This window comes from Lycium barbarum, chromosome 4, assembly GCF_019175385.1.
Source record: "Lycium barbarum isolate Lr01 chromosome 4, ASM1917538v2, whole genome shotgun sequence".
NCBI lineage: Eukaryota > Viridiplantae > Streptophyta > Magnoliopsida > Solanales > Solanaceae > Lycium > Lycium barbarum.
This window is the reverse complement of record NC_083340.1, coordinates 117,734,109-117,806,197: the sequence shown is the minus strand read 5'-3', so window position 1 is coordinate 117,806,197 and position 72,089 is coordinate 117,734,109. Positions and strand designations below refer to the sequence as shown.

At 38.5% G+C, this 72,089-nt stretch overlaps 1 protein-coding gene and 1 pseudogene across 1 annotated transcript; both read right to left on the bottom strand.

The window, feature by feature from the left end:
- Positions 1–32,446: 32,446 nt before the first annotated feature.
- Positions 32,447–33,588, bottom strand: LOC132637700 (uncharacterized). Its single transcript, XM_060354754.1, has 3 exons — positions 33,541–33,588; positions 33,167–33,253; positions 32,447–32,803 (listed from the first exon to the last, which is right to left on the bottom strand). The coding sequence occupies exons 1-3, from the start codon at positions 33,586–33,588 to the stop codon at positions 32,447–32,449; spliced, it is 492 nt and encodes a 163-aa protein (XP_060210737.1).
- A 2,537-nt stretch (positions 33,589–36,125) lies between these two features.
- Positions 36,126–36,219, bottom strand: LOC132638967 (small nucleolar RNA R71; annotated as a pseudogene).
- Positions 36,220–72,089: the final 35,870 nt, after the last annotated feature.

Sequence of the window (72,089 nt, the reverse complement as noted above, 5' to 3'; positions counted from 1 at the left end):
TTCGAGAAGAACCAGTGCTTGAATTGAAAGGTAACACAGCATCTCTGGGAGGTAGGTTTATTTCCTATCTCAAGGCAAGGAAGATGATTGTTGAGGGATATATTTATCATTTAGTTAGAGTTCATTATATCGAATCTGAATCGCCAACTCTTCAATCCGTCCCGGTAGTAAATGAGTTCCCAGATGTGTTTCCAGATGAGCTTCTAGGTCTTCCACCAGAACGAGAGATTGATTTCACTATTGATGTGTTACCGGACACCAAGCCCATATCAATTCCTCCTTACAGAATGGCTCCTACAAAATTGAAGGAGCTAAAGGCACAATTGAAGGATTTGCTCGAGAAGGGATTCATTAGGCCCAGTTCATCGCCATGGGGAGCACCTGTCTTGTTCGTGAGAAAGAAAGATGGTTCTTTGCGAATGTGCATTGATTATAGGTAATTGAACAAGGTGACGATAAAGAATAAGTATCCGCTTCCGAGAATCGATGATCTATTTGATCAACTACAGGGTGATAAGTGGTTTTCCAAGATAGATCTGAGATTAGGGTATCACCAGGTGAGGGTTAAAGAAGAAGATATTCCGAAGACGGATTTCAAAACCAGATATGGTCATTATGAATTTCGGGTTATGTCGTTTGGCTTGACTAACGCTCCAACAATGTTCATGAATTTGATGAATAATGTGTTCAGACCAATCCTAGATCTATTTGTAATCATGTTCATCGATGACCTTTTAATATATTTTCGATCAGAAGCAGAGCATGCAGATCATCTACGTATAGTCCTTGGAATTATTCGGACTCGTGAATTATATGCCAAGTTTTCAAAATGTGCGTTCTGGCTGAATTCTGTAACCTTTCTGGGCCATATTATCTTAGCTAAAGGTATTCGGGTAGATATTCAGAAGATTGAGATGTGAAGACTTGGCCAAGGCCTAGAACGCCTACGGAAGTTCGTAGCTTTCTAGGTTTAGCAGGTTATTATAAGAGGTTTGTGGAAGGATTTTCTTCTATTTCTGCACCATTGACGAAGCTAACTCAGAAATCAGAACAATTTCAGTAGACTGATGCTTGTGAGAGCAGCTTCCAGGAATTGAAAGATAGATTGACCTCAGCCCCAGTCTTTACACTTCCATAGGGACCAGAAGGCTATGTTGTTTATTGTGATGCCTCTGGTGTTGGGTTAGACTGTGTGTTGATGTAGCACGGTAAGGTTATTGCCTATGCTTCCAGGCAATTGCGGAAACATGAGCAGAATTATCCGACTCATGATATTGAATTAGTTGCGGCTATTCATGCACTAAAGATGTGGAGATATTATTTCTATGGTGTCCATGTGGATATTTACACAGATCACAAAAGTTTCCAGTACATTTTCAAGCAAAAGGACTTAAATCTACCACAAAGGCGATGGTTAGAGCTGTTGAAGGACTACGATGTAAGTATTTTATATCATCCCAAAAAAGCGAATGTAGTGGCCGACGCTCTTAGCCGTAAATCCATGGGCAGCTTATGTGACACTCAACCAGAAAAGAAGAAATTAGTCCTTGAGCTCCACCAGCTACCTAGCCTAGGAGTTCGTTTAATGGATTCAGGCAATGAAGGGGTAGCTGTTCATAATCCAGCTGTTTCATCCCTAGTCATGGAGGTGAAAAAGCGCCAATATGAAGACCCTAAGTTGAGTCATTATAGAGATACACTTCCTCAGAAGGAGAAGTCACCATTTGAGATTTCTGCAGATGGGATTCTTAGGTATCGAAATAGGTTATGTGTTTCGGATGTTGCAGGGTTACGCCATCAGATTCTAGAAGAAGCCAAATATTCCCATTATTCTGTTCATCCAGGAGCAACAAAGATGTACCATGATCTCAAATTACTGTATTGATGGGATGTCATGAAGAAAGATATAGCGGATTTTGTAGCTGAATGTCCAAATTGTCAATAAGTGAAAATCGAACATCAAAAGTTAGGAGGATTGTTGCAAGCTATGGAGATTCCCACCTAGAAATGGGAAGTGATCAACATGGATTTTATTGTAGGCTTACCTCTTTCTCGGCGTAAATATGACTCTATATGGGTAATTGTTGACAGACTTACGAAATCAGTGCATTTTCTTCCAGTCAGAACTACATATTCATCAGAAGATTATGCAAGGTTGTACCTTAAAGAGATAGTGCGATTTCATGGTGTTCCAGTATCCATTATCACAGATAGAGGAACACAATTTACTGCTAAATTCTAGAAGTCCTTTCAAGAAGGTTTGGGAACTCAAGTGAGACTTAGCACAACATTTCATGCACAGACAGATGGGCAACCTGAACGTACTATTCAGACTTTGGAAGATATGTTGCGGGCATGTATATTAGATTTCGGAGGCAATTGGGATGATTATTTGCCACTTATCAAATTTTCTTATACCAATAGTTATCATTCCAGTCTCCAGATGGCCCCGTATGAGGCTCTATACGGGAGGAAGTGTAGATCACCAATTGGATGGTTCAAAGTCGGAGAGATACAACTGATAGGTCCAGAACTGATTCAGCAAGTGGTGGAAAAGATCAAGCTTATTCGGGACCGATTGTTGACAGCCCAGAATCGTCAAAAATCTTACGCAGACAATCGTTGATGAAACTTGGAATTCTGAGTTAATGATTGGGTGTTCCTAAAAGTGTCACCGATGAAAGGCGTAATGAGATTCAGCAAGAAGGGCAAGCTTAGTCCCCGGTATATTGGACCTTATAAGATTATACGCAAGGTGGGTCAAGTGGCTTATGAGCTAGATTTTCCCTCAAAACCTAAGTCAGTTCATCCAGTTTTCCATGTGTCGATGCTCCGTAAGTGTGTTGGAGATCCTTCGAGAATCGTACCGGTAGATGATGTTCAAGTTACCGAGAAGTTGGCTTATGAAGAGGTACCCATTGCCATACTAGATAGGCAAGTGCGGAAACTCAGAAACAAAGATGTGGCCTCGGTCAAGGTCTTATGGAGTAACAACAACGAGAGGAAATGACTTAGGAAGCAGAAGAACATATGAAGTCCAGATATCCGCATTTATTTCCGCCCCCAGAAGAGGTTCAAAATGAGATGCCATTGTTCCAAGGTATGTAATGCTTTCTTTTGATGTTTTGGTCATGTGTGGCCATGATTTCTTGCCATTGTTGTTGTAGCCCTGTGAGGCGATGTTATTTTGGGTTGCTGTGACAGGATGGTAGTGCCATATTACAGGGGGAAACTCTGGCAAATTCTTTGTAGAATCCCCGAGAACTTAACATTCGAAGACGAATATTCCTAGGGGGGGGGGGGGGGAGAATGTTACACCTTGGACATTCCGTGTTGTTATGTTGTGAACCATCTAAAGCAAGCTTAAGGAGACCATGGGTCCATATAACCTTAAGGAGATTACTTGGTAGCTTTAGAGTGCATACGACGAGATTTTGAAACTATACGAATCGGTGAATCTAAGTTCGTTGAAGGACGTGAAATATAAGTTGTGTTTGGGAAGATTTCGTAACAACCGAGCTAATGTTGATTTAGTAACATCTTGATGAAAACCTATATGGCTCCTTAGATGGTTAATGACTTATTATAAAAGTGCCAAAAAGGTTCCACAAAGATTGGAAGTCAAACGAATCGACGGAAGCAACTTCGAAAAATGTGAGTTATACGACCACTTATACGGTCCGTATAACTTGGCCAGAGAAGGTTCACTCCCGGGTGGTATTATAAGGTCACTTATACGAACCGTATAAGTTATACGGACCGTATAAGTGTCCGTATAAACCATGTCGGGCAGCTTTTATTTTTTTATAAAAAGAGGACCCAAGTTCTTATTTTTCATTTCCCACATTCTCCACACCTCAAGAGAGCTCTAAAACATTCTCCATACTATATCAACATGAATTCAAGAGAAAGCAAGGATTAATTAGCAAGAATCAAGAGGATCAAGTGTAAAGAGGCTCACTAGGGTTTGTGGAAGTCAAGATTTCCTTTGGAATTGAAGTTGGGGTTTTCTCAAGTGAAGTATTTTCATCCAAAGATCATTCCTACATAATCAAAGGTAAGTTTTACATCTATTTCATCTTATTAAAAGTATTGAGTGGTTGAAAGACTTGGATTAGAGAAGAAAGTAGAATATGAGCTCAAATATGGAAATAATAATATTTTGAGTAGAAAGTTGACTTGAGTCATGATTCTTAGTATAGATGAGCATAATATTGTTATGAATGATGCTAATGACATTGAGGAAGTATTGTGTGAAAAGTGAATATGGTGTTGTATTGTAGTCATGATTGTGGATGACTTTGAAAGGGGCTTTTGAGAATTAAACAATGTTTAACTTGAAGAAATATGTAGATTATGATATTATGGGTGTTGCTATTTCCATTTGGGAGTTGTTTTATTATATGGAGAAAGTTGTCAAAACAAAGGAAATGCTGCCCAATTTTCGTTAGCCTTTTAGTCTCGTTAGCTTTGGCTTAAGCATATTTAGAATGATCTAATTTTGTACGAATTCTCTTGAATGTAGAGTTGTGAGCTTGGAAGGAGAACATTTAGTCATTAAGAAGACATAAAGGTATGTAAGGCTAGTCCATTTATTTCATAAAGGCATGACTCTTATATTACTATCTTCTATATATTCCATGACATTCTTATGTCTCAAAAGTTGAAAGTTCATGATTCGTAAAAGTTTCTTATGAGCTAGAGATGAGATATGCCCGATGATAATGATGATGATGATAGTGCTATTTCTAGCAATTCTGAAACTTATGAGATGATGTTATTATGAGCTTGATAATCCTATTTCTTGATTTCATTGATGTTATTTCTTGTTGTTGTCTCGCCTCATGATATTAGTTACTTCAAGGTGAGACATAGCGATGATGATTATTCAGTAATGTAATCGTAGTTCACCGACCTTACGTCACTTCGATAGAGTTATAGCTTTTACTTGAGCTCTCATACATGCTTGATGTTGTGTATATGATGATGATACACCGTGCCTAATTGGCCGGGCAGACACCACTACGATGAGCGTAGTGGACGGCTATGATGATGATTACACCGTGCCTAATTGCCCGGGCAAACACCACTACATCGGGTGTAGTGGGCGGCAATGATGATTACATTGGGCCCAGTTGGCCGGGAAGTCACCACTAGTGGGCGGCGTGAGATGATTACCCCAGACGTAAGAGGCCCAGACACGGGCTAATGATGATATATGACTCAGACAGTTTACTTATGCATATGTATGTATGACATGATGTTGTTTATATAGACAAGTTTGCATGCATGATTCCGCCTTAAGAGGCAATCAGTTACAGGTTATCCCTTTTACTTTATGTTCTCTCATTTCTTTATTATGTTGATATACATGCCTTACATACTCAGTACATTATTCGTACTGACGTCCTTTCTTTTATGGACGATGTGTTCATGCCCACAGGTAGACAGGGAGACAGCCCGGATTCCTAGGAGCTTATTTAGCAGATATACAGGAGCACTCCACTACTCCAGCGTTGCCTCTTATACATATATTCTTTTGTGTACATACTTGGGGCATGGCGGGGTCATTTCCCGTCCTTATGATTTCAGTACTCTAGTTAGAGGCTCGTGGATACTTATCTGTGGGTATCTGATGTTATGTGTTCTCTTCAGTGTATTTTCCGTACATCATTTTGTAGCCTTGTGGGCTTATGTATATGTGTGAATGCGTATGTATATGTTTTTGACAAGTAAATGAAGGTCATTTCGAAGTAAGCTCTGTATTGAGAATGGTGTATGTGTAGGTTGAGTTAATGATAAGTTGACGAGTGGTGCTCGGTAGGCTAGCTCCAGGTATCTGTCATGGCCCTCTAGTTGGGTCGTGACAAATATCTAGCTCATTAAGTGACATACATTGCTCTTTTACCTTTCCTAACTAATCATGTCCCTTTTTAAACATTCAAACAATAACTATCCTTGGTGAAATCTTGCGTTCCGTATCATATCCTTTTTAGACTTTAGGGCATCATCATCCTTATAATTGATACTCTTTCCGTTTTCGTAATTCCTATTTCACCTATTCCTGCTCGTAAATTATTGGCGTATTTACAACTCCCATCTAATCATATCGATGTCTCATTAATAGAATAAGAGTTACCTTTTGTCATGGCATACACGTATAAGTTGACTTTATTAAGGGAAATTGAGGGATGTTCGACAATTAGATACCTTTAGCAGGGAACAAGTGAGGGTATTTGGACTTCATTTCCTCTTCGGCTTCCCAGGTCATCTCTTCCCTGCCTTTGGTTTTCCACAGCACCTTTATGAAAGCCACACCTTTAGTTCTAAATCTCGGATTTGCCTATCAAGGATAGAAATTAGCTATTCTTTGTAAGTTAGGCCATCCGTGACTTGCATATCATTTAATGGTACAATCCTTGGAGGATCTCCAATGTGATTTTCTTAACATAGACACATGAAAGATGAGATGAACTGCTTTTACTTCAGACGGAAGTCCCAATTCATAGGCTACTTGACCGAATTTTGAAGGATCATATAAGGGCCAATGAATCTCGGACTGAGTTCTTCCTTCTTACCGAATCTCATAACTGTTACACCCCGTACTTTCAGAGAAGCACTTATTAAATTTGAACGTAAGTATGTCGAGATATGGCTAAGTAAAACAACTTTGAATTATGAGGAACGAAGCATTATTAAGTATATTGTATGAGTAAAAGATGAATTACGATCTCGTAAGTCGTAACTGGGAAGGACAACCTTGGAACCAAAGGACACGACTATTATCAAGTATGAATAATGATAAATATCATGTATGGAGAAATTCGGAAGGTTCCGGGACCAAGCAAATCGAAGAAAATAAGTTTGTCGAAAATTTGGAAATTGGTAGAATTTTGGACAAAAGTTTAGGTCAAATTTGGAGGGGTATATCTCCTAGCATATTAGGATTTTTAAGGTGTTTCAAAAGCCTAAAATGAAGTTCGTCGAGTCTATTTTCTCATGCAACACCTCTCATCGATACGACATCGGAATAGAGAAATATGGACGTTACAAGTTAGGCTGACAAAGCAGAAACACGCTGCTACAGTAACCTGATGCTACAGTACCCGGGTTGCTACAGTACCCCGACCCAACACACCTATAAATATCCCTCTAACCCATCGTTTTTCACCATCTTCTCATGCCCCACGCTTCTAAAGAGTTCTTGAGAGCTCTTGAGGGTTCCATAACTTTCCATAATCTTCCATAATATTTCATAATCTTCCATAATCCTCCATAACCTTCCATAATCTTCCATAACCCTTCCATATTATTAAGAGAGAATACCAACATCAAAACCTCAAATAAAATTCATGGAAGGTAATTGTTCTTGTTTCTCTTCAAGGTGGTGATGAACTTGATCTTGGAAAGGGGTGAATAAAGTGAAGTTCTTCTACTATAAAGTATATTCTTCCTGTTATTTACATGATTGAGATAATGTAAAGGTTTAGCAATTCTTAGAGAGGAAAGAATCATAGGAGAAAAATCATAAAGAGTTGAATTGAAGTTGATGGCCATGAGGTGAGTTTGAAAGAGAATTTTGGATTAACTTGAGATTAAATTAAATATAATTCTTTGATTATGGTATTATAGATGCTGTTATGGTTGGTTGAAAAATTGGACAAATGTCGTGTGGGACATTTTATGGAATATATTGGTGTTGATAATATTGTGGTTGATGTTGGTATTGTTGTTGTTGTTGTTGGTTACTAGATTGTGATTTCGGGCTAGGCATATAAACAGGGGAGATGCTGCCCGAATTTCGGCAGATCCTAAAGGGATTTTATTTAAATGCTTGAAACAAGTGGGTGACAACGCGCCTAATGATAGTATGAATGGTTTATGTGTAGATTTGCGGGCTTCGAAGAATAAACGTTATGTGACCAAGGAAACCAAAAGGTATGTTAAGGCTAAACCCTTTCTTTCTAAAGGCATAATTCTTTTGTTATAAACCTTTGTGCCATGTCCATAATATCCTTGCTTCCACAAATGCTAGAAGTCTATGAATCTCATGATCCTTATGATATTATTGAGCTTATTCATGATCTTGAGACTATTCTTTGTGATTGATCTCACCTCATAATACTTATTCTTTCGAGGTGAGATGTAGCGATGGCGATTATATTTCTAATGCTATCTAAGTTCATGGTTCTCGATACTCCCATGACATTATCGATTTCATCTTACGATGGTTCATCCTTCAAGGAATGATATAGAGATAATTACAATGCTAGTGATGATGTTGATTTCATTTATGTACTTTTATATATATGTATGTATGTATGCATTACACTCCCACTGATCAGTTGGGTATAACACCGAGTCCCGAAAGGGCCGGGTATGGATGACACCGAGTCCCAAAAGGGCCGGGTACGGATGACACTGAGTCTTGAAAGGGCCGGGTATGAATGACACCAAGTCCCGAAAGGGCCGGGTACGGATGACTCCGAGTCCCAAAAGGACTGGGTACGAATATGACAGATGTATGTATAGTAAATGTATGTGAATGCAAATGTGTGTATACTGTGTATGGATGTGCATGAAATGTTTTTTCTCCTATAGACAAGTTAATTTACGTGACAGAGGTCTGAGAAAGTAGACGAGGTATAATTACTCACCTTATCTTTTGTTATCTTCATTTTTATATCATGTAACTATTTATGCCTTACTTACTCAGTACATTGTTCGTACTGACGTCCCTTCTTGTGGACGCTTCGTTCATGCCAGCAGGTTCAAATAGACGAGATGAGGATCTTCCACTGTAGGCTGCCTTCAGGTACCAGTTATATTTGGTGGCTCCACTTCTTCCTGGAGCATTGTCGAGTCTAAGTCTATATATATATATATGAATTGCGTTAAGGGTATGTCGGGAGCCCTGTCCCGACTTGTATATTTCAGTCATGTTCATAGAGGCTTTGCAGACAGTTCCTGTGTATAGCTTAGTTATATTGTGTCGGTAGTTATGTTGGCATCGTAGCCCATTGGACATATATTTATGCATGATATTATGTTCATATTTATCCCTTAGCCATATTTTTACCATTCGAGACAAGAAGGATGCAAGTTATAAGTTGGTTCGCTCGGTTCCCGTAGGGTGCCGGGTGCGAGTCACACCTTACCAAAGGTGGGGTGTGACAATAACACCCTTCATAGACGATATTTTCAAGAATAACCCATTGCCAAATAGAAATTCTAGGTCTCTCTGTCGTACGTCTAAATAGAATTTCTAACGACTTTGAGTTGTCTTCAATTTCTCCTGGATTTTCTTTATTTATAATCTTCAAAGGATGATCCTTTCCTCAACTTACTCCAACTGACTTGAAACTGATTAATCGCATGAATGGTGTGAAATGTAATATCTGATACGAGGTATATATCCTTCCCCCCTTAAGGACATTCCTCCTCGAATATAAAGGGGTGTATGAAGGTATCATTATTAAAAACTAACGTGTCATAATATAATTCAACAATACACCCGTACAACTGGTTATGTATTGGTTGTCCATAGACATAAGTCCTTGTATTCATGGTTATCTACCTTATCCTCTTCGTTTAGCCCTTAATAGCTTAACGTGCTTTTGTCCATACATCGGCTATTGTTCCACTTTATCGGACTAGCAAGGATGGACCTTCGAACCCTCATATTCCGAATGTCATCTTTATCTTTTGCCATCGGCTAGACTTTAATCATAGCTAGTTATTCACACCAGGCTCTGCGAGTATTATGTTCTCGAAAATTTCCTTTTTCTTCTCATTCTATTCTTGGTGTTGTGGAAAACAAAATATTATTCACAGGAATCAGGGTCGTAGTATGAAATTAGCGGTAATACCTTTACAAAGTGTCACCACCCAACCGGAGGGCCATGACGGGCACCCGAAGCTAACCCACCCGGGCACCTCTCATCATACTTTTGCAATCATCACTAGGTGAGCCACACAGCTAACTCGTAATTCCTGTGCATCAATAATACAAATATTATCGGGAAAGAGCACTTTTATATCAACATCAACAATCATGCCCATCTACATATACACAAGCCGACAAGGCTAACAAAATGATATATAAAATACAAGCCGAGAAGGCTAAAAAAGACATCTAGCTATACACAACTGTCAACGAGCCTCTAAGAAGAGCATGTAACATTATATAGACGGGACAGGGCCCCGCCATGCCCATATGTATATACACAAAAGAATAGTACCAACAGCTGCAGCTCAAAAGCAAATGGAGCTCATCTAAGCAATCTCTGGATAAGCAGCCTAAGGATCAAGTCTATCTCCCTGTCCACCTGCGGGCATGACGCAGCGTCCACAAACAAAAGGACGACAGTACGAACAATGTACTGAATATGTAAGGCATAAGAAATAACATAATAAAAATATGAACGATAACATGGGATAGAAGAGTCATGAGATAGTAGAGCCATTTATACCTCTAGCAACGTTGATCATATTTACCTACCCTTTTCGTAATGGGAACCTTCTATTACATACACATACATATATAGTAGTACCATACCCGACCATAGAGGTTCAGTGTCACACATACCCAACCATAGCAAGGCTCGGTGTTGTCCGTACCCAACTGCAATGGTGTGCGCACAATGAATATCATACCCGGCCATATAATCTCGGTGTTACATAAATATATACATATACATAGGGGTACATAAGTATCATCAACATCATCATCATCATCATTTTCATTATATCTTTCCTTAGAGGATCAACTATCATAGGATGGAACCGATGGTATCATGAGAATATCAAGAACTACAAGCTTTAGTGATTCTAGGTGTTAGACCCCGTATTTTATACGTCGAGTTATTCGCGAAGGAATTGACGTGAGATAGAAATCTCGGATTTTTAATTTCTAAACTAGAACTAATCGGTTATAAATTTTTACTTAGTATAAGAATGTTGATGGAAATTAGGAACTACTTAATTGTGGTGTTAAGTATAAATTAGTGGTAACAATGAGTCAATATGAACATTAACATGCCATGTCCAAAAGATGACTCAAAGTCATCTAAAATAAGGCTATTATGGAAGACATACAAATATGCATTTAATGTTGATTCATCCACTACACTTTCATTATATTGTGGACAATTAAATTGGAAGAAATATACATGTATATTCGGCCAAGGAGCTGAAATTTGGAGGAGGAAAAGGTTAGTCATGCAATTGAATATTGAAGCATGCATTACTTTATTAAAGTATACATTATTTTAGGAAGACATAACATGGTGGAGGGATCATTTCACATCAAATATGGATCATTCATCTTGGAATGATTACAATGGACAAAGGGTGGTGGGTGAATCATTCACCACACATGAGATTGTCTTGTAAACAATTGAAAAGAAAGAAGAAAGGAAACAAAGATGAAAAATCAGCCAACACACTTAGCCGAAAGTTGAAGAGAAAAATTAGAAAATTTTAAGTGTAAAGTTAATGGAATGAATCATGCCATAAGTGGAGCATGTGACCAACTTGTAGGCATCAAATTTGAACCAAATAATGACCAAGAAATCAGCCATCACAATTCGTTTCAACTACACAACACAAAGAAAGAAAACCTAAGCCTAGAGAGAGAGAGCATTCGGCCAAGGGGCTGATTTTTGAGCTCTTTGAGTCTTGATCCAAAACTTATTTTCCAAGGTGTTTCAACCCTTTATAAGGTCCCTAAAACGTGAAGATATTCTTTGGAGCAACAAGAACCATTTTCATCTCAAGTCACCAACTCTAGCCAAGTAGAGAAGTCAAGTTGTCAAGGTATGATCTAACTTTCTTTTCCATGCATTAAGGGTGATGTAGATGAGTAGATATAAGTTGTATGTATGAAATAAGGTGTGATGATGTTGGAACATGATAGTAACCATGAGGTTATATGTGTTGATGTTGAAGTATGGTTGTAACTTGAAGAACATGAATCGCATGCATAAAATCATGAATGTTGGTGTTGGAATGTTGTTGTGACCGAGGGGACTGTTTTGGTGGAATTAATGAACTAATTTTCTTTAATAAATATGGATGTTACTATCATATATCTCATGGTAAAAATAATGAAAAGAATTGGAAGGTTAAAGGTGAAGTTGTGTTAGTATGAAAATAAAGTGAATCTATGATTTTATGTGAAGTGATGTTGAAGCATGTTGAAACCGTGTGTGGACTGTTTTGTGAGGAAGTTAGTGAACTGTTTTTACTTGATATTTTGATTGTTATTATCATGAAATTTATGATGGAAATGAAGGTGTTTAATGATTGGAGTTGAAACTAAAGTCGTTTGAGAATTGTTGTAAGGATTATAGAAATGACGATATAGCGTAGTTGCGTATGAATTGATGTTGTACTTGTCGTGTGGATAGCTGGTCATAACTTACTGAAATTATATGAAAATAAGACATGAAATGATGTGTAAAAATCGTATGTGGTTGGCTTAGTATGTTCTTAAACGTTTGCAAGAATTCCGAACATTGTTATGTTGTCGGTTAGGGACTGTTTTGGATGTGTTGTTGGTTAGGGACTGTTTTGGATGTGTTGTTGGTTAGGGACTGTTTTGGACTTGTGTTTTCATTAAGTTGGAAAGACTAATTATAAGTTAAGAGTATACATCATATTGTATGTTGGATGGGCTGTTATAAGTTGTTACATGCAAACGTTAAGGCTACAAACTATTAGAAGTAACTTGAGAATGTTGTAGCCGTATGTGAATCGTTATTGCATGTTATGAATGTGGGCTGTTTAGAATATTGTGTGGGCTGTACGGATTGGTATTGAACACATAATTATTGATGTTGGATTGGTTGTGTGTGGTTGGTTTGGATACAAGAGAAACGTCGTCTAAACATCTAGAAAGGAGTTACTAACGTTAGAATACGTTTTGAATCTTCCCGTAACTTAAACGTAGTTGTTGGCATCTTAATATAGGTCGAAGTATTATTGGGCAGCATATACATACTGTGACTAATAAGCGCTAAAGGTATGTGAAGCTAACCCTTCTTTCTTTTTTTGGCATGATCGTTGTGAAATGAATATACAATATATATACGATTCCAAAGGAAATTCCTATTCCTAGAGCCACTAGGATGGATATTGATCTTGATTCCCATAATTTATGTTTTGGTTCACATATATTGATATATACACATGATTTCAAAGTTCCATTTTGATATAATCCACAGGGACGTCCGAAAGGTATATGAGATGACTATTATTTGAAATTGCGAACGATGGTTCGTGTTGACTATTCTATTGAGTCCTTAAAAAAATGTTTTAAATTGCATATAGTTTCTCACTACTCTGCTCGTGCATATCTCATTATATCTTTCACCGAGTCCCGGGCCGGGTATGTTATCGTGCACACTTCCACTGCATTGTTCGCCGAGTCCCTCATTAAAGGGCCGGGTACAATATATATGTATATATTCTGGAGTTATGCTGTGTTATGGTGTTATGCTGTGTTATGATGTTATGCTGTGTTACGGAGTTATATTATATTCTGGAGTATGCTGTGCTATGGCGCCAGAGACGGGGTGGCTACCATGTTCACCGAATCCAATAATGGGGCCGGATATGATATATGATAATGACATGCATGATTATGTTTCGAAAGCAAGCATTTGGTATTCTGATTATTGTACGAATTTTCTGTACCCCTTATTTCAGTTATAATCCTGTTTACTATATTTCATGCTTTACATGCTCAGTACATATTCCGTACTGACCCCCTTTCTTCGAGGGGCTGCGTTTCATGCCCGCAGGTGCAGATACTCGCTTTGGTGATCCGACAGCTTAAGATTTCCCTTCTGCTATCTTGGAGAGTTCCGTTGTTCCGGAGCCCAGATTTGGTATAGACCCTTTTGATCTAAATATATGCATATGTTAACTAAGGGTACGACGGGGCCCTGTCCCGTCATATTTTATTGTTGAAACTCTTAGAGGTCTGTGGACATGTGTGTGGGTCGTATTCAAATATGATCAGTTGTGTGTGTGTTATCAGTATGCTTATTCTATCATGGTGGCAGCCTCGCCGGCTTGCAAATATTATCATGTTGTGGTAGCAGCCTTGTCGGCTTGCATTTATATGAATATTTATGTGACAGTTCTGAGAGCATGGTTTGGTCGTTATATGATCCATATTGAATTTGTTGTGAAATTAACATATAGCTAAAGAGTATGTATACGGGTGTCCAGGTCGGGCACTAGTCACAGCCTACGGGGTTGGGTCGTGACACTTGTTTACCCCGGATTCGGGTGATCAATTAAATTTATAGGTGGGTATAGGATATGTGTTTTGCTCTTGATGTGTACTAGGCAAAGTAAACAAAATATTTGAAGGTTAGCGATATATATAGGTTTGTGAGCAATGTATGGTACTTGATAGATGAAATGCGTTAATCACAATAGCAGGCGGCCTTAGCCGAATTAAATGATGAAAGAAGTAGTATACAAGAGTTCCTCTATTACAAATGTTCTTGGAAAGTAAGAAGAGCCCAACCCCCTTAAGGGAGGTAGATATGCCCTATTTATAGCAGTGAGCCCATGGGCCTCATACAATAGGAATTAATAAAATACCAATAAAAAGGACAGCCCCTGCACGGATTTGGTGGGATTGGACTGACGGCGCCGTCTGACACACGCGTAGTTGGTGGCCGACCATGACGTGACACCACTAGTGCGCTTCAGCAACGGTCATAACAGACCAACGGATACACGGGCAAACGGTGTCCGGATCAACGGTGACGAACCCTCGGGTAGAGTCCCCGAACCATCGGTGGCACGGAGACCGGACCAAAGGGCGCTCCTGCTCAGCTTCGATCAAAGCGCTTATCCGGGAAGGTGTGACGCCCCTCGTGCGAACTCCCGGCCCTCTTCTTCCTCCGATCCATAGTTTCTCCAGATATGACTCATATCCGGTTTCTACCGTATACAACACTAGGAATGAAGTCATCATGGACGACGTTATGTATTTCGCGTGAAGGTATACCACAATGAGGTCATGCCTTAAGAAAGAAGGGTTATCCTTACATACCTTTATGTCTTCTTAACAACTTAATGTTCTCCTCCGAAGCTTGAGAAATCTACATTTAAGAGGATTCATACCAAGGTTAGGTCTTAAAGACATTCTTAAGTTCAAACCAATATAATTCATGAGCTAGCGAAAATTTGGCAGCATTTCTCCTATTTCATCTACTTCTACCAATTTCCAAAACTACTCCCAAATGACAATAACAACATCCACAATATCATAATCAAAAGGCTTCGTTCACGTTGGGCTTCATCCAACCCTCAAAACCCCTTTCCAAATTTATTCATAACAATAGCTACAACACAACGCCATATGTAGTTACATACAATACTTTCTCAACGTCAATATTACTACCCACAACAAGATTATACTCATGGCATACTAAGAATCATAACTCAAGTTGAATTACTACTCAAAATATCATTAAATCTATATTTGAACTTCATCTTCCACTTCCTTCCTTCACTCAAGTTGTTCAACCTCCAAGCATACTTAATAACATGAAATAGACATGAAAACTAACCTCTTATAACATAGGAATGAGCTTTGGATCAATTTACCAACTTGAATGAAACCCTAACTTCAACACCAAAGGAATTCTTGAATCCTACAAACCCTAGTGAGTCATCCAACACTTCAATCTCTTAATTCTTGCTATTTCAAGTTTAATTTTTGTTGGGTTTGTGTGGAATATACTTAGAGAAGGGTTCTAGAGCTTTTAAGAGTTAATGGGAAATGTGAAATGAAAAAAAAAAAAAGAACAAGGGTCATTCATATATAATGAAAAAGAAAACTGGACTGACCCGGATATACGGCCAATTATACGGGCCGTATAAATTATACGGTCCGTATAATTGGACCGTATAATCCCACCAGAGGTTTACCCTCTTTTGGAAGTATTCTACGGATAGTTATACGGGCCGTATAAATTATACGGTCCGTATAAATGACCGTACAATTCAAGATTTTCCGAAGCTTACTCTCGTCGATTCGTTCAACCCCCAATCCTTATGGAACCTTGTTGTTACTTGAATAACACTTCATTAACCATCTAAGGGGCCCTATAGCTCCCCCTCAATACATTACTAAACAAATTATAGCTCGATTGTTGTGAAACCGTCCCAAACATGACTTACATTTCACTTCCTTCGACGAACTTAGTTTCACCGATTCATATGACCTCGAAATCTTATGGTACGCGCTTAAAGTTATCAAATACTCTCCTTAATCTTATAAGGACTTCATGTTTACCTTAAGCTCGAGTTATTCTACTCACAATGCAACAATCCAAAATCTCCGAGACGTAACATTCTTCCCCCCTTAGGAACATTCGTCCTCGAATGTTAGGCTCTTGGGGATTCTAAAAAAATTTAGCTAGAGTTTCCCCTGTAATATGGCACTACCATCCTGTCAGAGCAACCCAAAATATATCGCCTCACAAGGATACAACAACAACATCAACAACCATGGCCACACACGACCAAGAAAGCATCAAAGAAAGAATTACATACCTGGGGACACTGGCTTCTTTGCCTGAGTCTACTCTGGAGGCGAAAATAAGTGTGGATACCTGAACTTCATGTCTTCTTCCACTTCCCAGGTCATTTCCTCTCTATTATTATTTCTCCGTAAGACTTTAACTGAAGCTATATCTTTGGTTCTGAGTCTCCATACTTGCCTATCTAGGATGGCAATGGGAACTTCTTCATAAAACAATGGTTCGGTGACTTAGACATCATCTACTAGTACAATTCTTGAAGGATCTCCGATATACTTACGAAGCATCGATACATGAAAAACCGGATGGACTGACTCCAAATCTTAAGGTAGATCTAATTCATAAGCCACTTGGCCCACCTTGTGTACAAATTCATAAGGTCCAATGTACCGAGTACTAAGCTTGCCCTTTTTGCCAAATCTCACAACGCACTTCATTGACAAAACCTTCAAGAATACCCAGTCCCTTACTTAGAACTCTAAGTCCCATCGACGATTATCTCCATAGGATTTCTGGTGACTCTGAGCTTTTAATAATCAATCCTGTATAAGCTTGACCTTTTCTATAGCTTGTTTGACCAAGGCTGGCCCTATCAGCTTAGTTTTCCCCACTTCGAACCACCTAATTGGCGATCTGCACTTGCGTCCATATAAAGCCTCGTACGGGGCCATTTGGATGCTAGAATGATAACTGTTGTTATAAGAAAATTCAGTAAGCAGTAAGTGATCATCCTAACTACCTCCAAAATCTAATACACATGCCCGTAGCATATCCTCGAGAGTTTGGATGGTACGCTCAGCTTGCCCATCAGTCTGTGGATGAAATACTGTACTAAGACTCACCTGAGTCCCAAACTTTCTTGAAAAGACTTCCAAAAATGGCGGTAAACTGTGTCCCTCTATCAGAAATAATAGATACTGGAACACAAGGGAGCCGCACTATCTCTTTGACATAAAGCTTTGCATAATCTTCCGCTGCATATATAGTTCTAACCGGTAGAAAGTGAGCTGACTTCGCAAGTCTATCCACAATTACCCATATAGAATCGTACTTACGTTGAGAACAAGGTAAGCCTACGATGAAATCCATATTAATCACTTCCCAATTCCAAGTTTGAATTCCCATAGCTCGCAACAACCCGTCAGGCTTTTGATGCTCAATTTTCACTTGCTGACAATTAGGACATTGGGCCACAAATTCACTATGTCTTTCTTCATTCCATTCCACCAATATATGAATTTAAGATCATGGTATATTTTCATTGCTCCGGGATGAACAGAATAACAGGACCAATGAGCTTCTTCCAAAACCTGATGATGTAATCCTGCAATATTGGGAACACACAACTTGCCTCAATGCATGGATCACCACAGCTAACTCGAGATCATGGGTTGAATAATTTTTCTTATGTTTCTACAATTTCCTTGAAGCATAAGCAATCACCTTATCATGTTGCATCAACACACATCCTAACCCAATGCCTGAAGCATCACAATAGACAACATAGCCTTTCGATCCTTCTGGAAGTGTCAGGACCGAGGACGAAGTTAATCTACACTTTAACTCCTGAAAATTGCATTCACAAGCATCCGTCCATTGAAATTTAGCTGCCTTCTGAGTTAGCTTTGTCAATGGTACAGAAATAGAAGAAAACCCCTCTACAAATCTCATGTAACAACCTGCCAAGCCCAGAAAACTATGAGCCTCCGTAGCCGTTGTAGGTTTTGGCCAAGTCTTCACGGCCTCAATCTTCTGGGTATCCACCCGAATTCTATGGGATGAAATAATGTGCCCCAAAAAGGTCACCGAGTTCAACCAAAACTCACACTTTAAAAATTCTACAAATAGATCTCGAGCCTAAAGAAGTCTAAGGACAGTACGTAAATGATCTGCATGTTCTTCCTCGAACCGAGAATATACCAGGATATTGTAAATGAACACAATCACAAAAGAGTCTAGGAAGGGTCTGAACACATTGTTCATCAAATCCATGAATACTGCCGGTGCATTAGTTAGCCCAAATGACATTACCCGGAACTCGAAATGGTCATATCTTGTTCCGAAGGCCGTCTTAGGAATATCTTCCTCCCCAACTCTCACCTGATGATACCCGAATCTCAAATCTATCTTCGAAAACCATTTGCCACCTTGCAATTGGTCAAATAGATCATCAATCCTTGGGAGCGGATATTTATTCTTGATCGTCACCTTATTCAGTTGCCTATAATCAATACACATTCGCAAGGGGCAGTCTTTCTTCCTTACAAACAATACTGGTGCTCCCCACGGGGAAGAACTATGCCTAATAAAGCCTTTTTCAAACAAGTCCTTCAATTGCTCTTTCAACTCTTTCAATTATGTGGGAGCCATTCTATAAGGTAGAATAGATATATTTTTAGTCTCCGGTAGCATATCTATAGTAAAATCAATCTCCCGCTCTGGGGAAAGGCCTGGAAGCTCATCCGGGAATACATCCGAAAACTCATTCACTACGGGGACAGACTGAAGAGTCGGCGACTTGGCTTCTCTATCTTGAACCCGGACTAAATGATAAATACAACTTTTAGTAATCATTTCCTTGCCTTGATATAGGAAACAAACCTACCTCTTGAAGACGTTGTATTTCCCTTCCATTCCAAAACTGGTTCTCCCGGAAACTAGAAGCGAACTATTTTTGTTTTACAATCGACATTGGCATAGCAAGAAGCCAACCAATCCATTCCCATAATAACATAAAAGTCCACCATTTTTTACTCATGTAAATCGACCATAGTACGATGATCACAAATCACAACTAAACAATTTCTATATACTCGACTAGTTATTACCAGATCACCAACGGGTGTCGATGCCTCAAAAGGTTTGACTGACTCCGGTTTCTCCCCAAATTGACCCGCAGTATAAGGAGTAACATATGACAATGTGGAGCCCAGATCTATCAATGCATATACAACAAGAGAAAATACCGATAATATACCTGTAACAACATCAGGGGAGGACTCAAGATCCTGTCGTCCAACCAATGCCCAAATATGGTGTTGAGGACCACTAGAACTGGGAGCTCCTCCTCTACCTCTACCACGGCTAACTAGTGTATGTGAACCTTGCCCTGGAGGGCGTATAGATGATGAAGACCCAGCTGCTGACCCTGTGGCCTGAACTGTACCTCTAGTACCTCTCGAGGGGCAATCATGCATGATATGGCCTGGCCGACCACATTCATAGCAAACATCTAAGCCTAATCAACACTGGCCCTAATGTAACTTCCTGCACTGAGAACATCGTGGCATGGGTGGCCTTGCCTGGCCCGAGTCGCCCCGATACTGAGAACCTGAAGCTAAAAACTCTAACTCGTCCAGAGTAAACAGATCTATCAAATCTCTAACTCGTAAAACGTAGAGGCGCACTAGTCATGGAATGGCCGGAATGCCTAGAAAATGCTGTCTTTGCCCTCCTATAAACTCACTAGTCAAACTCAAAGATCTATTCTTCTTCCTATAACCCCTGTCGTGCTCACACTCACTTCTTTGTTGTTGTAGGCTTTCCTCCAAATTCTGGGATGGGCTTGAATGCGATAAATGTCCATAGCATCTTAAAGTGTCGCAGTCAAACACTTATCCATCAAGTGTGGCCCTAAGCCACTCACAAACTAGTGCACTCGATCACCCATATCTGTTACCATGACCGGATCATACCTAGCCAAATAATTGAAGCGAATAATATACTCTAAGGCACTCATACTTCTTTGCCTAAGATTCAAGAACTTATCGGCTCTAGCCCGCCGAACCTCAGGCAGCAAGTAATGCCGGAGGAAAGCATCAACAAATTCTTTCTATACCGAGGGAGGTGCATTGACTCCCTTAGAAGACATCTAAACCATATACCAATGAACCGCAACATTCCGGAGTCTATAGGAAGCCAACTCTACCGATTCGACGTCCGAGGCATGCATTAACCGAAGTGTCCTTAACATTCCATCAATAAATCTTTGAGGGTCCTCATCCAGCTTTGACCCGAAGAATTCTAGAGGGTTCAAGGTAATAAAGTCACGGGCTCTTACACTAACCTCCCTATCACCATGACCCATTCCTTGCCGCAGGGCCTGAGCGGTGACTAATTGAGTCAGTAGATGAATAGACTCTTTCACATCTTGGCCCGAAGCATCTGGTAGAGGAACCGAGGGTGCTGGAGCTGAGGCTGAGGCTCCCTCATGCTCATCTAAAATAGCCAACGAGTGAGAGGACCGAGATGGAACCTCATTCTGGGACTCAGCCTCCTCTATATCTGTTGACGGTACTCTCTCAGTCCACCTCCCTGCCATTGTCTTGCCCTTTTGGGCTATCATAGCTTTGCTCTTTACAGGCATCTCTGAAATACATAACACACGGTTAAGGAAAAAGAAATCCTGATATCATGGCTCTATCGCACGATCTATGAAGAAAGAAAGTCATTCATTCCTAAATGCCCGCAGCTTCCGGTTTATAAGTGTGGCGCGTAACACACCCATAAACAAGACTCTACTGGACACGGCTTGTAGACACACCCTAGGAGAAACTGCTCTGATACCACTTTTGTCACGACCCAACTGGAGGGCCATGACGGGCACCCGGAGCTAACCCACTCGGGCACCTCTCATCATACTTTCGCATTCATCACTAGGTGATCCACACGGCTAACTTACAATTCATGTGCATCAATAATAGAAATCTTATCGGGCAAGAGCACTTTCATATCAACATCAACAATCATGTTCATCTACATATACACAAGTCGACGAGGCTAACAAAATGATATACAAAATACGAGCTGACAAGGCTAAAAAAGATATCTAGCTATACACAACTGTCTACGAGCCTCTAAGAAGAGCTTGTAACATCATACAGATGGGACAGGGCCCCGCCATGCCCATATGTATATACATAAAAGAATATTACCAACAGCTGCAGCTCTAAATCAAATGGAGCTCATCTAAGCAATCTCTGGATAAGCAGCCTAAGGATCAAGTCTATCTCCCTATCCACCTGCGGGCATGACGCAGCGTCCACAAATAAAAGGACGTCAGTACAAATAATGTATTGAGTATGTAAGGTATAAGCAATAACATAATAAAAATTTGAACGATAACATCAGATAGAAGAGTCATGAGATAGTAGAGCCATTTATACCTCTAGCAACGTTCATCATATTTACTTACCCTTTTCCTAATGGGAACCTTCCATTACATACACATACATATAAAGCAGTACCATACCCGACCATGAGGTTCAGTGTCACACATACCCAGCCATAGCAAGGCTCGGTGTTGTCCGTATCCAACTGCAGTGGTGTGCGCACAATGAATATAATACCCGGCTATATAAGCTTGGTGTTACATAATAGCCATACATAAAAATATACTTATACATAGGGGTACATAAGTATCATCAACATCATCATCATCATCATCATTTTCATTATATCTTTCCCTAGAGGATCAACTATCATAGGATGGAACTAATAGTATCATGAGAATATCAAGAATTATAAGCTTTCGTGATTCTAGGAATGAAGTCATCATGGACGACGTTATGCATTTCGCGTGAAGGTATACCACAATGGGGTCATGCCTTAAGAAAGAAGGGTTAGCCTTACATACCTTTATGTCTTCTTAACTACTTAACGTTCTCCTCCGAAGCTTGAGAAATCTACATTTAAGAGGATTCATACCAAGGTTAGGTCTTAAAGACATTCTTAAGTTCAAACCAATATAATTCATGAGCTGGCGAAAATTGGGTAGCATTTCCCCTATTTCATCTACTTCTACCAATTTCCAAAACATCTCCCAATTGACAATAACAACATTCACAATATCATAATCAAGAGGCTTCATTCACGTTAGGCATCATCCAACCTTCAAAACCCTTGTTCAAAGGTATTCATAACATTAGCTACAACACAACGCCACATTCACTTACATAAAATACTTTCTCAACATCATTAGTACTACCCACAACAAGATTATACTCATGGCATACTAAGAAGCATAACTCAAGTTGATTTACTACTCAAAATATCATTAAATCTATATTTGAACTTCATCTTCCACTTCTTTCCTTCACTCAAGTTGTTCAACCACCAAGCATACTTAATAACATGAAATAGACATGAAAACTAACCTCTTATCACATAGGAATGAGCTTTGGATCAAGTTACCAACTTGAATGAAACCCTAACTTCAACACCAAAGGAATTCTTGAATCCTACAAACCCTAGTGCGTCTTCCAACACTTGAATCTCTTAATTCTTGCTATTTGATCTTTGATTTCTCTTGGGTTTGTGTGGAATTTACTTGGAGAAGGGTTCTAGAGCTTTTAATAGCTTGGGGGAAGTGGGAAATGGAGAAAAAGAACAAGGGTCGTTCATATATAATGAAAAAGAAAACTGGCTCGACCTGGATATACAACCAATTGTACGGGCCGTATAAATTATACGGTCCGTATAAATGACCATACAATCCAAGATTTTTCGAAACTTACTCTCATCAATTCGTTCAAGCCCCAATCCTTATGGAACCTCGTTGGCACTTGTATAACACTTCAATAACCATCTAAGGGGCCCTATAGCTCCCACTCAAGACATTAATAAACAAATTATAGCTCGATTGTTGTGAAACCTTCCTAAACATGACGTACATTTCACTTCCTTCGACGAACTTAGTTTCACCGATTCATACGACCTCGAAATCTTATGGTACGCGCTTAAAGTTATCAAATACTCTCCTAAATCTCATAAGGACTTCATGTTCACCTTAAGCTCGAGTTAGTCTACTCACTATGCAACAATCTGAAATCCCCGAGACGTAACACTCAATTACCAGTTGAGAAGCTTTCCTGGTGACTAATTCTACAAACATGTCATGAGCCTTAGAGGCAACTGAGTTGTTTACTACTTCTTGAAGTTGTTTCTCCTTGCCTCTCAGTATTACTTCATCTTCTCGTCCCTTTCTCTGCATCTAGGTTCCTGTCTATAATATGCTATCATCAACTTAGGGTCTTATAGGACGTCTCTTTCTTATGGGTTTTTCTTCACATGTATTTCCTTTATAACCATCTTTAGTGTTTGTCCCTTTGAGTCTAGACCTATGGTCTCCTATCACTGTATCCCTTTGTTGCATTGCACTAGCCTCAAAACTTTATTCCACCTTTGACACAGAACTACAGGTATCGATTACCATTTTAAATGTCCTCTAGATCTGGTATGCAGTTTGCCTCAGCGGTTCGAGTTTGCCTGCTTCCCTTATTTAAGACTATGTAATCCCATGACTTGTTCTGACTCGCGCCTCGTTTACACGTGTTTGTGTCGTTGTTTCCCCTTTCTATATGGTGGGTTACTTCACTAGGATCTTTTATCGTGTCATTCCTTCTATAGGAGGGCTAACTTATCACCTCACCACCGTTCCTACCAATTGAATTTAATACCTACGTACTTAAGATCTATGTCGTGGAATCTCCATGTTGTTTCAGCTTCCTATATTCTGGCTCATACCTTTTACAATAATAAGATTAAAACTTTTCCTTCTCATGGCTCATCTTGTTGTTTCTGAAACAGCTCACTTAACCTCTTCTCGTCGTGATTTGACCACATGGTATCTCTTGCATTAGCAATCTTGAAGTCATCCATTTAAGGATTGTTTGACGGCTTCGTTGCAAGACGGAATGGATATTTCCCGCATTCAAGCCCATGTCCAGAATTTAGAAGGACAACAACATCCACAAAAGGGTGATCGTGATATTGATAGAGGGCAAAGCAAGAGGGCCAAATCTATGGGGGCAGGTAGTGATTATAGAGGGGGATCGAGGCAGACATATCCCAGACACTCGGGCCAGTCGGCGATTAGTGCACCTCCACGAGTTGCAGGTAGGAGATTTGACGGCTCCATTCCTTTAGGACAGGGTCAGAGTTCGAAAGCTTCAGGTTCCCAGTTTGGGGGTGATTATAGTCAGAGGTACGTAAGCCCGGAGAGGTCATGGAACCCTTATAAGATTAAGGAAGACTTTTAACAAGTGCTAAGAAAGTGTCTAAAGGTTCCGGGATCAAGCGAATCGAAGGAATTAAGTTTGTCGCAACTTTGGAAAAACTTGACAGAATTCTGGACATGATCTTTTGTCCAATTTGAGAGAGGTGTATCTCCTAGCATACGAGGATTTATGGAATGAATAACCTATGTAAATTTAAGTTCAGCGATTCTTTTTTCCAATGCAACTGACAGATCGTAAATCTAAGAAGTACGGGATAATGTACGGCCCGTACCTCATTTTCCAGAATTTTCTAGAAGTTGGAAGAAAGTTGAAAAAATTGACATCCCAGGAGAGGGATGAAAGTACGGGACGTACAAAAATGTACAGCCCGTACATGGAGGCCGTACTTTAAGTTAGTGGAAAATTGTCCTTGGCCTATAAATTGATTTCCATAACTCGGGGCTCATTTATTCCACAAAATTAGAACCCTAGTGACCATCTAAGCTCTCTTAATCATCCTAAATCATCCCAAACCATTACCAGAGAAGATCAAGCTCTAAATCCGCAACTAGTTCATAGAAGGTGATTGTTCTTGCTTCTACTTGATGTTGTGGTGAATTTGATCTTGAAGCAAGTTGTATGTGTTACACCTCGAAAAATTTCATGTCGTTGCCTAGTGAATAGGATAACGCAGGGTAAGGAGTATATGATGTTTCTAGAAGTAAGAAAGGTTATTTAACGTTTCTAATTAAGATTCCAAAGACGTTGGAAGTAAGAGGAGAAAGTTCCTTAAGGAAGGCAAAACGTATGTTGTGTTTTGGAAAAATTCCATAAAGTACCGAGCTAATGTTGACTTAATGATGTCTTAAGGAAGAGTTATAACGATCCTTAGATTGTTAATGAAGTGGTAAACAAGTGTCAAGAAGGTTCCATAAGGATTGGAGATCAAACGAAACGACGGAAATCATTTCAGGAAAATGGGGTTATACGACCGCTTATACGGTCCGTATAAGGGTCCGTATAGCACCCAACAGAAATTTTGTTTCTCCGATGGTGAAGTATGGTCACTTATATGGACCGTATAATATTGTACGGACCGTATAATTATCCGTGGAAGTCCCAACGGGCTGAGTTAAGTTCAAGTATTTAAATGTGATCCCACTTCACTAATTTCATTTCCCACACTTCTCCATCTCTCTCAAGGATTCTAGAGAGTTCCACACAATTCTCATACAAGAATTCAAGAGAAACTAATGATCAACTTCATCAAACCAAGAGAATTAAGTGCAAGAAGCTAACTAGGGTTCATCCAAGGCAAGAAATCCCTTTGGAAGTGAAACTAGGGTTTTGCTCAAGTGAAGTGTTTCCACCCAAAACTCATTCCTGCTCAATCAAACGTAAGTTTTATGATCATTTTAGGTTGTTTAGGGTATCGAGGGGTTGAAAGACTTAGATTATGAAAGGAGGTGGAAGACGGATCATAAATATGAGAATAGTGACATCTTGGAGTGGTAGCTTAGAATGAATTATGATTCTTGATATGTTGTGATTATGAGTATGCTATAAATGATAGTAAAAACATGGGAGAAACATTGGATAAGGATGAATGTAATGTTGTATTATGATCATGATTATGGATGACCTTGAGAGGAAATTTCGGGAGTCGGATAATGATGAACTTGACAAAAGTTATTGATTATGATATTACGAATGATATTGTTGATGATTGGGAGTTTTTATGTGATATGGAGAAAGTTTTATAAACAAAGGAAGTGCTGTCCAATTTTCTCTAGCCTTAGTCAAGTATGCTTAAGCTATCGATTATCTAATGTTAGTATGAACTCTCTTGAAGGTAGAAATGCGAATATTGGAGAGGAACGTTCAAGTGATAGAGTAGCTAAATGAAAAGGTATGTGAGGCTAATCCCTTCCTTTCTAAGGCATGAATCTTATGACATGATTTTCCTTTATTCTCCATGACCTTCTTACATTTCGGAAATTATAAGTCTATGTTCATAAAGAGCCCCATCTGAGATAAAGATAAGAGATACGTTATGAGCATGATAATGATGATAATGAGCTTATGTCTAAAGAATCTAAAGTTCATGATATGATGTAGAATAAAGTGCATGACATGATGTTCTACAAAGCTAATGATCCTAATTATGATTAATTGATGTCGTTCTTTGTGCTACATTCACCTTATATGCTAATTCCTTCAAGGTGAGGTAGAATATTTATGAAACTCCATAATGGAATCCGGGGTTCACAACCTTATGTCACCCCGATAAAGTATAGCTATCTTTGAGTTCCTATGCATGCATTTTGATGGGTACATGATGATGGTATTACACCGCGCCTATATGGCCGGGCAGACACTGCTAAGGCGGGCAGCGTATACACCATGTCTAGATGGCATGGGCAGACACCACTAGTGGGCGGCATGAGATGGTTACCCCGGACGCGGGAGGCCTGGACGCGGGCTAATGATTATCATACTGTACCTATATGGTTGGGCAGCTTATACACATATGCATACATGCTATGATGATGTTTATGAAGTAAGTTAGCGTGCACTATTTCATTCGTAAATGTTAGTCAGTTACAGGTTGTTCCTTACTTGATGTCTCCTGTTTTCATTGATGTATCATTATTGTTTATGCCTTACATACTTAGTACAATGTTTGTACTGACGTCTTTTTCTTTGGACACTGTGTTCATGCCCACAGGTAGGCAGGGAGGTGATCCAGATTCGTAGGAGCTATCATCAGACTTTGAGAGCAGTCCATTGTTTCGGCGGTACCAATAATTCATTATTTTATGAACATATATTTTGGGCACGACGGGGTCTTGTCCCGTCCATATGTCTAGTACTCTAGTAGAGGCTCGGAGATACGTATGTGTGGGTGTTATGGTCTCATGATTTCCCTCATTGTATATATATTATTTTGATAGCCGAAGGGCTTATGTTTATAAATGCAAATATGTTTCAACGTGGAAATGGTTTCTCTATGATTAGAAGCATGAGAATAACGAATGCACACAGGATAAGTATGATGAGCATTAAAATGAGTGGTGCTCGGTAGTTAGCTCCGAGTACTAGTCATGGCCCCTCGTCGGGTCGTGACAGTATGGGTTGAAGCTCTTCAAGTTATAAGGTATGTTCTTCATTCTATTTCTTATGATGAGTTGATTTGAAGGTGTAACAAGTCTTAAAAAGTGAAAAGACTCATGGTGGAAGGTTCTTAGGTGTTGAGTTGAAGTTATTGGCTATGAGCTGAATTTGAAAGAAAGTTTTGGACTATTTTGAGTCTAATTTGAATGTAATCTCTTGACTATGGTATTGTTTATGTTGATATTGATGTTTTGTAGTTGGGAGGAAGTATAGATATAGGAGAAATACTGTCCAATTTTTGTTAGCTCACCTATTAGTTTAATTTGACCTTATAAGTGTATCAACAACTTAACCTTAGTGTGAATTATTTTGAATGTAGCTTTGCAAGCTCGAGAATATAGACGTTGAATGGATAAGTAGACAACGAGGTATGTTAAAGCTGCCCCTTTCTTTCTTTTTGGCATGATCCTTATGAACAAGACGTACACTTAGCATTAAATCCATAATGGTTCTGTTCTTAGAAGTTAAGGGTGATCCGTTTGATTAATCTTCTATAATGTTATCTTCGGAAAGTATTTCTTTAGATCCAATATGATCTCTAGAGTTACTCGTTGATGAAAATGCTATCCCATAATACTGTTCGGAGGTATAACAACCTTACGTCAATCCAACATATTCAGAATGTACTCTTATCATGTTTATGCATTGCATTTCATTTATATATATATATATATATATGCATATACATACCTGTGTCCGCTTAGGTGTTATATATGCATATATTATGTACTATATATATATATGTATGAGGTATGGGGAAGGTGACGGCGTTATATACGCACTACCACCTGATTAGCTGGTCATATGATGATAACGATGATGATGCCCACAGAGGCCGATATGATATGATGGGATGCTTATGGAGGCTTGACATGCATTATATACGCATATACATATATGTATGACCTCATGAATTCATGCATAGTATTTATGTATATTATTGACTCACAGAGGCAGTTCAGACATACATGTTGCTCTCATATACCCTATGTTTCTTATGTCTCTTTTATATTACTTTCATGCCTTATGTACTCAGTACTTTGTCAGTTTGACATCCCTTTTTGGGGGCTCTGCGTTTCATGCCCGTAGGTGCAGATAGACAGTTTGGTGATCCGCCCCCATAGGTTTCCATTCAGTTGATGTTGGAGCACTCCTCTGGTACCGGAGTTTCCGTTGTACTTTTGGTACGTCATTCTTTTGTGTATATATGGGTATGTAGCGGCCTTGTCCCGACCTCTTTATGTTAGATACTCCAGTATAGGCTTGTAGACAGTCATGGTTTAGCTAGACCATATCCTGCTCCTTCAGTCTATACCATATTGTGTAGTATTTCATAGTGCCCCATCGGCTTGCATAGTTTATGTTCAACTTAGTCATATAGTATGTTACGTGTTCATTTCTTTTTCAATACAACTCTTATAATTTAGCAGATCTCCATCTGATGATTCTTGAGGTTCATTCTTAATTAGGATTAAAATAGGAAAGCATGCTTAGTGGTGCTCGGAAGGTAGGGCCCGGGTGCCCGTCACGGCCTTCAGTTGGGTCGTGACAGTTGTATTAGCACAAACACTATGTACTGGTAGATATCATAGGCCAACTAAGATTAGTATCATGCAAACATTCCTAAAACCAACAGAATAGGCAGATAAGTACAAAAACACAGAAACAAATAATGTCCTCAAACAATCATCAATCTATCACAGAAATAAGAATGAGTCAAATGCAATGCAATGCAACCAATGATAGTATCTCAACTGTACACACATGTCAACGTCTATTTTCGCTCATTAGTCATGACTTGCAGGGGACCCATACTGTCCATGTACCACTCGCTTCGTATCAGGAGCCTATAACTAGGTCACATCCTCACTCCCTGTTAAATGTGCCTTCAATATATATATATATATATATATATATATATATATATATATATATATATATATAGTGTGTGTGTGTGTGTGTGTGTGTGTGTATATGTATATATATCTGATCACAATATACATCTCACCTTATTGTCCACAGTCAATATGAAATATGATCAGTCAATAAATTCAATGTCAATAAATGCAAGACACCATGCCACAAGTCATAATAGGACTCAGATAATCAACTTAACACAGCATGAATATGCAACCATCTCAATCAACAAGAAGACTATATATTGACTCCTTCCTTCTCATAACACAATAATTTCACCTCAAATTTTGGCATATATAAGTAATGACGACAAGGCCACATAATTAGGAATCATACCAAACTAGATAATGTCCAACCATACGTCATGTCTGAAGACCTATACATGCTTTCACCCATCAATTCTATTACACATAAAATCAACTAATCAAAGTCTAACTCAAGTAAACCATAACCTACCTCAGATTCAAAACTGGAACAATGCAAGCTACTCCGCAAGAGCTTTACCCTTTTGTAATGCTCAAAGTCTAACAATATAACGCTAAGTAAGAAATAGACCTTCTAATCAAATAAGAATAACAATTGGGAAAGAAGACCCAATTACTTCTACCCCTTTCAAATGGGTGAACTATCACTTAATAATGAATTTATCGTAATCTCAATCCCAACAATAATAATCTTGCAATTTATAGGTTTCTAATCAAATTATCCCTTTCAAAACAGATTCTAGGCCAAAGTTTCCATTTTTAATTGAACCCTAAGTCGCAATGTACAATTTTCCACCATAAGTAATCAAATTCCCTTCCTAGAAAGTGATATCTACACTCCTAGGTGATTAAACAAAAATAAAATCCACAATCCACCAATTATTCAAGGTTTTAACAATTCTAGGGTTCTAGTCTTTACATTCACCATTAGAGAATCCTTAACTAGTATATGAATTTAAAGATGATAATGGACTGAACAAGGGAAAAGGTTAAGACTTACCCTCAAAGAAGAATCCACCAAGGCTCTAGGAAATTCGCCTCTCACTTTCTCTAGAATAGTTTTTGGAGTTATGTGGGTAATGCCTCGACGTCAGCAATATAAAAGTGGATTTCTGACTCCCATCAACCGCTGCAAAAGTCACAAGTCTAGCTACAGTGATCTCGCTATAGCTGAAAATACCACCTCTACGGTGGACCTCATTAACTCGCCCGACTGGCCATAGCGGTCAAGACCGCGGTCACTCTATGGCAATCCACCACTCGCTATGGCGGACTTTTCCAACTCCCGAAATCCCACGGTGGCGACCGACACCCTGTTGTGGAGGACTCACTACGGCGGTCCTCGCCTGCTGCAGTGGTCGCCTCCTAACCAATGACCTCTGGTTTTTCTTAACATCAATACAAGGCCCTACAAACACAAACTAGACATACACACCTATGTAAAAACACGCTACAGACTCCCTCGTGGCCTCAGATTTCCCAACGGAGGTCTAATTTACTAAGTCAACCCCCAACGGAAATGAACCAAGTTTTTCAAACAAGCATACAAAATGAAATCAAGCGCCTCAGCTTTTTTACAATTCTAACTCTTTAAGTTTTCATTCGGGTCACTTCTAGTCTCGGAAAGGAAGTAGCATAGGTAAAATGATCAAAATTCCCATAATGACCTAGCGGATCGTTACACCAGATACCAATTAAACAATCGTTCGTCCTCAAACGGACAACGGAAGAAAACAAAGGGAGAGGTACCAGACTTAGTGAAAAGTTGTGAATACTTATTAAGCATATCAGACTCAGTCTCCCAGGTAGCTTCCTTAACGGGACGATTCTTCCACTGAACCTTCCCAGACGCTATCTCCTTAGACCTGAACTTACGAACCTCTCTGTCTAAAATAGCGATAGGCTCCTCCTCATAAGACAAGTTCTTATCCAATAAGACTGAATCCCAACGAATGATGAAAGAACCATCATTATGATATCTTTTCAACCTAGAGACATGAAACAACAGGTGAACACCCGACAAACCTGGAGGTAAAGATAACTCATAGGCTACCTCCCCACACGGTCAAGAATCTCAAACGGGCCGATGAATCTAGCATTGAACTTGCCCTTCTTACCAAACCTCATCACACCCTTTATGGGTGATACCTTCAATAAGACCTGTTCCCCAACTATGAACTCAAGATCTTGGACCTTTCGGTCCGCATCTACTCTGAGGTGCAAGGATCTTATCCTGAATCACCTTAACTCTATCTAATGGATCTCTCAAAACGTCAGTACCCCTTTGCCTTAAGTCAAATGCATCAAACCACCTAATAGAAGATCTACATCGCCTCCCATAAAGAGCCTCAAATGGAGCCATATCAATGCTTGAGTGGTAATTATTATTATTATAAGCAAACTCTGTCAATGGTAAGAACTAGTCCCAATGACCACCAAAATCAATCACACAAGCTCGGAGCATATCCTCGAGAACTTGAATCATCCGCTTAGACTGACTATTTATCTGAGGGTGAAATGATGTACTGAGATCCAATCGAGTGCCCAACTCGACCTATAAAATCCTCCAAAATCGGGATGTAAACTGTGTGCCTCTATCAGATATGATGGAAATAGGGACCCCATATAAATGAATAAACTCACAGATATAAATCTGGGCCAAATTCTGAGCTGTGTAGGTGATTTGAACCAGTACGAAATGAGCAAACTTAGTCAACCTATCAATAATGACCCAAATCGATTCAAACTTGTGCAAGGTCTTTGGAAGACCAACGATAAAATCCATGGCTATCCTTTTCCACTTTCACTTAGGAATGGGCATCCCCTGAAGCATATCCCCGGGACTTTGGTACTCGTACTTTATCTGCTGACAATATAGACACTGAGAAACAAACTCAACAATATCATGCTTCATCCTAGCCCACCTGTAGTGTCGCCTCAAGTCATGATACATTTTGGTAGCACCAGGATGAATAGAATATCTAGAACTATGGGACTCCTCCAAAATCGTCCGAATTAAGTCATCAACACAAGGAACGCAAATACGTCCCTTGATTCTTAAGATCCCCTCACTGTCAATCATGGTCTCTTTGACCTCACCACTCAAAACCTTATCACAAATCTTGCACAATCTTGCATCCTCAAACTTCTTTTCTTTAATCTGGTCCAGAAGCGATGATCTTGCTTCAACACAAGCTAACACCCTACCCGAATCGAATATATCAAGCCTCAAGAAGCTGTTAGCCAGATTCTAAACCTTCATGTCTAACGGACGCTCCAAAGAAATCAGGCAAGCCAAACTACCCAGACTATCCGACTTTTTTCTTAAGGCATCCGTTACCACGTTTTCCTTACCATGATGATATAAAGTGGTAATGTCGTAATCCTTAAGCAATTCTATCCATATCTACTACCTAGAATTAAGGTCCCGCTGAGTAAACACATCCTAAAGACTGCGATGATCGGTGAATACGTCACAATGGACACCATAGAGATAGTGCCTTCAGATTTTCAAAGCAAATACCACCGCTGCTAACTCTAAATCATACGTAGGATAGTTCTTTTCATGAATCTTCAGCTGTCTAGAAGCATACGTAATAACTTTCTTTTCCTGCATCAACAACACACATAAACCAAAATGAGAAGCGTAATAATAAAGCACAAAGTCCTTGTCCTCCACAAGCAATGCTAGAATCAAAGTTGTAGTCAATAACGTCTTGAGCTTTTGAAAGCTCTCCTCACACTCGCCAGACCACTGAAAAGGTACTTCTTTTTGAGTTAGACGGGTCAAATGCGAGGCAATAGAAGCAAACCCCTTCACGAACCGACGGTAGTAGCTAGCCAAATCCCCGAAGCTGCGATTCTCTGTCACTGAAGTGGGCCAGCCCAATCTCTCACTGCCTTAATCTTCTTAGGATCCACCATAATCCCCTCCTTCGAAACCATATGCCCAAGAAAGATATAGACTCAAGCCAAAACTCACACTTGGAGAACTTAGCATGTAACTTCTTGCCTTTCAGCAACCAAGAACAATCGTCAAGTGTTTCTTGTGATCCTCCCTACTCCGCGAGTAAATAAGAATTTCATCAATCAACACTATTATAGAAAAATCCAAGTATGGCTTAAAAATGCCATTCATCAAATCCATAAAAGTAGTTGGGGCATTAGTAAGCCCAAATGACATAACAAGAAACTCATAGTGCCCATATCGAGTCCTAAAAGCTATCTTAGGAATATTTTTGGCTCAAATCTTCAACTGATGGTAACTCGATCTCAAGTCAATCTTAGAGAACACAAAAGCCCCCTGAAGCTGGTCAAATAAAAAATCAATATGGGGAATGGGGTATGACATTTGGCATAAATATCTAGATTTAGTGTCATGCTCACTCTAATTCTTAGCACGTTAATCATAGTTTTTAATGTAAATTGTTGATATGAGCTTATGTTTGGTATGCTTGCATGAATCAGTACAACAAAGGCAAATGAGGGGTAGTTTGAGCATTTTTTGATTGATTCTGAGGGTGTGCACGTTGGTTAAATGTTGGGAAGGAAGTTCCAGCACTTGAAGACAGAATCTAACCACTGAAGGGTCTCATGCACTAGCCATGCGTCACACAGCCATCACACAATAGCTCTATCCCTGAATCTCAGACAGGTCATGCGCTAGTCATGCGTCGCGAGAGCAAAACACAAGGAAGATCATGCGCAGGCCATGCGTCGCATAGCCAGCACACAAGAGGCGTCAGTAATCCTAATTTGATCGGGATTGGGCCAACTTATCTCATATTCGTCCTAGCTTATAAATAGTCATTTTAAACATTACATAGTTGGCTTAGACGATTTTTGAGACTTGTGAAACTCTTTCTAGGTTTTATTCCTCTTCTATTATTTTTCTTTCTACCTCTTTTTATGCTTTCTATTGAGTCGAGGGTCTTTCGAAAATAGTTGTCCTACCTTGGTAGGAGTAAGGTCTGCGTACACTCTACCCTCCCTAGACCCCACATTGTGGGTTTTCACTGGGTTGTTGTTGTTGTATTATTTTTTTTAAATTGAAACCCTATGTTATTCATGAATTCTAGCTTCTATTATGGAATCATGTGTAACTAAACACCTTAATTCTGGGGTTGTGGTTTAGCCATGAATATTGACGTTTGACAAGTATTTTAATCTTAGTAGCTTGTTCGTATGCAATTGTTTCTTTACTTCTGTGCTTAATTTCTCGATTGTCCGCACAACAGTTGAGTTCTATTTGTTAATTGATATACGTGCTCCCGAAAGACATTGTTAGTTTAGAGAAGCAGTAAAGAGATTGTGATTTGATTATCCCTATAGTTGGGCTAGGATTTGTGACTAGGATAGGAATATACTTAGTTACTGCAATCAATTACATATAGTGCTCTTATTGCATTCTTGATAAGTCAATTCCATAGGAATATAGGAGGGGAATTATCTTGAATCGGCGAGTAGTAGTTCAAAAGAATACTACGATATTAATAATCCGATTAATTAGTAGTTGTGAACAAAGTTATTAAGGTAGGATGCTTGAATGGCTCAATAGGATTGGTGAACCAACCATGACCCTGGAATATTTCTAAAAGCTTGATAAAAGCAACTCTAAAATACGTTTGCCAATTCTAGTTTATATTGTTAGTATTTAGTTTTCAACATTAAGTTAAAAAACAAACAAAGCTTTTATTCATTACTTGCATAATTAGTAGCAATAGTTTATTTTTGTGAAAGTATTGGTCATAAGTCTCTGTGGGTTTGACATCCTATTTTATATAATCACTATACTACTTGTACGACCACGTACACTTGCGTGTGCATTTGGACGCAACAAGTTTTTGCGCCATTGCCAGGGACTTAAAAATTAATTATTTTTACTAGAGTAAATTGTATTGCTTTATTTATCCAAGTATTAACGTCTTGATCTTAGCTGCTATTTGATTGCAGGTACTTTAATCGAATGCAAAGGACTGTGAGTCAAAAAGAAATTGAGGAATTCGATCCTGAGCCTGAACATACTTTCAGCCGACGCAGGAGAGACTTGAACTTATTGCAGAATCCACAGGATTTAGCTGAATTACCTGTGGTCATGGCTAATAATCCACCAGCAAATGTGTGAGAGGTTGCAGTGCCTCGTGTGGCAGATGTAACTTCAATCATTGTCAGGCCCACCATCGAAGGGAATTTTGAGCTAAAGCATCCTATGATTCAGCTACTTCACTCTAGTGGGCAATTCACGGGAATGTCACACGAGGATCCTCAGCATCACATCCATACTTTTCTACAGATTGTTGATACTTTTGTTACTAAAAGGGTCACTAAAGAATACGTGAGGCTGGCACTATTCCCCTTCTCTCTGTTGGGGAATGCAAGTAACTGGTTAGTAGCAAAGCCCGCAAATTCTATCACTATGTGGGATGATTTGGCGACGAAATTCTAGTTAAGGTTCTTTCCACCAGTAAAGACAGCTCGCCTCCGAAGGGAGATCATGTCATTCAGGCAGAAAAATGGAGAAAATTTGTATCAAGCATAGAAGAGGTTCAAAGGTCTTCTCAGAGATTGTCCTCACCACCATCAGACGAATGAAGTTTTAGCACACACATTTATTTAGAGTCTGGATGCCCAACATAAGTCATCACTAGACACTGTTGTAGGAGGGAAGGCTCTTGATCTGAGCTATGAAGAATTATTCACATTATTGGACAGGTTTACTCAGAGCACTCCAGACTGGCAGGATGACACAACTAGCAGTTCAGCTAGGAAAGCACTGAGTGATTTTGAAGTGGATAATTTTTCGACACTATCATCATAGATTGATGCCCTGCGCACTGAAATTAAGAACTTAACTGCTGTGCAAGCTCAACCATAGGTGCATGTAGTGCAACAAGTCATCATTTTTTGTGAAGTTTGTGCAGAAGGTCACACCAGTGATGTATGCCCTGAAAATCTCGCATCCATATACTTTGTGGGTAATGAAGTCAAGGAGCAAGGAAACAAAAATAAATACGGGAACTCTTACAACCTGAATTGGAGGAATCACCCGAATTTTCGGTGGAGTGACAATCAAGGAAATCAGAAATAGAACTATCAGTCATCACCTATTCCTCACGCCTCCGCGAACAGTATAGAAGAGATGATGAAAAGATGATGAGTGATATGCAGAAGATGATGACCGGCCAGAAAAAGTTGATAACAGATAATCAGAATCGCGATTTGGTGGTGAGAAATTTAGAAAAGCAGATGCGGCAGATAGCTGATGCACAAAACACTAGATCACCTGGAGCACTTCCAAGTGATACAGTTGTCAATCCAAAGCTATGTAATGTTGTGACTCTTCGTAATGGGTGAGAACTAAAGGAAGTGGCTCCAAATAAGGCAACTCGAGTAAAGCTAAAAAAGAGAAGATTTTCGAGGAGATGATTGAAAAAGAGAGTGTAGTCAAGACACCAGTGGAAAAGTAGCCACAGCCCGTGGTTGCATAGCCACCACCTCCATTCCCTCAACATTTGGCAAGACAGAAAGAAGAGGCTACTTACATGAAGTTTCTTGATTTGCTTAAGCAGGTACATGTGAACGTCCCGTTGGTTGATATGCTGCATGGTATTCCAAAGTATGCTAAGTACATCAAAGATATTGTTGCAAACAAAAGTCGATTCACAGAGTATGCTATGGTTGCACTTACTGAGGCGTGCACTTCTCGTATTCAAAATAGGTTGCCCACAAAATTGAAGGATCCCGGAAGCTATGAGATTGAGATTTCTATTGGGAAGCAGGTTGTTGCTCCAGTACTATGTGATCTAGGTGCAAGTATAAATTTGATACCTTCATCTATCTTCAGGAAGCTAGGTTTAGAAGTGCCCAGACCAACCACTCTAGTTCTTCAGCTGGCAGACAGAATGTTGGAAAGACCCGAAGGCATTATTGAAAGATGTATTGCAAGTAGGGTGGTTGATAATTCCTGCAGACTTCGTGATTTTGGACTTCGAGCCAGATCCGGAAGTCCTATTTATTTTAGGGCATCCATTGTTGGCCACAGAGAGAGCACTTATTGATGTAGCTGCTGGGTAGCTCACCATGAGAGTACATGACAAAGTTGAAGTCTTCAATGTCTACAAGGCTCTAAAGATGCCTGCAATCTATGAGGAGTTGTCAGCCATTACTATTCTGAATGATGATACACGAAGGCAACATCACTTTTCATGATCCTTTGGAGAGAGCCCTAGTGGGTGATGATATTTTTGGTGATTTCAGAGGTGTTTGAGATGGTGCAAATTCTGGATATGGCAAGAATTTATATTCGTGAGGGTGAGTTTGAGCCTTTAGACAGAAAAATAGGAGTAGCTCCAATGTTGTCAATTGAAAAGCCTCCAAAGTTGGAGTTGAAGCCCCTACCTGCACATCTTAAATATGCATTCTTAGGCGAGGGTGATACCTTGCCAGTGATATTAGCTGCAGAATTGACCGACGAAGAGGTTAGTGTTTGTCTAGAAGTGTTGAAGTCTCACAAAAGGGCATTGGGGTGGCAGATATCTGATATTTAGGGAATTAGCCCCACGCTATGCATGCACAAGATACTCATGGAGGATGATCATAAGCCTAGCGCACAACATCAAAGGAGACTGAATTTTGTGATGAAGGAGGTTGTCAAGAAATAGGTGATAAAGTGATTAGACTTCGGCATTATTTTTCCTATTTCGAATAGAAAGTGGGTGAGTCCGATGCAGTGTGTCCTGAAGAAAGGAGGGATGACAGTTTTGACAAATGATAGAAATGAGCTCATTCCTACTAGAACAATCCCTAGATGGAGAATTTGCATGGATTATTGCAAGTTGAACGAGGAAACTAGGAAGGATCACTATCCCATTCCATTCATTGATCAAATGCTAGACAGGTTAGCTGGGCAAGAGTTTTATTATTTTCTAGATGGCTATTCTGGCTACAATCAAATAGCTATTGCTCCGAAGGATCAGGAGAAGGCCATGTTTACATGCCCATAGGGCACATATGCCTTCAAACGCATGCCATTTGGGTTGTGTAATATACCTGCGACTTTTCAAAGGTGTATGATGGCTATCTTTTCAGAAAGGGTAGAAGATTTCGTAGAAATGTTCATGGATGATTTTTCTGTATTCGGGAACTCTTTCGAGGTGTGTTTGAAGAATCTAGACTGAGTACTTGTGAGATGTGAAGACACTAACCTGGTCTTGAATTAGGAAAAATATCAATTTATGGTCCGAAAAGGTATCATCCTTGGGCTCAAGGGTTCAAAGAGAGGGCTGGAGGTTGATCGTGCTAAAGTGAAAGTCACTGAGAAGCTACCATCCCCCATGTTATTCAAGGGTGTGCACAGTTTCCTCGGCCATGCAAGATTCTATAGACTCTTCATAAAGAATTTCTCGAAGATCTCTAGTCTGATGTGCAGGTTACTTGAAAAGGAGATGAAATTCCTATTTGATGATGCGTGTATCAAGGCCTTCGAAGGTCTGAAGAAGAGGTTGGTAACTGCACCAATAATCATACAACCTAAATGGAACTTGCCCTTTGAATTGAGGTGTGATGCAAGCGACAATGCTGTCGGAGCTGTGTTGGGCCAGAGAGAGAGAGAAAGTTTTTCATTCTATCTGCTATGCTAGCAAGATGTTAGACGTTGCCCAAATGAATTACACAGTAACCGAGAAGGAGCTTCTAGCTGTGGTTTATGGTTTTGATAAGTTTTGATCCTATCTTGTTGGGACACATGTTATTGTATATACAGACTATGTGGCCATTCACTACTTGTTCAGCAAGAAGGACGCTAAACCCAGGTCAATTCGGTGGATTCTTCTTTTACAAGAATTTGATATTGAGATTAAAGATCATGAGGGAGCTGAGAACCAAGTTGCAGACCACTTATCCAGATTGGACAATCATAATCATTTCGTGGAGGATGTTCAAATTCGAGAGTCGTTCCCTAACGAGCAGCTATTTGCTATTCCTGTTGCTGAAGTCCCATGGTATACTGATATTGAGAACTTGATAGTAAGTGGGGTGTACCCACCTGAAGCCACCTCATAGCAGAGAAAGAAGTTGTATCATGATTCACGGTTTTACATATGGGATGACCTGTATTGGTTCAAGCAAGGGTCTGATCAGTTAGTGCGGAGATGCATTCCATAAATCGAGGTGAGTCAAGTGCTGGAGAGTTGTCATTCTTCCCCATACGGGGGGCACTTTCAAGGTGATCGTACTGCGGCTAATGTATTACAATCGGGTTTCTATTGGCCTAATCTTTTCAAAGATGCTTATGCATTTGCTAGAAGTTGTGACAGATGTTAATGAATAGGAAACTTCTTTAGGAGGCATGAGATGTCTTTGACATTCATATTGGATGTAGACATATTTGACGTCTGGGGCATTGATATTATGGGGGGCCTTTACCACCATCCATTTGTAACAAGTACATTCTGCTTGCTGTAGATTATGTTTTGAAATGGGTAGAGGCAGTCCCTCTTCCAACCAATGATACAAATGTGGTGGTGAATTTTGGTGTGAAAGAACATATTCGCAAGGTTTGGAACCACATGGGCGATGATTAGTGATGGAGGTGCTCACTTCTGCAACAGTTTGTTGAAGAACCTTTTGGCGAAATATGGGGTGAAGCGTAAGGTTTCTACAGCTTACCACCAACAAACATGCGGACAAGTAGAGGTCTCAACTAGAGAAGTGAAGCAAATCTTAGAGAAAACTGTGTATTCCCAAAGGATGGATTGGGCAATGAAGTTGGATGACGCCTTGTGGGCGTATCACACGGCCTACAAAACCCCCACCGCAGCTTCTCCTTATAGGTTAGTTTATGGGAAGACGTACATCTGCCCGTTGAGCTAGAGCATAAAGCATATTGGGCAATCAAAAAGCTCAATCATGATATGAGCTTAGCGGGAAAGAAGAGGTTGCTACAATTGCACGAGCTTGATGAATTCCGATTAGGGGCGTATGAGAACGCAAAGCTATATAAGAAGAAGACGAAGAGATGGTACGGCAAGCATATTCAACATCATGAATTTGCGCTAGGGCAGTAGGTACTACTCTTTAACTCTAGGCTGCATTTGTTTTCTAGAAAGTTTAAGTCCTGATGGTCTGGACCGTTTGTCGTGATGAGAATCACACCCCATGGTGCTGTGGAAATACAAACTATGGATGGGGTGCACAAGTTCCTGGTAAATGGACAGTGTCTCAAGCAATATTAGGGTGGTGCTTTTGACATTGAGAAGGAGCAAGTGCTCCTTAATGATGAATAGAGAAGGTTCTGCGTCATGTCGCGACGTTAAATCAAGCGCTTCTTGGGAGGCAACCCGAGTTTGTAATGTAACAATTCAAAATTAAAGAAAAATACAAAAAGTGTCATGCCACGACCTTAACTAAGGCGCTGGTTGGGAGGCAACCCAACTTTTGTAGCATATATGTCATGTTTGTTCATATTGTAGAGCTAAGAAAGGAACAGGAACTCGAAACGAGTGCAAAACATTAGGAATCAAGCACCAGATTTGTATTGTGCTGTGTATGTGTGCCGCATGACTAGTGCACAACAGGTAAGCAGAGCCAAAATTTGGCTAAGTAAAAGATTCAGAGAAGGGTGTTTTGTACGTTAGGCATGCGTCGCATAACCACCGCACGAGGTGTAATCAGAGCCAACATTTGGCTAAGTAAAAGATTCAGAGAAAGGTGTTTTGTGTGCTTCGCATGTGTCGCATAACCAGCGTACGAGATGTAATCAGAGCAAAATTTTGGCTAAGTGTAGAGTTCAGAGAGTGGGGTACTGTGCGCTGGCTATGCGCTGTATAGCCAACGCATGGGTCAACCCGGTTTGAATTTTTTTAAAGATTTAAACACAGTCGACCGCCCAATTCCCCCCACTTCTCACAAACTCCCTCTCTCTCTATAAACTCTTCTCAAAACCGAACCTAAGCACATCGGATCAGGGAGTTATGGGCATTTTAAAACGGACAGTCAGAGGAACCCGAACCTGGGCGGAAAATCCGAAAAGTTCACTTAAAAAGGCCCAACAATTTCGTCCCAATGGAGCCCAAACCGACCCACACACCTATAAATACCCCTCTAACTCATCATTTTTCACCATTTTTCTCATCCCCACACTTCTAAAGAGTTCTTGAGGGTCCATAACCTTCCCCAACCTTCCATAATCTTCCCCAACCCTCTAGAACATTTTACCAAATTCCACCCATAAAATTTTGGCCCAAATCAAGTGGAAACAACCAAATCTTCCATCAAGAAGGTTGGAAACTACAAGAGTGGCAAGCTTATGGTATTGTATCATGATTGAGGGTGTAGTTGAACTGATTCAGCCATGGTTCTTGGATTGTATGCACTGCTTAAGGTATGTATAACACCCTTTTGGTCGTGTGCTAGCTTAATTAAATGTTGGTAAAGTTGGTTGAGGCCAAATACCGCAAGACTCCATCGAAACAAGTTAAGTTAAGCCACTATTTTGTAGGGGCTGTTTTGAATGTTTAAATATGACTTCTAATGGTTGTAAATGGTGGATTACAACCTGAATAAATTTTCCCTACGGTTATTGTGATTATTCATATGTTAGTTGGAAAGATGGAGAAGAAAATATATGAAATCTCCGAATAGAAAGTAAAGCATGAGGCGTTGGAGTATGGATTGTTTTGGAATACATCTAAGGATATTTTGAGCTAAATATGATATGGTAAATATATGCATATTTTTATGAAGGGTGTGGACTGAATCATGAAAGGAGAGTTGGGTTTGAATGACGTTTGTTATTCGTTAAATGAGCTTGCTGCTCGATATGATTCTTAAATTAATCAAAGAGGGTTATATTGTAGTTGTTGCTATTGTTGATTGTTGTTGTTGTTGTTGTTGGGCTATATGACCCTTAGTGGTCTTTGGGATGTAGTATAAATAGGGGAGGTGCTGCCCGATTTTTCGAAGGTTATAATATTAGCAAAATATGATAGTTGCGACACTGTTTGTTGATGACCGTATCATTTCACTTGTTGTAGACGCAAGAGGATTATGTTAAGCTTTGTTGTGGATTGAGAAGGAGATTATCCAGGTATGTAAGGCTAGTCCCTTTCTTTCTAAAGGCATGAATCCTACGCTACGATTCCATATATGTCTTCCATAACATCCTTGTTCCCGAAAAGCTAGAAGTTCATGATTCTCAAGGTGTTTATGATATTAAAGACAAGATGTTTTCTATGAGGACCATGATGACAATGATTACTTCTTCCTTGTGAATCCATACATGGCTTCCATAATGTCCTTATTTCTAAAAGCTAAAGATTCTTAAAGTTTCTTATGACGCTAAAGATGATTATGTTTTCATGATGAAAATTATGATGATGATGATGATGATTTCATTTCTAGAAGGTTCAAAGTTTATGATTTTAAATGCTATGATGAGATTGTTGAGCTTATTTCATAATTTCCTTGATTTTATTCATTATTGTTGATCTCACCTTATAATCATTGTTCCTTCAAGGTGAGATATAGCAATGATTATTGTTCCATAATATAAATCGGAGGTTACCGACCTTACATCACTCTGATAAAGTGGTAACTTTTATTTGGGATCCCATGCATGCTAATTATATATATATATATATATATATATATATATATATATATATATATATATATATATATATATAGGGGATATGGGAAAAGGGCGAGGCGTTATATATGCATAGCCACCTGATCAGTTGGTATATCATGACATCGTCCCGGACACGGGATATATGTGTATCGATCGGTCTGCACGTTCCGCAGCAATATAAATTATTTATGGATCGGGCTGGACGTTCTGCAACACTATTATGTCATACAAGTATGAGAAAGGTTTTTATGAAAAGACTAAGCATGCATGATATTCACCCTAAGAGGCAATCAAACATACATGTTATGTTCTATATTTCTTATTATGTTGTTATTCATACCTTACATACTCAGTACATTATTCGTACTGACGTCCTTTCTTGTGGACACTGCGGCCGCAGGTAGACAGGTACGCGGATTTGACCCGTAGGTGATTTATCAGTGGATTCTCAGGAGCACTCCACTTACTTCGGAGCTGCAGTCAATTGGTATTTGTCTTCATGGTCACTTGTATTCTATGTAGAGGCTCGTAGACATGTTTGTACAATTAGATGTTTTATAACCCTACCAGTTCATATCGTTGTATAATATTATAATAGCCTTGTCGACTGGTGACGATAGGCATAATTGTTGAAGATTATATAGAGATGTGATGTTATATTGTGATATATGTCCTTGCAGATTATGATATCCATGAGCTATCTTTATGGTCCACCCAGAAACGTTTATGAGATGTATGTTTAGAGGTGCTCAGTGTGTTAGCTCCGGGTGCCCGTCATGGCCCTCTGGTTGGGTCGTTACAATCAAGTTGTCGTAGTTTTCTTTTTTAGTAGTTTTTGAGTCTTAGAGTCAGAAAAAAAACTCAAAAAGATTTCTAGTTTTCTTGATTTAGGTTTTTTTTGTAGCTTCTTGAGTCCCTCATTAGTGGCACACACCATCCACCCCCTTGGGTTTTCTTATGGCCTCGAATCTTTCCCAAGAGGGGACCTTTGAACCGGGTTAGTTTTTTTAGTTTTTGTAAAAGAGTCGTAGGAGTCAAGCCTGTTAGACCACTTGAATGTTAGGTGCTCGGGTTGGGTGGAATGTGAAAACCATAAGCTGTTCTTGCTGATTTCTTTAAAGCATGCATGAAAAGAAGTAACCTCTCTCGAAACACCTTTGTAGTGAAGTACATTTACTCATGTATTACCCACTTGGCATAAGGTGTAATAGTTGCTTGATTTGAGGGTTGTACGAATCTATTTTGTATTGATTGTGTGTTGTGTGTGATTTGAGGAAACTCTTGTGTGATCCATGCTTGATATTGATGACTAGAACTTGCCCGGTGTGTTCGTAAAGCGAAATTGAGTGAGAAGTTTAGGAAGTGATCTAGGCATTTTTTTTGTCAGCCAAATTTTGAAACGTTGCTTTCCTACCCTTTGTGTGTATATATATATCCCTAGTCAACCCCATTGAGTCTTTTGTCACGACCCATTTAGCATGGGTCATGCGGGCACTTACCTTCCCGCTTCGGTAAGCGAACCCTCATCCCAATAACGTACCAATATATAAATTGAAGAAATTCAGTCGTGGAAATAACAAATACGTAAGTCTCACGAATATATATGTATATATATATATATATATATAGTAGTAAAAGTTGCAGAAGACAGTAAATACCCCCAGGGTCTAGTCTGAATAACACAAGAGCATCTAAGGAGAATAATACAATCTGGAAGTACTAATACATAATATCTATGTCTCTGAAATAAAGTAAGACATGAAAATAGGAGAGTCTTCAAGGTCAGCGGACGCCATGCTCACCCTGGAAAACTCGAGTGGAAGCTGAAGAGTCGATCAGCCATGGGTCATAGAAGTAGATTCGTCCTGGTACTCTGCATTCATAAAAGAATGCAGTAGGTGCAGGTCAGTACAATCGACAGTACTGGTAGGCATCATCGGCTGACTAAGTATAGTTAAAACAATTCAGAAGATAAGCATATAGCAAGGGATCTCACAAGTATAAGAAAATAACATTACAACCAAGTATCCATCATCGCCTATATAAAACCTCTAACTCAAATATGTCAAGTTCGAATATATACGATCCAATCCAATCATCACAATTCAATCACCAAGAATCTCAATCAAGTCATAATGCAATGGAATGCAAAGATAGGGTGAATGAAATGTAATGCCATGCAAATGAGGTGTACACATGCACTACAGATGGAAATTTCGACGTCTCGGTAGCACAACCCAGCGTGACTCGCGAAGTCAAAATGCCACCCGTCCCGGATCTTTGCCCAACAGACAGACGGGACCCTGGCTAATTTCTCATAGGGGGAGTCTCACCAGCACCACCCTGGGGGACCCGCGGAGTGCATGCACTAATAACTATTTCGGAATATCATCGGAATCGGCCATGCAACAACGATGCCAGAATAGATCATCGGACATCGGACATCGGCCATCTCCTAATCACTCAAGTAAAAGAGTGTCAAATGTCAGTTTCATACAATCAACGATTCCGGAATTAATATTCGGAAATCTACCTTTTCACAATCACTCAAGTAAAAGAGTTTATCAAAATATCAATTTCATTCCATCAACGATATCGGATCATCATCGGGTATCGGTCATGCATCATGAATGAGTGAAGATGTATGCAATGCGAATGTCAATCATCAACAATAGAACTCAATATCACAAGTACCAACAGCGGGGTACGTCAACAATGTATCATATGACAATACCAACAGTGGTATGCCAACAATATATCAATATCACAAGTACCAACGGTGGTTTGCCAACAATATATCAATATCACAAGTACCAACGGTGGGTATGACAACAATGTATCCAAGTAAAAATACCAACAACGGGTATGTCAATTCTACCTCAATCAATATAATAACACATATTCCAATAACTACCAACTACACATGACATCAACCATCAAATTGGGACAATCAAGCACACATAACGGGTGGCTAGTCCCAACACACAACAGGGCCCAACCTAAGGCAATATCCCACCCAACTTCATACCCCAAGGTTCACATGCTATCTCCGACATTATATTCTAAATATGTGCTTCGTTATACGAAGTCTCACCAAAGGTAGGCCATAACCTACCTGGATGGTCGAACCGTAGCACAAACAACTCACTCATTTGCCTTGCCCTTCCGCTGAAGCTCAGAACTAAAGTACTCTAAGCATAATCAAATTCTATATTAGAAATCATAAAGAATGATACCCATATTGCTACTATTTCAATTAGGTCAATTTTAACCCTAAAAATTAGGGAAACGGGCCCACAAGGGCAAAACGGGAAATTCAAGAGCAATCTATCAAATTAAGTACTAGGCAATCATAATCCAACCATTAATTGTTGATTTTAGCCTAATTTCTGATTCAAGTAAAAAACCCCAAATTGGGTATGAACCCTAAATCTCCAAATCCGAAATTCAACGTTAGAAGTGGAAAATAAGTGATTAATAAGCTTAGATTCATCAAATTTTAGCACAACTATCATCAATTTATCATACATGGTCTTAAGGGAAAGTTTTTCAAAACCCTCAAACTCCATCTCTAAGGGATTATTAAAGGGAAGGGAAAATCTAAGATGATTGCGATTAAGGAAGTAGGCAAGGTTTACCTCTAAGAATTTTTCCAAATTATCTCCAAGAACAGTTTCCTCACTCTCAAATATCGAGATGGGAAATAATGAGGGTCTAAGACTTATTTAAGACACATTTAATGAAATATAACTGCCCGTCACCGCCACAGCGGTAGACATGCTGCTACAGCGACGCCGCTACGACGGCTGAGGTACCGCTATAGCGGTATGGCCAACATTACACATGGTCACCCCAGCGGCTCTGGTGCCGCCATTGCGGGCACCAGACACTAGAATTCCCCTTTTTTTTTCTAAGTCTTCAATCAAAATCCCTGGTTATTCCCGAGGCCATCTGCTCATGACCCGACGACCTAAACCTGCACAAAAATACGCTGTGAACGCGCTCGTGGTCTCAAAATTTCCAACGGAGGCCTCGTTGATCGAGTCAACCCCCGATGCCTTAATTCCAGTTTCCCATCCCAAATCCTGACACGCATCTGAATGCATTGGGAACTGAACCAAATACACATACAGGTTCTAAATGACCATCCGGACCTCTCAACATTGACGGAATATCAAAAAAGGTCCGTTTGCTCAAAAGTCAACTTCGGGTCAACTATTTTTCACTTAAGGACTATATTTTCACAAAAATTGCCCGAATCCGATCTAGACACCTCGAGAAGCATGCCAATAGCCCCTTCCGATCACAAGTGAGCTATTCAAGGCACGCGAACGGGAAAAAATGGTGAAAGAACTATAATGACCAAACGGGTCGTTAGATCATATACCAATTGAATCGTTGCTCGTCCTCGAGCGAAGAAGAAGGAAAGTAGGGAAAGTACCTGAATCAGTGAACAACTGAGAATATCGGCTACGCATATCGGACTCGGTCTCCTAAGTAGCCTCATCCACAGGGCGGTGCTTCCATTGCACCTTTACAGAAGCAATTTCCTTTGACCTCCACTTCCGAAGCTGCCTATCCAAGATCCCGATAGGCTGTTCCTCATAAGTCAAATTCTCATCAAGTAATATAGAATCCCAACAGACAATGTAGGTACCGTCGGCATGATATTTCTTTAGCATTGAAACATGAAAGACTGGATGAACTCCCGCCAAGCCTGGCGGCAATGCTAACTCATAAGCTACATCGCTGATACAACCATAATCTCAAGCGGACCAATGTACCTGGGGCTCAACTTACCCCTGTTACCAAACCTCACAACACCCTTCATGGGTGAAACCTTCAATAGAACCTGGTCACCAATAGTAAACCAAATACACATGCAGGTTCTAAACGGTCGTCTGGACCTCTCGGAATTGACGGAATTCCGAAAAAGGTTCATTTGCCTAAAAGTCAACTTCGGGTCAATCATTTTTCACTTAAACCCTATATTTCCACAAAAATTGCCCGAATCCGGTCTAGACACCTTGGGAAGCATGTCAACGGTCCCTTCAGGTCACAAGGGAGCTAATCAATGCTTGGGAACGGGCGAAAACGCTGAAAGAACTATAATGACCAAACGGGTCATTACATCTTTAGCATTTTTTTTTGACATCAACCAATTAGCCTACCCCCTTTATTCCTTTGACCAATATTTGATCCCTGTTTACTCCTTAGGCACTTTTAATTGCTAATTAATGGAATTGGAGTTGGGATGTGAAATTAAGGGAGGGTTTGTTGAATGAAGTTAAAATAAAGTCTATTGGTGTACTTGTATGTTTTTGAGTGCTAGTTAGTGGGAAATATAACCGTAAAATGCCAAAAAAAGGAGAAAAGAACTGAAAAATAGAAAATAGAAACTTTCTAGTTAGTCGTTTGCTTTCTTAGTATTGTTTCCCACTAGCTTGTCGAAAATAGGATGGCGCGTAAAGTTGAGAAAAAAATGGGTGTTGATGGGATAGAATGGGTAGCTGGTAATTGAAAGTTATGGTTGATGAAGGATTGTTCAAAATGAACTATGGTGTAAGGTATTAAAAGTGCTTAGGGAGGTTAGTCACTATTTCCAAAATATATCCTACCCGTCCCTTAGCCTATGTTACAACTATACAAGTCCTAAGTGATCCTAAATTCATCTCACTTTAATTTGCGGAACAGTTACACTAAGGGCAAGCCTATGGTTTGTCATGTTTGAGCATTGGATATTCCTTGTGAGAGTCAGCGATATTGTTTGCATCTTATGTCCGTTGAAATAACGTCATTAACTTTGTGTGAAACATGGACAACTCTCTTTTGGGTGAGGGCACATAATCGATAGGAGATGGGTGAAGTATTACTACTCGGTTAAGTAGCATACTCCTTGTGTTTTGAGTGGTGTCAGGAGTCATATGCTTGTTTTAAACGGATCGCTTCTTGAGAGGTCTGGTTGCTAATATTTTGAACTGCGAGAAAATGGTTGTTTTGAAACATTTGGCATGACTTTTGAGAGAATTGGCTCAATGTGTGTGCTTTAATGCGACTTCGAAACTTTCATATCCGCCAAATCCTGATGTAGACCTGTTTGAGTGGCATGGCTGTGTAAAGTACTAGGGAATGTTTGATAAGTGGTTGTTTGAGGGAGAGCAAAGACTAAGTGGGGGGTGTTGATATTTGGCACTAATATCTAGAGTTAGTGTCATGCTCACTCTAATTCTTAGCACTTTAACCACAGTTTTTAATGTAAATTGTTGTATATGAGCTTATGTTGGTATGCTTGCAGGAATAGGTACAACAAGGACCAATGAGGGGTAGCCTAAGAATTTTTTGATTGATTCTGAGGTTGTGCACGTTGGTTGAACATTGGGAAGGACGTTCCAGCACTTGAAGACAGAATCTGACCACTGAAGGGTCTCATGCGCTGGCCATGCATCGCACAACCAGTACACAAAAGCTCCATCCCTGAATCTCAGACAGGCATGTGTTGGTCATGCGTCGCGTGAGCAAAACACAAGGAAGACCATGTGCAGGCCATAGGTTGCATAGCCAGCGCACAAGAGGCGTCAGTAATCCTGATTTGATCGGGATTGGGCCAACTTATCTCATATTTAGCCTAGCTTATAAATAGTCGTTTTAAACATCACATAGGCGGCTTAGAGATTTTTTTAGACTTGTGAAACACTTTCTAAGTTTTATTCTCTATGATTTTTCTTTACATTGAAACGCTATGTTATTCATTAATTCTAGCTTCCATTCTCGAGTCATGTGTAACTAAACACCTTAATTCTAGGGTTGTGGTTTAGCCATGAATATTGATGTTTGACAAGTATTTTAATCTTAGTAGCTTGTTCGTATGCAATTGTTTCTTTACTTCTGTGCTTAAATTTCTCGATTGTCCGCGCAACAATTGAGTTCTATTTACTAATTGATATACGTGCTTGGGAAAGACGTTGTTAATTTAGAGAAGGAGTAAAGAGATTGTGATCTGATTATCCCTATAGTTGGACTGGGATTTGTGACTAGGATAGGAATATACTTAGTTACTGCAATCAATTACATACCGTGCTTTTATTGCGTTCTTGATAAGTCAATACCATAGGAATATAGGAGGCGAATTATCTTGAATCGGCGAGTAGTAGTTCGGAAGAATACTACGAGATTAATAATCTGATTAATTAGCAGTTGTGAACAAAGCTACTAAGTAGGATGCTTGAATGGCTCAATAGGATTGGTGAACCAACTACGACCCTGGAATATTTCTAAAGTCTTGATAAAAGAAACTCTCAAAGACGTTCGTAGTACAATTCTAGTTTACATTGTTAGTATTTTAGTTTTCAGCATTAAGTTACAAAACAAACAAAGCTTTTATTCATTACTTGCATAATTAGTAACAATAGTTTATTTTCATGAAAGCATTGGTCATAAGTCTTTGTGGGTTCGGCCTCCAATTTTATATAATCACTATATTAATTGTACGACCACATACACTTGTGTGTGCATTTGGACGCAACAGGATACTTGTTCCGAATGTTGACTTTATTTAGCTAGCGGTAATCTATGCAATCCGCATAGTCCCATCCTTCTTCTTCACAAACCGTATAGGAGCGCCCCAAAGGGAGATGCTGACACCTAATTTTTCACCTCCTGTAATTTATTTTAATTACTTAGAGCCCTTAGATAATAAATAAAATAAGTTGTGCATCTTAAAGGGTCTAAATAGATTTTTTATAAAATTGTTCAAGTCAATGTTTTACTCTTTTAAATTGGTAAAAAGGATTTTCATGACAATATAAATTATTCAGAAATTAATTGATATTTTATAACATTTACGGAATATTTTAAGAGAATTAATCAAAAGCAAAGCAGTTTTGAATAATTATTTAAGTATAATTATCAAATAATTTATCCTATTTTATCCAAGGTATTTGAATAATTAAAGAAATTAATCATTTTACCCCTCGATCTTTAATTATGTGTGTGTGCATAATTTTTTGAAATTGATAATTTTTAATTTGGTTAATTAGTTAAATGGAGAGTCATTATTGCAAATTGGTTTTTAAGTATTTAATTATTTATATATGTGACCACATTCGAACTAACCAATTCATGGTTTAAGGTGATTGGGGTCATTTTTGCAAATTTAGCCTCCAAGTGGCTTTAATTGAGATGACCAAATCCATTGGAAATTCAATTGATCTCATTTGCCCAAAATTAGCTTTAATTGGTTAATTAGGAAAAATAAGGCCACATTTGAAATAATTAATCGGATTAAGATTAGTTAAGGATATTTTTGCAATTAGCTAGATAAAAGGTTATAATTGAAACCATCATTTAATTTTAAAGCCAATTGAGGCCATGTTTGCAAAAATGAATTTAATGGTCGTGTTTAAAATTAATTACGTCCTAATTTGACCATGATTTGATTAATTATGATTAATAATTAGTCATTTTGATTGTTTTTCTATTTTTATAAAATGAACGCCTTACCCTTACGTATTTGTATACACTTGATATACGCACGTATACGTATATTGTATGCATAAAGGGCCCCTCCCCTTTTCTTTTTATCTGGCCGAGCTCAGGCCCAATTGCCCAGACTCGGCCCAAATGCCAAAAAAAAATATAATACTCCCTCCTCAGTTAAAACAGACCCCAAAAGGGTCATTACCCTTTTCAGCGGCTAGGGTTTCTCATAACCCTAGCGCCGTCCCACCCCCTCTCCCTCTCTCCTTCTATCCCATCGCAGATTATAGGGTGGTGTAGGTGTGTAAGACGCGGTAGTCTTAGAGAGAGGACGAAGCATTTATGGCTTCATCCTTGAATGTACGATCCATGCCATTTTCTTTACTTTCTTTAACTTACAAGTGATTTGAGGTGTATTAGGCTCAAAATGAGCCGTTGATTTCCACCTTCTCTCGATCTGTCCGTTCAAAGTTGAATTCAAGTGGAACTTGTGAGAAAACTCACAAGTCCCATATCGGTGAAAGAGTCTTTTTAGCATTTTTGGGGTTCTATAAATAGAACCCCATATTTCAAGAAAAACAAAAGAGAGCAAAGGAGGGGGAACAATGCTAAGGCTTGAGATTTGAATCTAAAAATTCAAAACTTAAGTGTACTAGTATAATTTTAGGCTTTAAACTCGAAGTTAAAGTCTCACAGTCATAAAATTTGTTTTGCTTTGTGTCTTTGTTGGTGTTTTATGGCTTGAATTGGAGAAATTGGAAGCACAAAAGGTTCCAAGTCCATTCTTGTACACGACTGCACACACAAAAGGTAGGATTTAATCTTGTTGTCATTTGTTTTGCATTTTCCTTTTATTTTAGTTCCAATTAAGAGTAAATCTGATTAGTTTAGGTTATTGTATTGTTACTTCCTTGCTTTGTTTAGTGAATTATTAGTAATGAGCTATTTAGTTTGCTAAAATTCCTGCTAATGATGGTACTGCTTAGTCATATTTATGTTTTGATCTTTTCCTGTTTAAGTGGTGATTAGTCTGATGATATATGCTTAGTTTGATTTGGGGTCTTGATAGCACTATATCAGTTTATGGTCATTTGTGGTAAATATGCAATCATGATTAATTAAGAACTATTTGATGAGTTAGGCTAGTGAGAATCTTATCTTGTTTTTGAGTTTATCAATGTAAGTAAATTAGTCTTCATCTGTTTGTCTTGTTTAACTATGGTTGATTAGATGTTTTGAATATGATGATGGGAGGTTGAGTCTAGGATAATGTGGCTTTGAATTTAAAAATCATAACTTGATGTGGTTATTGGTAATAGAATTGAAGGACGCATCCCTAAAAATGGAGTAACATGGGAGTATGTATAATGTTTGCTGCTTGTTTAGTTTTGAACATAAACATCTCTATATGATCACTCAAGTGCTTTAAAATAGTCTGTTCTAATAGTCATGATTAAGGTTGAGCTGTATTAAGTCATTTATATGTGATTGTATATGGAGAACCAACTATGATTGAGTTTAGTGAAACTGGAGCAATCTATGTCCAAATCGTATGAAGTTTTGTTATCTTGTTTCCTCTATGTCAAAGCTTGAAGCGGATGTGCAATTATTACAGTAAATCTGAGACTTTGAGGTTGTTTGGTTCTGTCTGGGGTCATCTTTACTCCGTATCTTATTTATGTTGAAGAATGACGTAAAAAGGTCTAGTATCATTACATCCCTAGTCTTCCTTTGGTTGGTTAGGGTCTGTCTAGTATGCATTTGAGACCTTATGTTGATTGTCCTTCCTGTTTTTTCATATCTCAAAATGCTTTACATTGAAATGATTATGGATAGTATGCATAAGACATGAAGCTGTGAGTTAGCATTTTCTGTGGTCCACTTCCTTCCCTTATTTGATTATTGACTTGAAATTGGAGTGACCTATCATGTACATGCATACTTGAGTTTATCCTTGTTCAGTTGACTAAATGATTAATGCAAGCATTGTGTGACTGATTGAGTGTTGATTTATTTCATATGTTCCATGAGTAAGACTATCTAGAATCTAAGTAAACTCTGTGGGATGCCAAACATGAATCGTCAGCTGATTATTTGCCTTCTTAATATGTTAACACTTATCTGTGGGATTGAATGACTTAGGTAATCGTTGATCATGCTTGTAACTTGACCATAAGACCTTAAAGGTTTAAATAGGGCTTAATGAGTCAACTATGGTAGACTTGTGATAGTGATAAGCTATTCTAAACCCTCCCAAGGCTCTTAGTGGTTGTCATTGGGGTATGGGGATGAGGTCAGAAGAGGGAATGGTCTTGGGAGAGTAAAAGGTGAGCCGGGGCATGAACTGGAGGTAATGACCAGTGGAACCCAGGATTCCTTTTTACTTAAAGAAGATTCAAGAAAAGGAAATGGGAAGGTGATGACCCCACTCTATTCTGCCTCCCTTTCAGGACCCTTAGGCTTCTTCCTATTCTTTTGAACCTCCTTCTCATGGTTCTGGGACACACAAGAACCTCAGGTGGATTAGGAAAGCTTAGCTATTTCTGGGAAAGGGGTACACCTAGAACTAAATAATGTCCTGCTAGTACTTGTAAAGCTTAAGTCATGTGTTTAACTATGTCTTCTAAAAGGGATTTAATCTGAGGTGGTTGGTTGTTTGTGTTGTTGTTGTTGTTTGAGTTAGGTGTTTGATAAGGAAGTAGGATTAGGAAGTGTACCTGGATGGATTCACGTTACATTGACCCTGGGGAAGTCTTTTAAAGGCACCTCGGGGTAGGGATTGGGAAGAACCAAGGTTAAACTTGGTTTATAGTATATTTCCCTCAAATAAATGGTGCTAGGGCATGCCTCAGGATCTGTGGGGGGCATATATTCACTATGCACACCCCTTTGATCCCTATTTATCAATGAACCTAAGGGTAAAAAGGAGGGGGGGGGGGGGGCAAAGTTTTTTGCATGAATGACCTTCCCAATGCTTAATGGGGAAACTGTGTATGTAGAATTGGTCCTTTTTAGTATATAAAAGAAGAGTTTAGCCAAATAATGGGATTTGAATGTTAGAATTGTTTAAGGGTGGGGCTAGATGACATAAAGTCTAAGGAAATCTCCTTAGATCCTTTGTACCATTCATTTTATATTTTGAGTTTGCTTGTACTCTGTAAATATAGTTGTTGTTTCCTCTCTTTTAGATTTCAGCATATTGCAGCATGTTTGAGCTCTATCCATGTGCCCTCCCCATCTATTCAAACTTGTTTGAGCCTTTAAGTGTCATTTTCTAGTCATTCATGGAAAGATGGAACCTGTCTGCATCCTGTTTCTTCCTTTAATATTGTATCAACTTGTTCAGATCTTAAGTCTTACATTGTTGAATAATGTCTCTGAAGATCTGGTTAGGAGAATGTTGTACTATTTTGCTTCTATTGTTGATCAGCATACCAAATTTTTCTCATGATCCTCCCCCCTTCTTTTCTGTTATTTGTTTGTTTTCTCTCTGAAGTTAGTATCCCTCATGTGTCTGTGACCATTGCCACTCTCAGCATGAAATAACTGACCTGTTAAAATGAATATCCATGTGAACCATCACATTACTTGCTAATGATCGAAGATTTGGTATTCATTCATGACTCCTTTCGCTGTATGTTACATATTCTGTATATGTTTGCTCAATCCACAAAGATCTGATCTTTCCTGCTTAGTTTCTATTATGTTATATGGAGTTTAGTTAATTTCCATCTGAACCATGCCTATATGTTTGTAATTTGCCTCTATCCCTGCCAAGTCCATATACCTTAACTTGCTTCTGTTTGCCTCTTACCTATAAGATGCAACCTGTTCTAGTCAATTTCATGGTTATGTGTTTGGTACTTGCTTTGTTTGCCTCTTATCTACAAGATGTAGCCTGTTCTAGTCCATTTCATGATTTTGTGCTTTGGTACTTGCTTGTATTTACCTCCCTCATATGTTACAGTTTTTGTGTGTTCATCCATGATTATGTGCTTTGGTTTTTTGTTTCTTGTTTACCTCACATCTGTATACTACAACTTATGTTGTTTCATCCATGATCATGCCCTGTTCCTTGTTTTGTTTACCTTACATTTGCATGTTGCAGCTTGCTTTGTTCCCCTATGAGTGCATATTTTGGTCCTTGTTTCTTGTTTACTTCAGCCTGCTTTAGTTCATTCCATGAGTATATGTTTGGTTCTGCTCCTGCTTACTTCATGTCCATGTCCTGAAGTTTGCTTTGATTAATCAATAGTCATAGGTCCTTGATTTGCTTCTATATACATTGTACTCATTAGGGCCAATACTACTTCTGGCTACATTATGTCTATATATAGCCATCTATGTTATGTTGTGATCCTAGGATACTGCTTATTATCTTATGGCCACATTGGTGGGGAGGATGAGGAAATTTTGAGGGGGCGTAGTCTTAGCCTTCCCCCGGTGTCCAGCCATGCCTAGGGTTCATGAAATCCCTTGGAACTCGTGTGGTGTTGGGATGTCATGACCCTAATTACCGATCATGCGGGCACCTACCTTATTATCACTAGTAGACGAACCCTTACCCGTTAACCCATTAATCATTAGCCAATTTCAAATTCTTTAATCATTTATTAACAGTCGATACATAAGTGAATGAATGGATAAATAAACAAGTCATAATTAATAGATAATATAAGTACGGAAGTCTAACTATTACACCCCCAAAATCTGAAAGTTATCGTACAAGGACTCTAGCCAACAATGTCTAAAGAATGAAGTATATCTCAAATATAATAACAAATAATGTCTGGAATGAAAGTAGACATCTGAAAAGAGAGATCTTCAGGTGGCATGGCATGGATAGAAGCTCACCGTCAGATCTGATCGAGCAAACTAGCTTCAAGCTAGAGATGTAGTCTGGATGAAATCTCTGGAACACAATCTACACTAAAAAAGGGTGCATCAAGGTAGTATCAGTACAAACACTATGTACCGGTAAGCATCATAGGCCGACTAAGATTAATTCATGCATATAAGTATAAAATCAACAAGATAAACAGATAGGCACTTAACACTCAAATCTAAGTCACAGAATATCCCATAACAGAGTCACAGCTTGAGATGAAACTTCTAAACCACAAGTCTGTCAAGTTTCAATAATCTCACCAGATAATCACAAGTCCAAGTTTCTTTCCTTGGTAGTCACTAATCCACAATTTAACTCAGTCAATGGTCATAATTATATCACAATAGGCAATCAACATCCATACCAAAATCAGAAATAAATGAGCATTTAATAATGCAGAATAAAATGTAATGATGTGCAATGCAAAATATGATGATGTGCAATGTAATGTAATGTAATGCGATGTACTGGCCAAATACACACTGTACACACATGCTGACTGATATCATTGCTTAGTTGTCATGACCAGTAGGGGCCCCATGGTGTCAATGTACCACTCGTTCCGGATTCACTCCTCGGATTCGAGCATAAACCTCCGCTCCGGAACGAACCTTGGACGCAGCCCATATCAATGTACCTCTCATTTTCGGAACTAACCTCGGACCACGAGCCCATAACTAGGCCACATCCTTACCCCCAGTTAAATGTGACTTTTCATATGTATAGTAACACTGTCACATCACTCTCAATGATAAATTCATCAAGTACCATGTATCAAATAGTATCACACGTTCAACAAGAAGATTATATTAACTTCTTCACTAATTTCATATCACAATGTATGTCTCAACGTATTCCAGTTCATTAGTATGTATGGACTATGAACAATTAGCAATATCAATGTCAAACACAAGGCATCATGCCACAAGTCTTCATGAATCGTTTCCGAACTATTTCCATAATGTATGAGTGTATGAATGCATAAATGAATGTAAACATGGTAAATCAATGCAAACCAATAAAGTAACAGTGAAGGCACAAGTCACAAAGCCACAAGTCATATCAAGACTTGGATCAACTCAACCATGAAATGAATCATACAAACCGTCTCAACCAACATAAAAGTCGATGTCCCTCTTTACTTCCTCATATAGCATGTACGCCTCACAACTAAGTCTTGTATCACCAAGAAAATCTACTTTTCTATATATTATCATCAACAGTAAATCATACATCAAGTTTTCATCTACGTATTATCATAAGTTTATATCACAATTCAAGCCTAAACTCATTATTCTTCCTTTCTCCGATAATATGTGTCACAATAAGAGAGAACTGAGTACAACACCACAATTTAGGCAATAAGTCTAATCACAATAACAGGGAAATAAGCCACCATTAACAAAAATCAATCTAATAGAAATCCATCTCGAATCACCACAGTATGAATACAACTACACCTCCTATTTCAGTACATAATGTAATGGCGACAAGCCCATAAAATCAGAAGTCATACAAACCTAGCTAATATCCAACCAAAAAACCATGTCCAAAGACCTAATCATGCTTTCTCCCATCAATTCTACACAGCACATACGTTTCGCTAATCAAAGTCTAACTAAAGTAAGCCGTAACCTACCTGGAATGCCGAGTAACAGTCTCGAATCCAAACCTTAGCCTTGCCTTCCTCTTTGGAGATCCTCAAAACGATTAACGTCTATCAAATATGAATTCTACGTCAGAATACGAATCTAAGGGTACCCATATTGCCATAGTTTTACCCAAAACCCAAGAATGGACCCAAAATAGCCAAACCCGAGCCATAAGAGCAAAAGTGTAATTTTATTAAAATTTTAGATACAATATAGTCAAAATAGTACTCTACGAGTCTAACGAGTCCAACAATACCCATATTGCTATACTTCTAGAAAAATGTCCAAAATACCCCTACAATGTGAATCCAGGTTCATGAGGGTAAAACGAGAAATTTAGTGCATAATTATGTTACCCATCACTTAGTTAACCTTCAATCTTAATTTCATGGAATTCTGTTCATCATAAGATATCCAAATTCATCTTTTCTATTTTTAGCCTTAGGATTCTTAACCCATTAGTTCTTCACAATTAGTGTATAGGATGACTATGGGATGATGATAAACGACAAATAAATAATGAATACTAGGTTAGAATCTTACCCCAAAGTGCTTGTGAATGATTTTCCATTGTTCTCTCCCCAACCCTCCAACTATTGAAGGTTTCATCAATTCTTGGGTCCTAATCTTTCACCCACCATTAATGGAGCTTAAGCTTGTCATGGGATTTGAAGAAGGAATGATAATGAATCACATAAGGGTTTGCAGTTACCATCAAGGAGGAACTTCACCCTAGCCCTAGGAAAATAGCCCTTTATGTTCTAGGGAAATGTTTTTGGGTTTATGAGGGGATAGACTTGAAAAAAGGCAATTAAAAACGAGTTTCTACCTAGTGCACCCGCTGCCCCCTTCGCTATAGCGAGTGCCCAAATTTCTGATTTGTTCAAAACTTCGTTTTAGCCCCCAAAACTCATTCGGAACCTCCCGAACACAAACCATATATGCGTTTTGATTGTAAACCATGTTACGGACGCAACTGTCACCTCAGAATTCCCAAAAGTGATCATTTTAACCTGGTCTTGACCAAGTCAACCCCAATACTTTGAAATTAAGCCTTCACTCGAGACTCAAAACATCCCCAAATGCCTTGGGACCCAAACCAATGGCTTCACTACTTCATAGGTCGTACTAACGGGACTCGTAGAAAGGGTCAACAAGATTAAATGGGTCAACACACTATAACGGCCAAACGGGTCGTTACACGGGAATACGGGGGGCGACGACTCTTGTCTCCCTTGTTATCCAAATCCCCGCCAGTGGGACCTCATAGTATATATATACGCACCTTACTCCATGACTAGTGAATGTGTTTGATCCATGTATATATATTTGTATAGTTGTAAGTGCGATGAGTTTAGTATCCCTAAACTAACGGGGTTCCTTTTTTCCTTTTCACCTCCTCATTGCATGACCATTCAGGTCAAGAAACAGCCTACCTATTGGGGCCCAATAGGAAAAATTCTTATTTCAAAGACATTGAGTCTGCGAAGATGGGAAGCAATATGCGTACGCGTGGAAGGCCCAGCCGTGGGTGAAAATGGCTAACTAGGGGCTTGGTACGCCCCTAGCCTTCCCTTCTTATTTTATTTCTTGTCATCTTTTTTTAAGTGTATAATTAATTGTTTTTGAATTTTAAATTCCTTGTAAAAACTCATATCATATAGTGAAATCCTTATTGTATGAACTAGTCGTCTTAGGATAATAGTGCCTATGCCGTTTAGATCGACCTTAAGTCCCCAAACGAACTTCGAAAACCTGGATTAAGAGTAATGTTTTATTTTAAAAGTATAAGGAGTAATAAAAGATGATTTTGATATAAGTTGAATAGGAAAAACTAAAAGGATTTTTAAGATTACAAGTATCATGATGTTTTCTCTCAACAAAAACAGATCAGCATTTTAAAAATAAAATAAAGGGATACGTTTTCTTGCAAATATGAATTGGGATTTGGACTACGTTGAATAAAAGGTTATATAATTTGGGCCAAGTCTAACGAGATAAAAAGGGATTTTTGGGTTGAAGCCCGTTTGGGAACAAAACTATGAATTTTAAAATTTATACTTTAAATAAATTTCAAAAAAATACATACATGAGAATTTCAGAAAAATACATACGTGAGAATTACTTGCGCCAAGCCCAAAAAACATGGACGGGCCGTTCTTCTTTTAAATGGCAAGTTATAATTTTTTGGGCTATAAGTCCAAGTCCGAGGCCAATTTTTATAGATTTGTAACAAAGGACGTACATTTTTAAGATAAGTGTGTTTCAAACAAAACGTTTTTAGATGAAAGTTTAAAGATGAGGTGTTCTAACGTGATATATGGCTTCACCCGAAACTAAGTATGAGGACTAAGCATGAACAAAAGAAAATGGACATATACTTATTAAGATTAAGGTATTTTATAAACCCAAGTACATTATCCTTAAAAGGAGGTTATTCCTATCCGGATATTATAAATCCGAAACTTAAATACCCTATATATAAAGGGGATATATTCAAATATTTTTCAAAACAAAAAAAAAATGATATGCAAATGACAAGATTTTTGCGGGAATAAACACCAAATAAACAGTTCATGCAAATACTCATACATTCGAATTTGAAGGTCAACCGCATAGTATGGATCCTTAATACTGGGGTGCCTAACACCTTCCCTAGGAGATCATTAGAACCCTTACCTGGAACTCTGAATTACGAAAGATGTTTCACGGTATTTGAATAAACCCTTCACCATTGGTTTTCCTAATTTCCTAGAAATTAGGTGGCGACTCTTTTAGAATAAAGTCCAAAAGAGCACCAACAAGTTCTTAGTAGCTTTTTCGAGCGCTAACCCTGCCCACGAAAATACGAACCATTACAGATGGAGACTCTGCTGCGCACTTAAAGGTTCTAACCATAAGGATTTCAATAGAATATGAGTATATTTGCCTTAACGGTTTATGTGTTTACTTTCCCGCAATTATTAATTGTCATTGCATGCATATCATAACTCCGCTACTCCTGACATTTATTTTACACGCTGTTCCAAAGGCAACTTCGCGGAGCACGCGATCATTCTTTTAGTATAAAACAAAAAAAAAACTTTTAGAACCATTATGAGGCAGGTTTGGTTTGCGGTAGTCCAATAGCCCTAACGGTTCAGCCCCAGTTGTCCGCTCAGTTTCCCGGTCTTTTGTGAAAAGCCCACTCTAGTGAAAGCTATGATAGAGCTAAGATAGATCCCTACTAGACTCGAGCATTCATACTTAGATGAGCTTTGGGTATCTCAGACCTACCTAAGGCTCATTAAGAAGAGACTACCTTGTGTTCGGACGGTCTATGACTTGAAGAACACCGCATCTCATTAATGTGCTATGTGGAAGCATGTTTGTGCCTATGTGATGAACCATCGTTCCTATGGGGATGGGGGAATCTTAACCGTGTTTGTTTTGTAGATGGAACGCAGAATCCCTTTTGACATAGTCACTGAGGCTCCAGAGTTTCTAAGAGCTTGGTATGAATGGTTGGGTGATGCCTGTTACGGTTCACTTTTATGCGGTTTGAAGGCATAAAAGTTACTATGAGGTTGTTGGTGCTCTAATTGGATTTTAGTATTTTTTTAGAGTCGCCACCTAATTTATTATGGAAAACTAGGAAAATCGGGTTTAATGATTTTTCCAAAATAAGTAAAAATCTTTTGAACCAAAGTTCGAGGTAAGGGTTTTGATGATCCCCTAAGGAAGGTTTTACGCACCCTAGTATTAAACATCCGTAGAATACAGTTGACCTACGAGCTTCAATGTGTGATTAATGTACTTATTTGTTTGAAAATGTTTAATTTTTCACAAAAAAATGTCATTTCATTTCATTTCATTCATATCATGGTTTCAAGGAAAAATTCGGCAAAAAAATCCTTTATAAAAAATGGTTTTTGGTTTTAAAAATCTACATAAGTGTTTAACTCACTTTATTGCCGGACTAGGACACACCTGGGATTTCTCCCGAGTAGAGTCCCTACTATTCTAGTCCTAATAATACTGGTTTAGTTCTTGTGGGTTTTATTATATATATATATATATATATATATATATATATATATATATATAAAATATAGGAAAATATGGAGTATATCTCTGTTTTTGTATTTTATTATTTACTTATTGAAGTCATAGGTCAATAATATTCGAAGTTCAAATCCATCAACACCTGAAAATTCAGGCCCAATATCGAATTTTCCTTCAGTCCGAACCCAGAAAGTGTCACATATTTGGTCCAAAAATATAAAACGGGTCACTCCCAAAGGTGTCATCATTTTCAGCTTAAGTTCAAGTAACACATTTATTAATTCTGAGTCCAAGTCTAAGTGATATGGTCAAGAAACTATATCTGGTTTGCAGTCTAAGTCAAACTGGTCAAAATGTCACATTTTAGTCCCATTCTCAGGTGGACTTCCGGGTCCAAAATTGGTATAATACAACTATTTTCTGGCCCAAAATTCTTTATAAAAATATGCCATTTCCAGCCCAAAATCACATTAATTTCAGATTTCCTTCACTTCTTCAGTTTTACACTATTTGAAAAAAATGTGATTGTTGCACCCTATTTTTACCGAGGCTAAACAAAGTACAACTTATAGGGCTCTAAAAGGATTAATTATGTACAGAGTCGCCACCTAACATTTAAGGTATACTAGGGTACCTATAACTTATTAATGTGTGTGACTAAAAATTGATTTGCGAAAATAAGTGAGATTCTAGGTAAGGGTTCAAATTATTCTGAAGGGAAGGTGTTAAGTATCCTTCACAATCCACAAAATGTGGTTACCGGCTGGACTAATTTTAACTATACGAGGGATGTGTAAAAATGATTTGTTATTACTTACAATGAATTATAAAAATATTCAAACAAAGAATGATAAGTATGAATATTAAGTAGGAAATGTAAATATCTATATACGTATAAAAATATATACATTAAGATAGATAAGTAAAGTATAAAAATTATTGTATTTATGAATGGATATATAAAATAAACTTTAAGTATTAAAAGAATTAGATTCAAGAAGAAACAATTTATGATTACTAAAATATATGAGAAAAGCTCATGAAAGTGACTTAGAGAATGGAAGGGGATATATAAAGAACAAGTAGCTAATGAAGGATTTAATTGAGAAAATGTATAAAGAAAAGAAAAGAAAAGAAGGGGAGTAAGAATATATAGTTAAATGACTAATCAATATTAGCTAAAAGAGTAAACTGGTTGAAGAATCAATGTAGCATAAAAGGTTTATTAAAAAGATATGATTGAATATAATGCTGTTTTATTTTTATTTTGTTGTAAGAAGACGTAACAAGTTTAGAGGATATTTACAAATGTTCAAGAAAATTTATCTAAAAGAATGATTTTAGTATACAAGAATAAAATATGAATGTCAAGAATGCTAACAAATATGAGTATAATAGTATGAATAGGATATGATACAAATAAGAATGTACGTAGATGTTCTTTTTTTGAAATAGAATAATACTGGCCTAATGTTAATTTGCCTGAAACACATAGTAGACTTTAAATCATATAAAGCGGAACATAAATAAATAAATTAATACCTTCTGGGCACCCCAAAAATAAAGTTTCACTATACTTTGTGCTTTGTACAATTTTAAGATCGTAAAAGTAAATACAAACAGAGAATTCGAGAAAATCTCCAAGCGTCGTCTCTAGGATGCAACTCCGGAACCTGTATAAGACTTAGTAAAAATGCTAGTAAAGCATAAATATTTACGAAAATCGACGTAAAATTCTTCATCGACCAAAAAGTATAGAATGTATTCAATATCCATAAACCAACAAAAAAATAAAAAAAAATCAGTTCCTCCCCTTAATATCCCTTTTCACAAAATGCATATGTGCAAAGTATTAAACAAATGAAAAACATGTCAAAAATAAAAACAATAAGTAAACAAAAATGCCAAGTATGCAGTAAAAGAGATATGAAAATGTAGACCAAAAACAGCACACCACACTCAAAAGATTTGTGTATAGTGTGTGTAAGTGTAGTGAAAGAGATGAGAGATTGGAAACTTCTTTTTTGGTAGAATATGAGAGATGGTGAAAGCATTTTTTTTTTTTTTTTGGAGATGAATGTGTGAGAGAGCTTTTTTTTAAGAGATGAAGATCTTTTCTTTCATTTTTTTAAGGGAGAGAGACGTGTTAGTTGGGAGATTTTTAGAAAGAGGAATGAAAGATTCATGGGTTGAAAGGGGAATGGAGATCGGCTAAGTGTGGAGAAAGATGAGGGAGTGGTGGGATAAAAAAGGAAAGAAAAAGGAAAGAGAAGTTGAAAGAGGAAGAAAGAGAATTGATTTGGGAGTAGAAAAAGAAAGATTGTATCGTTGAAAAAATGGGGGAGGAGTAAATTTAGGGGATAAGGTGAAAAAGTCAAAAAGAAGAAAACACGTGGGGCCCGCAGAGAAGAAAAAAGAGGAAAAAGAAATCATATGAGGGGGTAGATGAGATTTTAATTGTACACTGAGTGATAATTCGTTAATTTGCACAAGGTGAATTTTGAAATATCTTTGAATTGGAAAACCAAGGGGGTTTTTTACCTAACGTGAAAAGGCTCTCTTCTCTCTCCTATTCCCATGCAAACCCTAACCTTATTCTAAACCTTCATGGCGGCGCCGGTCACTGGCCAGCCACCTTTGGTGGCTGGCTAGCTTTTGGCAATATCCTTTACACTACAATTCCCTTCTTTGACCACCCCTTATTCATCCACAAACCCTCACATGGCAGCATCTTCCTCCATAAACCCTACAAACCCTAAAAACCCTAACCGTAACAGCCATGAAATCCATGCAAAAACGATGACAATTACTAAGAACTTTGCAACAATAGTGAATAAAAATAGTAATGACACCATGCAGACGATAAAAAATGTCATTGAGTCTATTCCAATCAAATCAGTTGAGATAGTTGAAGGAGAACACGTGGTGGAGTGGACAGAAGTAGAAGTTGATCGTATGAACATAATTGAGAAGCTCCAATATGTTGTAATTGGTAAGTTCTCATATGCCTGGCCGGAACTTGAAGAATTGAGAACTCAAAACTCATTGCAGTGTAGGAGCAAAGGAGACTGTCGTATTAGATTGTTTAGAAATAGACATATTCTTATGAGGTTTGAAAGGTTTGAAGATTACCTACAGATGATGGCAAAGACGGCTCATTACATTAAGTCGAGAGATGGAGGAATGTACCAGATGAGGCCTTTGTTATATGATACTAAATTCAAAATTGATGAGGAAACTACAATGGCGATGGCTTGGATATCCTTTCGAAATCTACTGCCAACTTGTTTTGTGAAGAACTCTTTATTCTCTCTAGCATCAGCAGTTGGTAAACCATTGCATCTGCATATGGCCACTATTAATAAAACTCGACCAAACTGTGCTAGAGTTAAAGTTATAGTAGATCTTGCTGCTAATCTCCCAAAAGTAGTTAACATGAAGATCACAGATGAGAAATCTGGTGTTTCTAGGATTGTCAAGGTACAAATTCAGTATGATGTATTACCCAAATACTGCACAAGGTGTAAGTTGCAGGGTCATAATGAAGAAGGTTGCAGGATCTTACATCCAGAACTGAGAGTGGTACATGTAGAAAAAGAAGACAAGGCCAAGACTGCAGAACCTCAAGATGCTCAGCCAAATAAGGGGCATTATAGGAATTTTAGAAGACCAGGGGGGAGATATGGTGGAGGCCTTGAAGATTGGAATATTGTTAAAGATAAGAGGGTGTTTACAAAAGAAAAGAATCTAGACGAGTTTATAGATGAGAGACCTATAAATGGGAATTTGGAAGGAGTTCAAACATAAAATGCTTTTGAAGCTTTGCAGAATGAAGGGGTTATGGAACAAGGAGTAGAACCTGTGGAGGATGAACTAACACTACCAGTAGAGGAGGTGGAAGCTAACACTATGGGGTCGAATGCTAATATAATGGGAGATAGTTCTCCTATAACTGAAGTCAAGGAGAAGGAGGACAAGGTTGAAAAGTTTGATATAGTGCAACAACTTAATGCAGCAGATCAAGTTCAAGAAGTTGTGTCACCTATAGGTACATCCAATATAGAAGAAGGAGTAGACAAAGAGGAGGAGATCATAGTACATAGAGAGGAAGCTGATAACAAAAGGGAAACTGGAAAAGTTCGCAGTAATCTAGAGGAGGTGGTAGTAGATCATGATGGTATATTAGAAGTTAGTAATCATTCTCCGTCTAATAAATGAGGGGACAGGGTGGATGAGGAAAAGACTATGGGAGCAGATGTGGTGAATGGAGATAGTGTTGGCATAGATGATCCAGGTGGAGATGGACTCTATTCACCTCAACCAACTGTTGAAAATGCTATTGTTCTCAGTAGTCCATTGGCTCAACCTTTACAGTTATTGAAGACTGATTCCCCTATGCAGAGATTACATGATATTTTTTCCCATAATGCTGGAAATGTTGAAAGTCATTTGGAGGATAAAGAGAATTGTCACATTAATGAGGATGATCTGGAGGAGTCTATTAAGCAGAAGCTTGAGCAGGTATTCCAACAAGTAGATGTTTCTCCAACATCAAAGGTCAAAGGTGGAAGGAAAGGCAAGAAACAGATAGAAAGAAAGAAACCATTAGGTGCAGAGCCAAAACAACCTACTAGGGTTGTGCCAAAGATCTGCCAGTATTAAGTCAAAGTTTTAAATGATGATTAAAACATTCATTTGGAATATTAGATCAGTGCAGACACAACAAGCTTTTCACAGACTTCAAATGCTACATAGACATCACAGGTTTATGTTAGTTGCCTTAATGGAGCCTTTTCAACATGTTAGACAAATACAAAAATTCAAAAGGAGGTTAGGGATGCATCAGGCTGGTGCAAACTGTAGTGGAAAGATTTAGTTTTTTGTAGATGAGAATGTAGATGTGGAAATTTTATCTGATACTGCACAGCAGATCATCTTGAAACTGTTTCTTCAGGAGCACAATAGATCTCTTATAACAACTTTGGTCTATGCTAAATGTGATGAAGTATAAAGAATGCCTCTTTAGGATAGTATTTATCAGTTAGCTGGCTCCTATGACATGCCTTGGCTGGTAGGGGGAGATTTTAATGTAGTGATGAATGAAGAGGAGAAAATAGGTGGAGTCCCTGTAGTCCCTCAGGACTATGAGGATTTTGCCTTTTGTATCAACTCATGTAATTTATTTGAAACAGGATTTAAAGGAAGTCTTTTTACATGGTGGAATGGCAGGGCTGGGGATGATTGTATATTTGAAATATTGGACAGAATCTTCTTTAACTCATAGTTTCAACAATGGGTTGGTCATATTGAAGTGGAGCATTTATCTAGGACCGGATTTGATCATGCCCCACTTCTTATCACTTTGGGTGAGGAAGTTCAGACTTTCATAAAACCATTCAGGTTTTTGAAATTTTGGACTGAGCATAAAGATTTCTTGGACATAGTAAGGCTGAATTGGTCTGAGGAGAGTATTGGCAATCCTTTTTTGGTTTTTAAAAAGACGATCAAGATAGTAAAAGGGGCTCTATCTGCTTGGAGTAGACTGGCTTTTGGAGATATCTTCAAATAACTTATCATCAGGGAAGATATAGTGAAAATTAAGGAACAACTGTTTGAAGATGATCCTTCTGTAGAAAATAAAGAGTCTTGCAGATTGTTCAGGCTGAACTGAAGAAGTATTTACATTATGAGGAAGAGTTTTGGAGACAAAAAGCAGGATACACTTGGTTCTCTGAAGGTGATAGAAACACCAGGTTTTTTCACAATTTATTAAATGGAAGGAGAAAAAGGTTACAGGTGAATAGAATTCAAATATCTGATGGTGAGTGGATAGAAGATAAGGAGCAGCTTGCAGCAAAAGCAGTTAATTTTTTCCAACAACAATTCTCTCAAGAGGAGGAGGCTTTAGATTTTGGCATGCTGAAGCATATTCCACAGATGGTCTCTTCTGAAAGCAATGATTTCCTTTTGTGCACTTCCATCCCCAAAAGAAGTAAAGAATGTTGTTTTTGAACTTAAAGGAGAGACTGCTTGTGGTCCTGATAGATTATCAGGAACTTTCTTTCATTCATGTTAGGACGTTATAGGAATGGATGTATTTAGAATGGTTCAGGCTTTCTATGAAGGTCAAACTCTTCCAAAATCAGTAACTCATACTAATTTGGTTTTGATCCCTAAGAAATCAGAAGTTCACACTTTTGGGGATCTCAGACCAATTAGCTTGAGTAACTTGATAAACAAGGTTATTTCAAGAGTGGTTCATGGAAGACTGGATAAGATTCTACCAGGTTTGATCTCTAGCAACCGGTCTGGTTTTGTGAAGGGAAGAAGCATTATTGAGAATGTGTTGCTCACTTAAGAAATTGTCACAGATATTAGAAAGAGAGGTAAACCTGCAAATGTGGTGATTAAGTTAGATATGGCTAAGGCATATGATAGAGTGTCCTGGCTATATTTAACTAGGGTGCTGAGAAGAATAGGATTTGCAGAAATTTTTGTGGATCAAATATGGAGGCTGTTGGCAAATAACAGGTATTCAGTTTTGTCAAATGGCCAATCTTATGGTTTTTTCCACTTTACAAGGGGGGTGAAGCAAGGTGATCCATTTTCACCTGCTCTATTTATACTTTAGCAGACGTGCTATCTAGAGCACTTAATTCTTTATTTGAGCATGATCAGTATAAGTGCTTTGGTATGCCTAAATCGGGTGCAAACCTCAATCATCTTGCTTATGCAGATGATACCATCATCTTGCTTATGCAGATGATACCATCATCTTTGCATCAGCTGATAAACTATCATTGGAACTGACTATGAATGTTTTGAGAGATTATGAAAAGTTGTCAGGTCAATTGATAAATAGAGAGAAAAGTTTCTTTTACATGCATCAAAAATCAGCAGTGCAGTTATGTCAAGAAGTTGAGCAGGTAACTATTTTTACAAGAGGCATGTTTCCCTTCAAATATCTTGGTTGTCCTATCTTCCACTCTAGAAAAAGGAAAGTTTATTATAATGGTCTAATTAAGAGGGTGAAAGATAGGCTGCAGAACTGGAAAGGAAGGTTGTTATCATTTGGAGGGAAGGCAGTTCTTATCAATAGTGTTTTACAAAGTATGCCAATGTACCTTCTATCTGCAATGGCACCTACTAAGTACACACTAAATGAACTGCATAAAATCTTTGCAAGATTTTATTGGAGTAATAAGGAAGAAGGCAAGAGTAGACACTGGTCAGCTTAGCTGAAAGTGTGTGTTCCTAAATAGGAGGGAGGATTAGGATTTAGGTCCCTTTTTTATATATCAAAAGATTTATTCACTAAGCTATGGTGGAGATTCAGAATTTCTGGTACCCTGTGGTCAACATTCATGTGGAATAAGCACTGTAAGAAACATATTCCAACCAAGGTTCAATGGAAAGGAGGCTCACAATTATGGAAGAAGATGCTAGAATCAAGAGATGCTATAGAAGGGGAGATCTGGTGGGAACCAAGAAATGGTTCTGCTAACTTTTGGTTTGACAACTGGACTAAACTTGGTCCTCTTGCCCAGCTTATGCCAGCTAATTTCCCTATGGATGACAGTATTCAGGAGGTTGCAGATGTTATGGAGAATAGGACATGGAATTATCAGACATTGCAACAAACTATGCCAGAAGATATTATTGATCATATAAGAAAGGAGATGCACATTAGCACTCCCTCAGAAAATATGGATAAGGCCTAGTGGATGCTCACTAGTAGTGGTAAATACATTGTTAGTAGTGCATGGGAAGTAATAAGATAAAAAGGTGCCTCAAACTGGTGCTATAAGCAATTCTAGACAAAAGGTTTACCTTTCAAGATTACTTTCTTCTTGTGGAGAGTGTGGAAGCAGAAGTTACCTGTTGATGAAGTACTTCCAAAGAAGGGGATATCTATTGTGTCTATATGCAGGTGTTGTGCTCAGCCCCACCAAGAAATAATGAACCATATGTTTGTGACGGGTCAATATGGTGCAGATATACAGAAGATGTTCTCAGCAGTAGTAGGTATGCCAGGCCCTTTTATTCAAGTTAATCAAACTATCAAGAAATGGAAATGGTGGGACACAAAGTGTTCTTCAAAGCTGAAACTATTATACCAAGCAGCTCCTGCAATCATACTTTGGCAACTTTGGAAAAGAAGAAACACAGCTTTGCATGGTGGTAACATGTCTAGGCATAGGGTCATATATGAGATTAATCTTAATCTCATTCAACTGGCCAAAACTAGATATCAATGGATGACAAATTTGCCAAACTCTTGGCCTCAGCTGGTACAACATTTGAAACAATATAGGCCTCAGATACAGTACATACTGGTTCAATGGATTAGCCCTGTTGCAGGATGGTTCAAATGTAATAGTGATGGTGCCTCCAGGGGAAATCCTGGTCCTAGTGCATCTGCATTTTGTGTGAGAAATCATGAAGGAGATTTCATTCATGCTACTGCCAGAAGGATTGCACATACAACTTGTTTGTGTGCAGAGGCAAAAGCAATGCATGATGGAATTATATTTTGTGTAACACAGTAGCATCTACCACTGATATTGGAGACTGATTCACTTGGTTTTATGAAGATAGTAGAAGGGGACTGGGAAGTTCCATGGAGTATTAGTATGGAGGTATAGAAGATTAGAGAATGGAGGAAGAAGGGATTGATACAAGTTAGACATGTGCTGAGAGAGGGCAACCAGCTTGCTGATTTTTTAACTAAATATGTTTTTTTTTTTTTTACAGGTACTCTTAACTTTGAGTTATTTACTGATTTGCCAACTGCAGCTAGGAGACTTGTAAACATGGATAAAATGGATTTGCCAAGCTTCAGATTTAAAACAGTAATTCCTAGGGATCCAGATTAAAGAATGCAATGTATAAGTTCAAATGCAGCAACACTGAAAGCTGCATATCATTGTTGACAGGAATATCAAGTTGGAGGTAGTTCAAGATTAAGTTTATCTTGTCTTGAGTCTGTTGCTAAGCAAATTCTATCGAATGTGTAGTATTAACTTCCTGTTCAGCCTGTTGGAAGAATCTCCTTAGTGATACAGGATAAGTACAGATAAACTTTCATATTCAAATATTTTCATATCCAAGTTCAGGAGACTCAGATTATATATAGTTTTGGCTAGCATAAAAGGCCTGATTTCGCACAGTTGCAAGTTGGAAGGATACTTCTTTTAGCATTTGATTACATAGCACCTGGTGAGAGCTTGAGGTAACTGAAATGGAATCAAGCCAAGGCTTGGAATGGTCATGCATACATTAGGCTAGATATAGCTACTTAGGCTGTTTTACCTTTGATTTCTAGGCACTTTTGGCCTTGTAATCTTTTTTGCTTTTTGCCTTTTTGCTTTCTTTACAATTTCTATACAAAACTTTATTTTTATAAAATTCACAACTATGCCTAGTGCTAGTTGTTTTATTAAAAAAAAGAAATATCTCTGAATTAATTGTGTTGCGATAAATTCTTCCGGCTTTTTTGTATTAACGAACTGTATTAAAATATAACTAATATTATACATAAAAATGCGAGTATTAATATACAATTTAAAAAAAATGTAAATAAAAATGTGATTGATACTCGAAAATGTAATATGCTGTAAAGAAATAAAAATGATTATTTACTGAGATATAATTGCACTATTGTGCTGTATCTATACAGATGAATTTGAAAAAGTAATGATTATTGAAATTAATTCAAATGACAATAAATTGATAAAAATCCTAATCTTTGCATACATAA

What these genes read in the sequence shown, in the direction of transcription:
- LOC132637700 (XM_060354754.1), bottom strand. Translation starts at nt 33,588, where the DNA reads ATGGTTTCGAAGGAGGGGATTATGGTGGATCCTAAGAAGATTAAGGCA. An exon ending in ATCCTAAGAAGATTAAGGCA is followed by an intron (nt 33,254 to 33,540) that starts GTGAGAGATTGG and finishes TTGTTGATGCAG; the next exon opens with GAAAAGAAAGTTATTACGTA. An exon ending in ATTTAGAGTTAGCAGCGGTG is followed by an intron (nt 32,804 to 33,166) that starts GTATTTGCTTTG and finishes CTTCTGGACCAG; the next exon opens with ATTAAAGAAAAGAAGTTTGA.